Source organism: Haemaphysalis longicornis, unplaced genomic scaffold, assembly GCF_048455015.1.
Source record: "Haemaphysalis longicornis isolate Haplotype H1 unplaced genomic scaffold, Haemaphysalis longicornis Haplotype H1 scaffold_4, whole genome shotgun sequence".
NCBI lineage: Eukaryota > Metazoa > Arthropoda > Arachnida > Ixodida > Ixodidae > Haemaphysalis > Haemaphysalis longicornis.
In genome coordinates, this window is record NW_027526361.1 from 93,488,310 (window position 1) to 93,560,398 (window position 72,089).

The 72,089-nt window shown below is 47.5% G+C and overlaps 1 protein-coding gene across 1 annotated transcript; it reads left to right on the forward strand.

Annotated features, from left to right (window-relative positions):
* Window positions 1-14,094: 14,094 nt before the first annotated feature.
* LOC144179842 (uncharacterized) lies at window positions 14,095-51,332 on the forward strand. Its single transcript, XM_077708272.1, has 6 exons — window positions 14,095-14,277; window positions 14,919-15,128; window positions 18,291-18,400; window positions 21,696-21,810; window positions 35,813-36,112; window positions 51,183-51,332. Exons 1-6 carry the CDS (start codon window positions 14,236-14,238, stop codon window positions 51,330-51,332), a joined length of 927 nt encoding a protein of 308 aa, XP_077564398.1. The 5' UTR covers window positions 14,095-14,235.
* Window positions 51,333-72,089: the final 20,757 nt, after the last annotated feature.

Here is a 72,089-nt window from a genome sequence, read left to right on the forward strand (position 1 = left end):
TCAGTATTTGCACGGATGTATGCAAAGAATTTTGAATTGTTTGGATACTGCCATTGAACAATTTTAGACGAATTCGAATTTGAGCTAAATTTATGACATGGTTCTCAGATGTGCACTTCCCAGTACAGCGTTATTGTCATGGTTCCGCACAGAAAAAACGCAGAATGTGGGAAAGTAGAAAGAACGTTTATTGCAAAATCAGTCTTTCATACAAAGCAGTGTTTATGGCTATATTCGCTACACTCTCCGTTTCACCCCGAGTCTGTAATATTACACTTGGAATACATTCGTCTTTACGAATTCATCTTTACACTTCCCCCTTAGGTTCCTCTTTGCAATTCCACCTGAGTTGTGATTCCCACGCCTATCTTATTTTATGCATCCCTAACAAACTTTTAGGCCGATTGCAAGCTGTCTTTTGGACGAACTTTCAATGGGATCTAAAATTTCCTGCATGAAGAAAGGTACTTTGAAAAGTTCAAAGAGATAAGCTTCGCAATTTACGTAGTACACAAGCATGCACAAAATCAGGGCACGCTGAAGATTTCCCTAGGTCATCTGAATAACTTGTTCCCTGTTGCCGTAGATAGAGGTGTATATGTGAGGGGCCATCACTTGGATTTCCCCACCTTGAAGAGCCACCTACAGAAAATTTCAGGAAAAGAACAAAATTCAGTGCAACCATAAGCCGATCACACCAAACCACACGCATGTGAAGTACAAAAATATATTGCACGGAAATGTAGACGCAGACCAAAGAATGAAATGAAAGGCCACACCAGACATAGATTGATTTATGGCCTTTTAAATAATTTCACATCACTTCAGTAATCGTTACACTGAGTATATTTTCCGCATTCTTCATAACAAGCCACTGTAGTCATACCGCCCAACCCTCCAGTTTTAATCGTGCCGTGTTACAGTTTATCTCGCGCAATGTTTCTGCATGCTCACCCAGAAAAGGCAGAAACTTTGGGCTACGAGATAAACTGGGGTGCTGCACATACATTTGCAAAAAAGAAAACGAAAACATTTCCGCGCCTTCACGTGGAATCACTAGTACACGCAACATAACGAACGTCGCACCAGAGTCCTTCTTCAATGCTTTTCTGGTCACGAAACTTCTCCGTAACGCTATGGGAGAGCTTCATATGGGGACCAACGCTCCCGCGCGGTGGCGCTACGAGTCTGGTGAAGGCGGCTTGGACGGCGGCGGCCGTATTTGCAGTGCGTTGGAGCGCGAGCTTGCTGGTGTTTGTTGTGTGATATAGCTTTCTAAACTTATTACGAAGGGCAAGTTATGTGAACTACCATGCCTCTGACGTGCTGTGTACCTGGTTGCCGCTCTGGCTATCGGAATACAACGGAAAAGGCTTAATTGTTCTGCCTCCCCAGCGACCGCGAACAACGTGACAGGTGGAAGCGAGCCATTCCACGACAGGAGACGGACGCTTTCAGCTTCGAGTCGAAGGCCGTTCGTGTGTTCGGGAAATATTTCGACCCCACGGACATTATTCGAGCGGATGAGTTCAAAATAAGTGGACAAGCTGTGCTTCTGCAGCGCGAGAAGTTCAGCTCCGCGTCGCCCCGGATATTTGAAAACCTGCCGGCTATCTTACGAAGCCCAAGCCACGATTGCGCTCACAACGAGAAAATCCGTCTGCTAAACGTCGTCGCGTTTCGTCGCCGCACAAAGATCGGACTGCAGCTACTGTGATTTTGGTTATCCAACCAGATATTTTGAATTTGGAAAGCGGAGCATGGCTATCTTTGCCTGCATATAATTTTCTTTTACTTACCCGCCGCGCTTTCTTAGGGGCTAAGGCATTGCGCTTATTGATAAGCCCAAGGACGCGGGTTCCCCGCCGCTTTTCTGATGGAGGGGAAACGAGAAAACACTTGTGTGTTCGAGATTTCGGCGCAAGTTAAAGATACGTATCTGTAACTTATCTGTAACCACTCAGGTACCTGAGTGGTTAAAATTAGTCCGGAGCGCTACACTACGGCGCGCGCCCTATTGCCTGTGTAGCGTCGGCACGTTAAACATCATAATCAATCAATCACTGCTTTTTAACTTGCCGTTTGGGTGGGAGGGGTGTGACAGGCACTGAGCGGGCGAGTTTTTATCTGTTGACACCTTATGCCTATGAGAACAGCCGAGAAAGTAGCTCAAAACTGTAGCATTTACTCCTACCTTGGCCCCTCCGCGCGCCCATTATTCTGCTTCCATTTCGTGAGCGTTTTTTTCCCTGCTGTCCACGCTAACTTTCCGAATCTCGATTATTGTTTTACATTATTAGCGCGCTATAAAATCGCGCAAACACAGCGCTAACCCAACGTGCTGTACGTTTGCACACCCATTTGCTCAGCGCAGCATGTCGCGCCCAGGGCTGAATACAGATTTAATTCTGGCGCTAGTTCACTCAAATCATGCAGGCGGGTGCAAAGGCTAGTAAAAAATCGAAAACGCCAGATGTCCGCCTTTTCGAAGCGAGAACGTAGCGCTGCTTGCCGGAACGAACGAACACTGCAACATATGCACCTCAGTAACACCCGTGGTCTTGCCTCAGTTTCACAGCTGAGCTACGGGACAACTGACTCAAAAACAACTGACTGACTGAAAAACTGACTGAAAAAAATGAAGAGCAGATGAAAGTAGGCGCGTGCCGACGGAGAAACAGCCGGCCAGCAAGCGTCGTCGACCGCCGGCGAAGCCTTCACGTTAACAGGGGCGATCCTAGCGGCAGCTTTTGTCCCTGAATGAAACTTCGGCCGGAGTTTCGTGACCAGAAAAGCATTGAAGGACTCTGGTCGCACTAAAGCCAGGAAACGTGCTTTCACGACGCCGACGCCGTCTGCGTCACATTTTGGACTGTACTTAAACATCTCCCTCCCCCTCTTCGTACTGGCAGTTTCAATTTGAACAAGGATCCCATGTGGAAGCCGAAAAGATTCTCATTTCAGTAAAGTGTTCTTATCGGTGGTTTCTTCCTCGGCTATTAGTAAAAGGGAATCGCCAACTTACATTTTTTCTTCGTACAGATGTTTTGTGGGAGTGGATCCATCTAGAACTTGCCCCGATCTTCAAGTGGAATTTCCAGGAGGTCTGTACCTGTAATGACCCGAAGGGGTTTTTGGGTTAAAATGCAATAGGCTTGACAGCCTTGCAGTTTGTATACATTCATAATGAAGCAATACCGCAAGCTTGAAAAGATGAACAAAAACACAAGACAAGCACTCACTAACAACTGGAGCGTTATTAAAGAACCCTTTTTCATTATAAGAGCTCTTCTCGAAAAAGAGCTCTTTTTCTTGTTGGCTCTGCAAAACTACCCATATCATAGAATAGCTAGCGTTACTCAAAAACTACAAAGCTCCATGCTGAGGGCATCGTTATGTAAATTCATAACCTACATGCAGTAATGAACTGATAGAAAGAGTCACTAAACATGAGGCAGAATATGATACGAAATTTAACACCATAACACTTGCAGAAAGGTCTCGAATTTTTACAAGTGAATCATACTTTCGTCGTGCAGGTCTGGTTGCCATCTTTGCAAAGAATATGTGAATGAATGTGTTTTAGTTATTGCATTTTCATACCGTTGTTTCCACTGAAATCAGACTTCATTTCAACCGGTGTCATACGCATGGGAGTCCTGGTTGTCAGCTCAAGGAACACTGCTTGCACGAAAAACAGTAGTGCTGATAAGTCATAGCATAGGTAGCCAGATGCAGCCGCACTTTTCGAACAGCCAGGAACCGATGAGGGTGCAGAACCCATGTTTACACCTGCACCTGTCTCTGTGTAACTTGGCCTGTCCATCCTGTAACCACATTCGTCACAATTTCCGTATCATCAAAACAATAACAATAAAACAGCCTGCATGCTGGCTCATACATACCACCATTCTGTAAAGTCGCTTTACTGCATTACACTAGGATCCTGCGAAACAACAATACGCCCTGCCAATGCCACGCGAATAAATAAACGACTGATTTGTGCAAATGAGAATAATGAACCCACTTAACATGGTGAAAAGGGCCCGCTGTCTCAAAATGACCAACACCAAGTTTACCCACTCAAGGAAAAAAATCACAAAACTGAAGAGTGTTGTACATATGAAAACATTTTATTATGCCGTAGGGCAACATTTCGCAAAAAAGATGCTTGTACTGGACGAAAGTGAGTTTAGAAATCTCGTTACTAAGGTTACTTCCGTTTAGAAGTTACATTATGGGTTACCAGGATTAGAGTGTAGCACCAATACAGCGATGCAATGCCATTGGAATTATTTATCTACATGCAGTATTAGCTGCGCCAGAAGCAATGAAGTGCACCTCCCCCCCTTGCCGATCGATTCCTCCTCCCTCTCTGCTTCTTTCAAAGCAGCTAGAAACACTGGGAATAGCCATGTGACATCGCGGCGCTGGACTTCCGTTCTGCGCTAGCTACATTCCTGCGCCTAGGCACGCGTCAATCGCTGCAGACCCGCCTTGCCTTTACCTCGGGATCGCGCAGGAAGGAGGAAGAGCAGCCGGAAGCCAATGGCAGTGACGTTGCCGGCGGCCAACCTCACCGGCGATTGGGCGAATCAGTGGGGCACGCCGTTGCTTCAGCAGAGATCGGCTCTCCGCGGCGTCGCCCTCATCGTCTGAGAAAAGCTATCTTCAAAAATTCTTTACAAATTATCCGTACTACGTATAGGGCTCACACTTGGCTAAAAAATCCCCCGTTATGTGTTCTACCACCTTTATGCATTTGATTTCCACCTTCACAAAGCTTTTCTGGGTCCCTTTAAAGCCAAGATGTATGTTCGGCACGTAAAACTCCCTTAATGTTGTTCGGGACTACAGCTCTAGAACCGGCCTAATCCGTGCGACCACTACAGAGAGAGGCCTTGATGACTGCGCGCGGTGAAATAACCTCCAAGTATTGTCAGTGTAGTGGCGAGATTGACCAAACTGTATTCATGTGGCTACGTTACTCTGCTTCCCCACCACCTCATTTAACTAACATCGAGAAAATTTAGTCGTGTAGGGACTGGGCCCGCTCGTCGCAGCCACCGGTGTCGCGTCGCTGCCTTGCTCCGTCCGCTACCGCCGCGGCGCAGAGCAGAGCGAAGAAGCTGGAAGAAGTTCTCGAGGCGACGGGAAGTTGAAGCAGTACTACAAGGGTAACAACAGCGTTACATGGCTCGCACAAAGGCGTCAGCACCTCTCCACTCGGTGCCGCCGAAGAGTGCCGCCGATGAGTGCCTCCGGGCTTGTTTTATACCCCGGGAAGTCCGTTATGGCCCCGAGAAGTTCGAATCGCTCCAATTGGGACCCTCGCTGGCCGAAGTTTGAAATCCGACGAATGGAGGTGAAGTGGCTGCGTCAGCCGATGGGGAAAGGGAGGGCGACGCCCACGCCGTCTCCGCGACACCGCCTCCAGGCCGGTGTGGCCTGTCGGTGGCCGGTTGTTCACCCGGGGCAGGATTCGGCCGCGCCGCCGCGACGCAAAAGGAGAGGCGAACTTCTAGTACACTCTACTGCGGCACTCCAAGTCTGGCCCGTCGTCCGCAGGCGGTTCGGTCCGGTTTGGACTAGGCGGGAATCGGCCCCGCTTTGGCGCATTGGCCCGTGCAACGAATTTGGGGCCGGGCGCTCTGTCACAAAAGTCGACGCGAATGGGTGAAATCGTGAATTGTTTTTGGTGCATTCCAATCAGTTTTTGGGTTCCTGGAAATTTATCGTAGCCCAGACAATAAATAGCGAATTAAGATAGATGCTTTGGCTCATTGATAAGACGTAACATGTATGCTACAAAAATAATTCCCAACGCTGTTCTTTGTCTCTTTATGTTTGCAAAAAACCTATATGAACAGCTTCTAGCGGTAATAGTAGTTGTTTTTTTCGTATGGCACCCTCTATAGACCGAATGCAGCTTTGGTGCGTAAGCGTGCAGTTGGAACGTTTTTCAATGCGGAAGAGGTCAGCGCAGTTCGTGACTGAAAACTGAGGACTTCATTAATCATGTGATCGCGCTGCTACATGACAGACGTAAAGTGGTCCAGGCGGCAGAAATAGTGCCATTGTAAACGTCGGCAACAACAACAAATAAAAGTAAGAATGGAAAAGAGCCGTCAGGCGTGATGCTCCTTGTCAGTCCGAAAGGGAGAAAGTGAGAAAACACGTTGAGAGCATTACAGACACGTTCTCGTAAGGATCTTTCTCTTCCCAAAAATCCGTGAGCCGACTTAGCATCGACCGCGGTGAGCAGCAGCTGATCATATAAGTGGCAGGAGCTGGGTACCACTCCCCTCCACTGCTTTTGGCAGTAGGGGGTGGGGGGGGGGGGGAGAAGTAGGGGATGCGTGTTTTTTTCTACGCTCTATAATGATGTGTCAAACTATGCCTGGCTGTTCACAGAATTTATATGCTTGGGTGAATTCGCTAGGGCTAGGGGATATCCGGTGTAGCCAAATCGGGCGAGGGAAGATGTTGGTTGGTATGATCATGAGTGTTGTTCCACAGGACTTTGAGGTGGTGGGCTAGCGCCATCGATGGAAATGGCCAAGAGGTCTGTAGCGAGCGATTCAATGTTAATTAAGCAGTGCTGGTAAAAGGGCGTCAATGTCCGCAGGTTCATAATCGCGAACGACACTTAAACATGGCGCCGTTATTTTCTGAAGCGCGTTCCACCTAAACCTGAATCTCTCAAGCCACTCACATACTGCCGCTATCACAGCACCACAGCCAGAGAAAAGAGAATTCTGTGATGTTCGGCGTTGCTGTTCTACAGGTAGGAAATGGTAGTCGCGCTCCTTGGGTGCGCTACGGACATGACGCTGACAAAACGAGCGACTCCCTCTTCGCAGCAAATTTTGTTTACCGTGGCCCGTATACGGCTCTTATCGCTTCCTGTGTGATCCTTTCCAAGCCACAGCGTAACATGCGGGGCCCCACCACTCTTACCACATTTTACCACATACTGACAATGTGGTCAGTGGTCATGTGATCTGTGACGTCAAGGAGTTTTCGAGCACGTACTTTCCGAATACGCCCAACTTGCAGCGAAAAAGCGATACACGAGGGCGGAAAAGGATGCGCCTGCATGTATGCGCGTGTATCCCGCTCGAGAACCGGTTTGACTGGCGGAAGACCACGGATCGGTTGCTCCCGCGTGCGTCCAACCTGCTAGATATTTTGCCGCGGCACATTACAAACATGATTTCTAGGACACGCATGTGTCTGCCGCTTAACCCTGCTGCGAAGAGCGCATATTTTTACTACTTTTGGTTCGTGCTACGGTCGGCCCGAGTCTCCTTCGGCTCCGGCAGGCCCATCAAATCGCCTCACCACATGACGGTGAAAAGTAAGGACTGATTTCTATACCATTTTTAAATTTGTTAGATGAGAACGAGCCGGGCAGGAGAGGCAACCGCGGCATCCCAACAGTTCTTCCAGACGGCGGCGGCATTACCGAAGTCGAGAAGCAGCCAGGTAAGCCAGCCATTCTTCCTCAGCGTAAGAGGGGGGTGGGTGTTGCTCGGATCTCTTATATTCGCACGGGTTTCTCCCAAAGTAGCAGCAGCAGAAATGTTCCCGCCCGAACATTGGCATGTGAGTGATTTTCTGCAATGTGGGGAGTAGTACTGTTTTTCCAGTACTCGCGTCTCGAAACAAATTATTCCGGGTGTTACCGGAAGGCATACCTCGGAAAAGTTGGCGTGCTCACTCAAACTCACTCACGAATTTTTTTTCGAATGACCACTCACTCAAACTCAGACTCAGTGCTGAGCAGCACATCTGCGCTCACTGAAACTCAAACTCACAGTGAGCGCAAAACTCAAAACTCACTCGGGCTCAGAACTCAAAATGTACTCAGAACTCAAAATGTACTGAGTACTCTAAATGTACTCAAACTCAAAATCTACTGAAAACTTAGAATGTACTCACACTCAAAATGTACTCAGAATTCAGAATGCACTCAAACCCAAAATGTACTCAGTGCTCAAAAGGTACTCAAACTCAAAAAGTACTCAGTACTCAAAGCGTACTTGTACTCACACTCAAAATGTACTCAGAGCTAAGAATGCACTCAAACTCAAAATGTACTCAGTACTCAAAACGTACTCAAACTCAAAATGTACTCAAACTCAAAATGTACTAAGTACTCAAAGCGAGTACAAACTCAAAATGTACTCAAAACTCAAAATGTACTCAACTCAAAATCTACTGAAACTCAAAATGTACTCAGTACTGAAAATGTACTCAAACTCAAAATGTACTAAATCTCAAAATGTACTCAAAACTCAAAATGGACTCGGAACTCACTCGGTCGTAGGCGTACTCAAACTCAGGCAGGCTCAAACTCACTCAAGCTCAAACTCCCCATGCTACACTAGCCTCGCGCTCATTCAAACTCAAACTCACGTGTGAGTTTGAGTCCAAATTAGTCTGAGTGAGTGGACTCATGAGTCCGCCTACCTCTGCCGGTAGGGCCACTTTGTAACCACATATGCGTGATAAGAAGCTGGAAGACACTATCGTTTCAACCTAAAGACAAGGCATTTAGTTCGCTTTTTTCGTGACCAGAAGATCTTCGTATAAAGCCAGATGAAGCTGAAGTTCTAATATCCCGTTTCCACTCCAATATCTTACGGAGTTACAGAGCGCATAGTGAGGAATATACCGAACGCATATCTGGCTTACCCGTGGTGCTGTTGCCGAAGATAAACTGTCGAAAATACCGCGCAATCGGTCAGCGCCCACCTCACGATCGAGTGTTGAAATCAACGCATGACTTTTAGGGTTGCATAAACACTAATATAAATGCCCCTGTATCTTCTTTTTCATAGTGAACCTTAATGACCGATAGCAACGTCCGAGGGGAAAAAGTCAGCAAATGAAGAGGCCCGAGATAAGATTTTACCCCCCGAAAGGATTTGACCCCAAAAATCCAGCCCCCGTCCGCTGTCTGAAGGTGGATGACCAGCAAGGTGTTTTTGGGTTACCATGGTAAAAAATGAGGTCCGCGGGAAACCATACACGATCACATAGTTCTCATCCACGCCGAATTGTTGGCCGCAACCTTCCGCTCAAAGGGCACCCTTAATCGTGATTGGTAGCCACGCCGACGTGTTGCGGTTTTTGCCTCGCGGTATTCGGGGCCTCGAAAGGCATCATGCTTACGCTTGGCGTCGTGGCCCGATCTTCCTAGGTGGTCTTCATCCGCCGCTGATGATGATGATTGATGATTGCTAGTGGTATTTCTTTTGTAGTGGCGTAAATGACGTGTCATTTTACCAAAAAACTAATATATCTGCGTTTTATGCTCTTAGTTTAATACTAGCGCCGCTCCAAGGGCAAGCACAAAATAGTTTTTTTGTTACAGGAGGCAGCTGCTTTTCGTCCACCAGCATTCTATTCTTTTTGTGGCCTTGACAGCCTTGAAGTTAACTCCCTCTGTGCTATTTTAAAGGTAGCACAGAGGCTTCCTTTACTTCTGGAAGCCAAATATTTCCCTCATCTAGATTTGGATGGATACACTTCGATTCCTGCACTATGTGCAGAATATGTTTTTTTTCCCCGCAGACCACGCATGTCTCATCATTTTGTGCATACTTCCCTGCAAAGCTCTTCGCAAGCAGCCGGCTATAGCCTCAAAAAGCAAAGCACTGCCTTTGGAATTATCGTTGAAATGTTCCTTTCTGATGTAGAGTTTCTCTGCTCTGCACATCTCTAACGACTTTTCAGCTTCCATTTTTTTTTCTCCATTGATTTGCTTCTATATGCCTTGCTTCTTTATTGGCTACCTTGGCTGTCTTTAATTCTCCACTCTTATATCCGTATTTAATCATTAGCCTCCTAGTCTTCCTTAGCCACTGCGTATCCACGCGTTTTATGTAACCTTCACCTGTCCACCTACGTTAATTCATTTCTCTCAACTTCCCCACAAACAATATTTTACTCCGAGCTTCTCGAACTTCAAACGACAACCAGCCCATATCTCCCTGCGCTGCTTAGTTCTTTAACCATGCGCTCATAAGCCCAAAGGGCCTACCGTTCTCTGGTTCAATTCAAGGATGCTAGCGTATCTGAGTTGAAGCAGAGTACTGCATTCACCAATGTAAGGCCCGTATACGCCCCCAGAGCTCCAGGCTTCAGTATAGATGCGTTTCGCTTTCCTTTATTCTTAAGTTGCTCCGCGTCAGTTCTTAAGTAGCTGCTCCCTTTGTTTATCGACCCTTCCAAATACCGTATTTACTCGATTCTAAGCACGCCCTTTTTTTCTAAGCTGGCTATGCCCAAAGTGAAGGTTGTGCTTAGATTCGAAAAGCATAAATTGCCGCCCTCACCCCAATTTTTTTCGCGGCCGTACGTCGACGAGACGGGCGCAAGGAATAAGGTTTTTTTTGGGAAACCTTCAAAAGAAAAATAGGCGCAGAAAGTGAAGCCGCTGCTTACGTATGACACTCAGTCAACCTCACTGCCATTTGAGTCCGTTGTGTCGCTTGGGGACGCCGCTCTCAGTATCCCCAGGAGGGCCTCTTCTGTTTTGTTGAAGTGGTTTGTAATTGAAAACTTCAGAAATGACTTGGCCACAACGTCAACTCGAGCCCGCTTCAACGCGTCTAAAATCCACATGCGATAGTTGCTTAGCGAAGGGGGTGCTTAGATTCGCATGAAACTCTTTTCAAAATTTCTTTTCGAAAGCAGGGGAGGAACGTGCTTGGATAGCAAAATTATGGTATTTATATTCCTTGAACCTGGGTAATTCGCCATGCCTGATTGACACTGCATCAGTGCAAGTGTCATTTATAACTATTCCCGATTTTCAGAGCTAAAATTTAACCTGAGGTCTGTGGCTTCCTGACCACTAATATTTATGAGCCGTTGCATATCTACAATAACAATATCCTCTGCATATAACATTACCGAAATACACTGTTCTACCACTTCGCCCTGCAACATTTGCGTTAGGTTGAACCCTAATTCACTCTCTACTAGTTTTGTTTCCAACCTTGCGATATAAAACAAACAGTAGGGCTCAAAGGGCATCCCGGTTTGAGTTCTCGATTAGTGCTGACCTGCTAAGCGCATTTATACCTTTCCCTTGTCATAGACACTCCATAATCTTCATATACTGCTATAAGGAAGTGTAGCTCTTCATCTAAGCCCTGGAGTTCTCCACAGCTGTGCTCTGCTTACTGTCATATGCCCCTTTAGTTCATAAGAACGTAATCTACAATGGTCCATTCTGAGCTTTTGCAATTTCAATGCACTCTATTATCACAAACAAATTATCATCTAAGCGCCTGTTTTGTCAAAATACATTCTGCAGTTCCACAAGGATTTCATTTTCTTCCATTCATGTTGGAATTTTTAATTTTATCGCCTGCAATACCAATCTATCCACCACTGACGTTACTGTGAGTGGTCCGTATGAATCAATACTAGGTTTGTTGCCTCTGTCTTTATATATCAAATTCATCCTACTGTCTAGCTGATTCTCCTTAAATTGCTTGGTTTTTATCACCTGATATATTGCCCTCATAAACGATGCCTTACTTTTTTGGTCCAAACAGGTTTATCAGTTGCATTGGTATTTCGCCCGGGCCCAGTGCTGTTCGGAGGGAGCCTTTTGCTCTGCTTTTTTTAAATCAATGTTGCTCAAACTTTTTTCATCTTTTGCAGTCTTCCGTGGCGCTGCTGTTATCGGTGCATGCTTCCCTACCTCTATTTCTTTAACCTTCTCACTAACCACTCGATGAATATGCGCCAACGCCTGCTCTCCTAAGAGATGTTCACCCTCCTCATTAATGAATTTTTGATGGATATCGTTTTTTAAGCCATTGATTTTACATGGTTCCAAAATTTCTTGGATGCACTTTTGCCCTTCCTTCGTAATTCTGCCATCCGTGGTTTGCTTTCTTGCTTAATCTTTGCTTGCACAATTTTCTGCACTTTTAGTTTTTTCCCCGGCAGCTATTCCTTTTTTCCGCACTACCTCCGGTTCCATACCAGTTCTTTTTGCCTCTCTATATTCTCTAGACGCGGCGTCGGCACCCACTGCGGACCTTTTTTAGTGGGCTTAACTGTGCAACTCTCGATGTGGAAAAGCCAGCTTCCCAGATTGTCTACAAAGATAGTCTACACCCACGTCTTTGTAGACTTCACTTGTAAAGATAATCTGAAATACATTGCCTTTCAGGGGGAATGTACACTATCTAATGTCAACATATGAAGCTCCGAAGGTAGCAGGTGGCCGGAGGGAGAGGGTGTGCATACAGGGCGAGACGAAGAACGCGTGCTGTCAGCCACGGCACGTGCAGAGAACACCGACCCGGGAGATGAGAGAGAGAGAGAGAAAGAATTCTTCCGGGCTTTGTGTGGTTAGAAGGCTGTTGGGGCTGCCGGTTTACGCCGGGCAACGACAGCGGCGGCTCTGATGACTACGGATGTTTGGGTCTCCTGCTGGTCTGAGCTCGCCAGTGCCTCCTCCCACTGCGAATTGGAGGAAATTAAGGGAAACAGTCTTTGATGCACCCACATATAATGCGGGATAGGGTCGCCAGGGATCCGCATACCTTGCAGTTTGGTGAGATGTAAAGTGAAGGGTGAGTGAGGTTGAGTTTGATCGATTGATTGATTTATTAATTGTGAGGTTTGTGCCAACGCTGTATGCAGGAGATGGGGGCGCCGTAGTGAAGGGCTCCGGGTGAATTCTGACCACCCTCGGATCTTTAACGAGCGCTGAAATCTCGAATGCGTGGGCATTCGAGATTCCGGAGCTTGTTAAGGATCCACGGGTGGTCAGAATTAATCTGGAGCGCTGAGTATAAAAAGGTACTACTTTGGAGGAGCCGCCACACGTGCTGTTTTGTGGTCGCTAGCAACACATTGGCTGAGGGGAGCTTTGTACAGGAGGAGCGGCAATTCATGTTCTTATAAATTCATGTCCAATAGCCTTGTATCCTTCAAACAAGCAAAAGAACTCGGGAAACGCGTGCGTCGTGAGGCAAGACGAGATAGTTGGCGCTCATTCATGACATCCATAAACTCATACGCCGACACTCACAAAGTCTGGACACGTATACGCAAACTCAAAGGGCAACAAGCACACAGCCTGCCCCTGGTTATACAACAAGGGACACACTGGAAGACCAGGCTAACACAAAATAATCCTGTGCTGGGTTCCAGGCCCTGCTGAAATCGCGGGGAATGAGACCGCGGATCAAATGGAAGTCACTGCTACACTTACAAGCGCAGTGAATGTTACAACAATACCCTACACCAACCTCAAGCCACACATAAGGCAACACCTTCGCAAAACAAGGCAAACCAACTGAAGTACACTGGCAGACAACAAGTTACACATAATAAAACCACACATAGGACGATACGCTACTGAGTCACACAACAGATTCATCGAAGTTGCCCTAGCTAAATTACGGATGGGCCACACACATGCGACAAACTCCCACTGGATCTCCAAGACACTTGTGTAGCAGGTGTGAGGAGGGCCTATCCGTAATTCACATTCTTATTACATACAAAGCACTCCACACAACAAGGCGCAAACATTTCCCTCAACTATACAGAGAACACATCCCACTACACCCAGCACTGTTTTTAGCGGATGATCCCATGATTCCTCTACAGCGCACTTTTAAGTTTCCTAGCGAAATAAAATTTTTACGCCTCATTTTCTATTCCACGTAGTTTTTGCACCTAATTTCACGCCATGCACTATCACACCCTGTCCTTTTACACCACACCAACCATCTTCATTGCCTTTTGCTGATTTTAATTTTGTTTTTGTTGCGAGATTTTAGAGTTTTCATATTCATCTGTCATACATAACCTTGTATTGGCGCTCTTTGCCCCAGTTGGTCTTGCGTCATAAACAACCAACCCTCATCTCCATTGTAACGTGTTTTTCCGAGACCATATTCCGTGATCGCTGCTGTGTAACCATTTGACGCCACCAAATGCGATGCCGTCCGTGTTCATCCAAATTTAAGCCGCCAAGATAAGCTAAGTTAGGCTGAGGTAACTTCACCGCATTTCACTGCGGCCGCTCGCTTTCCTGTAGCTGCTTCTGCAGAGCCGCCGGAAGGAAGAGTAGTACGGCCGAGCAAGCTGGTCTGCGTCCTTGGCTCAAACTTCACTCACGCGGGCGCCATCACTCAACTTTGCGACTACCTTATCTACCCGGACCTCGTGGCGTCGCAAAAAAAGTTCATGCCGCTGTACGGAAACACGTCGTGGGAAGCCTTCAAGCAGGTCAGTCGCACTGCATGCGCCTTGAGCCGCGGAGCGTCTCGTGGGCCAAGCCTAATCTCATCATCAGTTTCCATTGGGCTTCAGCGCTGCGAACGGAAGCTATTGCGTGGCGCAGAGCGGCATTTTATGCGCGAAAAACTGAAGGCACAATACACTTGTTGTACCGAGAGTACGCTTCGTGCGTAAGGGGTGCAGGCTTTTCGAACTCATGGATAAAGTACAAAACTGGGCACGGTGCAACAACAAAAGAAATGGCGGAGGGCTAACACTTGTAAACTTATTTATCCCGAACAAAAGCTCATGCGCACGCTACAGACAGCCCATCCATGGCGAGACTAAGCGTCCAAGCACTGGCGGAGCAGCCATTAAACCTTGCATAGTCACGTGGTACCGCAGCGGCAAGGCTCCGAAGGAGCGGAACACGCGGCGTGTCGTCACACCTGCCACACGTGCGCCCCGGCTGCTCAAGGTCATGGCGACGCGATGAATGACCTTTCACTCTAAAAAAACATCGGGGCACAAGGCAGAAAAGTCTTTCAGTAGCGCTAATTACGCCTACAGTGCAATGTAGTGTTAGAACACGCCGGAACAGTTCTCGTCGTTTGCGGGCCATGCGTGCGGCGGCATTGACGCTGGTGCAGGCAACCCTAGTGAGCCAGGCCACCTGCGTGGCGGGTGTCAGCTTTTCCCTCAACCAGCTTGGCCAGGCTGGCAGCACTGTGGACCGGATACCGCGCATGGCACCCGAGCTTGCCAACCTGGTCCGGATGCGCATCCAGGCCATGGGCGTACTCAACTTCATGCGCCACAAGCAAGATAACACCGCCTCTTTGCTCAACGGCGCGCTCCAGGTTTGTTTGCTACCACTTTGGATCAGCGAAAATATGCTGCGGCAGAGGTGTTACCAATTAGTCAGAAATAGTACGGGAGCGGTGGATGTGATTTAGTTGAATCGGCTATCACGCGGTGATTTAACAGTTTCGGCTTTCGTATTCAGTCGAGAAAGTTCGTCGCCAGTATTTTGAACGGTTTGAAGAACCGACTGATTTTAAAGCTAAGTTTTACATGTCAACCTTCCACGCGCTTGGTACACAGCCTACGTCAAATAATTGTTGGAAAATAACAGCCATGATCGGAGTTATAACAAGTGGTAATTGATTTCGCTTAGCCCTGGAAGCATTATGAAAGCAACAGCTATTGCCAGCACAGAATATTAGTTCGTCACTAGCACGCTACATCGGTACGATCTTTGTCTGTTTTTATTGCGATTTGTTCTCCAATGCCGATACAAAGCTTCAATTGCCGCAACTGAATAAAAGCCTGACAGTAGTGGCGTTGCTTCTGGGAAGTCATATAACTTCACAAAAACTGCTCCGACCCGTGCTCTGGAGTTTGAAGAAGAGGAGAAAGCAAGAGCAGTACCTTTAACGAGTTTATGTCCTGTGGTTATACGAAATATCAAAGCTACGTAAGATTACTCTATACTATTGAGCAGTAATATTTAACTCGTGTCATGAAGTACTCTACGAACCACACGTACTTATTGATATCGTAAGAGCACTTCGGCTATTAAAAAAGTTTTTTTAGGCCCTCCTTCAGGGTGCATAAGCAATGTATGCGACTTCATAACCGCGCATGTTCTCTGATCCCTCTTAATTCTGTGGGTAGAAGTTAACAGCCGCACAAGCTTACGCCCGCAGTCGATTACTACCTTACGATAACGCAATCGATTACGCCCTGCTTGCGATTGCCTTCGTTGACCTTAGTTCCGCCTAGTCGTGGCGTGCTATGACTTTCTTGGTTCAACAAACATAATGTCTACACCAGAGTGACCTCACAAAGGTCGACAAAGGATCACATTGCATCGACCTCAGCTCAAACACAAATCATTGCTCCCTATTTCAACCTCAACATTGGCATGTAGGCTTCGATTCGAACGGCGGCGGCCTCTTTCCAGATGAAGGCAAAAATCACTAACCCCTGTCTGTCGTAATTTGGACGCACGTTATAGATTGTCAGTTAGTCTGGATTAATTCGTAGCCCTCGAACTTTCTCGCCTCATGTCCGAGGTGTAGTTTCGGCGCACTAAACCCCAGAATTACAACATCATCGGGCTCGGGGTGCCGTTAGCCTGAGTCGGCTCAACATGCGTTAATTAAGCACAACTAGTTTCACTGCAACAATCCCTCACCCCTAGCTTTACCACCAACTCGACCAAATTATTAATTGTTCTGTTTACCTCGATTTCATTCGGGACTTACCCCGAAGACACAAAGGACAGACACGTGGAATCCCACCCACTTGGAGTTAAGTAAATGGGGGAAGTCTTCTTTCATATCATAGTTGAAAATTTCTTTCATTCAGTTGATGCAGCAATCATTCAGCCGATAACAGTAGCGCCTCTATACGCCGTACAAAACGGTCTGGGTACGCTTCGTCACCGCTGTGATTGGTTTTCACGCTTTTCACTCCACTGTTGTCTGTGTACTAGGACACAAAAGTAATAATCACCTAGAAAAAATGGCCGCGTATTTGCTCCTTTCGTTGCAAATGTCGACGAAAGACGATAGTCGACTGGCGCCCCTGCCACGTTAAATGCCTCCCACCTCTTTCCCGCTCCCCTGTCATGCTGTTCCTCTCGATTTCGTTCCTTCCACAATAACACGCTAAACGTTTGCTCAAGTCAATTCAAAGTTACTGCGTCCTACTGCTCCAGGCCGGGTGCCTCGATTGCAGCACTGCCGTAAGGCGGAGACGCGCGTGATTCGAGGCACCATACAACAATGTTTACAAAACCACGTTGCCCTGCTCCACGTACATTCCAAGTGGAACGTAGAACATGTCTTGTGGAAACTTTTGTTACTCTTGCTGTTTGATTTCTCAAAATTCCGCCAGAAGCTATAGGGGCGCAAGTAACAGGACGCGACGATTCTCTGCAGTTTAAGAACTATTTCATTTCATATCGCAAAAACCAAGCATCCACGAAGGAACACTGCAAATATCACTCATGCATTGATTTTCTGCCCCCCAGTTGCATAATGTTTTGTTGTTGTTCAACAATGTTGACAAGTACGAAGATTGCCACAGTACGTAAGCGTTTACATGTGGCTGTGAGTATATAAGACTATTGCGCAGATTCTGCTTCACTTTGGCCGGGTGGCTGAATCGAGTCACAGACAGACAGACAGACAGACAGACAGACAGACAGACAGACAGACAGACAGACAGACAGACAGACAGACAGACAGACAGACAGACAGACAGACAGACAGACAGACAGACAGACAGACAGACAGACAGACAGACAGACAGACAGACAGACAGACAGACAGACAGACCAAAATTTCTGCGTTTAAGTAGCTCAAGAAAGGCTATCGTCTTTAAGGCCTTCTAGCATCTCATGCCATTTAAAACTTGTCTGGGTGGGCTTCGGCACCACTGTAATTCGTTACTACGATGTTAACTCCATTGTTGTCAGCGTACTGGGGTACAGAACTAATATATTTAGGGAGTGCTATAAACTGAGCAGCCTAAATATCGATTTCACTACTGTACATGAATGCATTAGCAGGAAGACATCAATTCAGGGGCATTATATACACACAGCATATCGTATAAAAATACCAAGGCCCTAGCGCCTTCTATTAATAGCATCTTTTTATGCGGGGATAGTGGCACACTGAAAGCGCTACAGCCTGACAGGGGGGATTCCTCGTGCACATGTAGTCGACGTAGAAATTGTGCGCTCTTATAAAGTAACGCCTTCGCTAATAGCACATTCAGCGCCTAGTCACACGCGGGATCACACTACGCTGCCCTCGTCAACACACTTTCGGGGAACTTCGATGAGCCCTCAATTCGACTGTGTTTTGCTACCTTGAGCTGGGAGCGTTTGTAGCTGTCGGTGCCGTGTCGTTCGTATTGGTGCGCGCTGTGTTGCCTTCGGCCGCCTTGTCGGAGCACCCATTGCCCGACCGGTGGCCGCAGCCGTATACTGAAACCTCCCGTTACAGGCCTTGGCTAATGCCGTTAAAGGACAGAAGCACGCAATGACCTTCATCGGCGTGTGGCTGTACAACGAAAAGGCGGTGAGCGACTTCGTCGCGGAAGTGACGGGAATGCGGTGAGTATGCCCGGTTCCTGACGTAACGTTGCCCTTTGTCGTGACCTAGTCGGGTCATGGTCGAGAAACGTACCTCATGTGGCACCGATTGTTAACGCTTACCCTACAGTAGAAAAGAGACCGCTTTCTAGGGGCGTACTTTTTTTCAGCTTAAATTTCTATTCAGCATACAATGTCGGATAACAAAATAAAGATGATTGAATGGTTTTGGACTATAAAATGTCTATGTCTCGAAAGGTCCGAAAGAGAGTCTGCAGTATTGTAAAGCAAAATAAAAATTTAAATAGGGGTAAACAGTGCCAGACTTACCTTTTGCAGACATATTATGGCAATGCTTTTTCAAAAAAATAATTTTTCGGGGATCAGTTTTGAGAATGTGCAAATAAAATGGCAGCCATACGTTATCCTCGCTTCTATGGTGGTAAGAAAACTTACATTTCCGGCCACACAATTCTTAAGCTGTTTTTGCTGTTGGTGCAACGAATGTTTCCAGAGTCGTGTAAACCCGGTTTCATAGATAAGCGCCGCATTTAGCACCAGGACGAGATTCCTGCCGGAGCGCGTTAGTGAAAGAAAACAGCTCGTGATTAAACACAACGCTTAGAGTTCTAGCAGCTGTACGAGTGCGAAACAGCGCGAGAAACATGAGACGACAGGTGAGGCCACATGCACAGAGCGCTGACTAACAACTGAAATTTGTTATCGCTCGAGTAGCAATAAATAGGAAAATACTGTTAGCACGTAAGTTAAGACTATACAAAAATGATAAAAAACGGAATAGGCATAGAACGCAACAATAAAATACGTAATTTAAACACAAAAAGCTGTAATCGGCATCACAGATAGCCTGTCTCAAAGTGCATTTCCGGAACAATACACGGGCACCACCACACGCACCTTTATCTAGTCTTCAAGAATCAAAACTTCGTTCCTCGTGAGGGCAATGGAGTGTGCGCTTCTGCAACCATGTTGCCTCCTCTGAATTTTTCGTTTGCGTAGTCTCGACTGGGCATGCATATCTCCCCATTCAGGGCTAGTATCATCGGACTTGCAACTAAATCCTTGATGCACGAAATCGGGTGCGGGCACGTTTCAATAAAGACTGGCAGGTATTCTCTGTGGAATGGCCTCTCGACCGAAATTGTTTGATAGGAGGGCAGTATCGGCACAAGATTTCGCCGCGGATATAAAACAACCCCTGCACACATCGTGAAACTTTCTTTGCTTAAGTGCTGTCACTACATCTTAGAGATGCCACAATGGTTGAAGGCGTTTGTTCATTCATTCACGTTTGTTCATTCCTTCTCATTTTTATTTACTTAAAAACATTGGTTGGTACAATAGTGAAAATTGCGTCTGGGCCATTAGCAACAACGGTAGTACCGGACCCATGCAGCTGGTACACTAAGCATTGCAAGAACATAAAATTGCAAGAACATAGAATATGCAAATTATACACTGTTTGCAACAGGCGACGAGGCAAGAAACATCTTGTGAATAAACTAAACACATTACGGGTGTACAAACTTCATTGTTATAACTACAGAATTTATAGAAAAGACAACAGACAACCACGTCATGAGGGAACAAAAGGTATGTTGTTGTGCACAACTGATTGCAAAAGCAAAATTTCAAGAATTAAATTAGCGATGCGAGATTGTTGCATGTACTTCTTGAATGCGCTTGAAAATTTTTGACTTTGTTTAATGTGAAGCAGAATCGATATTGTGAACAATCTATTTTAGCTCCAATATATTGCAGAGTCCGGTTACCGTAGCAGTTATGTACCGTAGGAAGGTTGACGTTATTGCCTGAGCGAGTTCTTGTATTTCTGAGTGGCGTTATAAATACTGATGAGGTTAAGGGGTACCGTTTGATAATGTGTTCGGGGTAACACAAGCTATTTTGTAACCTCCTGCAGGGGAAAAGGGCATCCAGTCTACATGCTTGAAGTGCGGGGCTGAACGAGCCGTGCATGCGTTGAAAGTCATAATTCATCATAGTAGAACAATTCGAATGATAAGTATTTATTAATGCTTTGCTTTGACTTAGCATGTTAGGTTTCAGTGGAAGGTGCCGAAAGAAATTATTTTTAGCGTTGATAAAGGAAAATGGTAGCGTGCCTAGGCATCTAGCGTTGATTTTGTCACGAGGGATATTGTCCTTTCTGCTATAGCAGCGGATCTTTCTGGACCGATCTCCTTGTCCTCCTTATCAACAAGCTTTACGCAGACGGTCGAACCAATTTTTCTGCGACAGGGGCTCAAAAACGCCGTACCTTTTGACGCCTTAGAATGACATCCTTAACTGCAGAAGCGACCCCTAGTTGATCTACGGAGTTATTTTCTGTGCTTAACTAAAACGTGCAATGCATCTGCTTCGTATTGCTTTGCTGCTGTCGTAGCTAAGCGGGGTGGTGGGTATGACGTTGTAGGAGTGCATGGTTTGGCTAGACAGCTGCCGTTTTTGGGAGCTGCCACTGTTGGATAGGCTGTGAATTGCTTCTTAGCGTTTCTCGGTGAGAAGAGAAGTCGCTCAGAAACAAATTTTGAATGTAGTGCGTCGCTTGCCTTTCTTTTATCCATACGAGATGAGCGCTACGCTCACATCTGCAAACCTATCCTTAAGCATTGCTTAGTCTCAATGTTTGTAACGCAGCTGTGTTCTGTCATCTGCGGTGCACGAAAGATTCAGACCAAAGTGTTTCACTGTACTTGAATTCCCTTGTGTAACTTAAAATTCATACTGCCTCATAGAACGCATACCTTGTGCTACAACACGTAATAACGCCATGATTAGTTTCTCTGAGATAGTCGGATTTAATTTTTATTCACAAGGAATTTTTAATGCAGAACATGATTACTCTGGTACCCCTACTCATAAGTGTATCAAAGTGGCATTTGCGTCTTTACTAGTGGTATAAGCCGGATACGTCAGATACATGTTCCGCAGTATAAGACATCAGTCTTTTATCACTCTTGACCATGGCCAGTACACCATGGAGGACGATATATCAAAAGTAAGCTCTATCGATAAGGCTATATCGTTACATAGGAGTTGTATCTCGACGGGGTATATCAGCAGACTTCCCTAGGTGAGTATACGTATGAATGGCCCACACAGCAACCGTTAACAAACAGCTGAAGTCGTGCATTTCGAACGTTTTCTCAAGCACACTGCGTTTTTCACAGTGTCGGATAGTAACTTTGGAGCCCCTCATAACTTCGTACCGTGTCTATGGGCGCCAATTGCACTCTGAAGATGTCCGTAAGCATGTTTTTCGTTCTTTTCCCAGGTCGGTGGACACGATCATTCTGCAGACCCATATGTCCGAGCCCATCTTCTCGGGCGGTCCCTGCTTGGCTCGACCAGTGTCTCTGTTGACATCACTCGAGGAACTGCCCACCTTCGTAAGTGAATGCCCCTGTCGCGACAGTGAATGCGACGTTCCTTTCGCGTGGGCCGCGCTTAGAATTGTTAGAGGCGAGGGAAAAAAATGGGTGGTACAGGGTCAACAACATTAATTGCGGAAAGATGCGAAATGTTTTTTTGTCTTTTTGTTTTTTTGTATATTTCTGACGGCGGTACGAGGTTGGTTCGGAAGGTGTACAACTTTGTGTTCGTTGATCAAGGACCAGCAACTGAGGGTGGTGATGTTCGACTCCTTAACTAGAAGCACTGAACCCATCCGGGTCTGAAAGCATGGTGCAAGACTTCTTTCTCCCAAAGTGTTCATTGTTTAGAAGGGGCCTTTCGAGCTTTCGGGGTTGCGCTGTAATGAGAGATGTTAACTGGTAGCAATGGGGAGCGAGATGATCAGCAGATGAACTGCAACAGCAACGCAACAACAGCAACACTGAAGACGAACACCAAGCAACTGAAATTTTGGCCAGCTCTTAGCCTAAGAGCCTGGCGCGAGGTTGCACGACATACTGCCCGCCGGAGTGTCTCGTGCGGCCTGGATCACTGCTTGCGGGTCTGAAAAGCTTATACTCGTTATTGCGTTTTAGCAAAATGGCTTTTAAGGCGAGAGACTGATATGTCTATTTGGAAGATGGCCTTGCGTGAGCTCGGTGTCGGCACGAAGGGTACAAAAACCCAGCGAAGGCCAGAAGCGAACCAACTGCGCATGCCATCTGTGTATATGAGATGAATAATCATTACCAATGTTAAGGATTAATTGGTGAGCGAGGTAACGATGGTTAAGGGGATTTGATTGATTGATAAATTGATTGATTGTAGGGTTTTAATGCGCCGACGCAACGCAGGCGATAAGGCGCGCCGTAGTGGAGGGCTCCGGATTAATTTTGGCCACCTGGGTTTTTTTAACGTGCGCCGAAGTCTCGTACACACGGGCGTTTTTGTTTTTGGCCTCCATCAGAAAAGCAGCCGCCGCGGCCGGGAATTGAACCCGTGACCTCGTGCTCAGCAGCGAAACGCCTTAGCCACTGAGCCACCGCGGTGGGTGGTTAAGGGGATTCGGATGAATTGATTAGACGAATTAAGATGAATTAATCAGTGAGTCGTGATTGATAGCGATGACTCTTGAGGTTTATAAAGGTGCGTTACGAATTATTCGATAGATTGAATGAAGATGAAGATAAAATTAGGTGTATTAGATTGAATTAAGGTTACTTACGATGTATTAAGATGGATTAAGACGGATTCAGGCCGCCAAAATAGCGTGGGTGTTGTAAGGATGGGTGGACGTGCATATGAAAGGTAACCGTCAAAACAGCAAGCCACACTTTCGCCTTCAAAACACGTAAGCAGACTAATGGGGAGGCGAAGCTAAATTTAGCCGCGAGAGGGCAGCACTGATTTTGTTGTGAAGCGGCGTGTTTTTCGTTTCGAGGGAGTCAGGGGAGTTCCCCCAATGCTTTCCGCGTGCTTGGTTAAGGGGCTCGTGCGGCCGCTTTGTTCGCATTCGCAACCCTACAATCAATCATTTTTTTGTGTGCGAGTCGGCGATGGCGTGTGGCTGAAGCAGGGAGGCGGTACTGTATTCCACAAGTTTGCATGGTCACTGACAGTGATAGCGATTGTGCGTGTGCCTTGTTCAAAAAAGTTTCTACCAGTGTGCCTGGCTGTTATTAACTGCGTTCTTGTTATTGCAAGATGGGTTCTGGAGGGGATTAAAACGAGTTGATTGCTGTTTGTCCTTTTTTTGTTTTTTCTCACATGCACAAATACTAGTAATTATAAGACGTACGCACCATATTCGGTGTATCAACAGTAATTAGAAGTTATACACTACAAGCTGTGCTGTTGTACTCCAAGCGGGTCACTCTCTCACAAACGTCGCAAAACAAAAATTTCTTCTAGGACATGCAAAATGGAAATGCGGCATTGTCCGCGCACCTGTTCAATAGCGTGTTCATTTTAATGCGTTTTTATAAGGGCCACCTGATTGTTTCAAGAGTCAGAAATAACATATTAATTATAATAAATCACGTTTATCTCAGCAGAGCTTGGGTTTGGGATAGTTGGTAGCGGTAATCCATGTGTTTAAATTTACGAATTTTTAGATGCGACGCATCTCTTTCACTCGCATTGTCCCTCCGGCGTCGTTCGGCGTAGTCCGCATCCCTCCCCCATTCTCCTCGCCGCGCCAGCTGCGCGCTAGCGCTGCTCTCACCGCAGCGCCATCTGCGTGTTAGCGCTCGGCGGCGCTCGCTCCGTCGCCGTGCCAGCTGTACGTGGGTGCAGGTTAGCGCGCAGCTTGCGCGCAGCTTGCGCTCGGTTAACACATGTGCACGCGCTGCTATGCGCTGCTCTCTCTCATTTCGCTGCATGTAAACGCGGTAACTGCGCCGCTCAGTCGTTCCGCCGCCGCTCCGCAGATGACATCCTCCGATGACCACCGATGATTTGAATGGAGACTAACAGGCGGGCTATCGCGATGGTCGGCGAAACCGTAACAATCACCAGCCACCCCGATAAAAATTTACACCATCTTCCCGCGAGGGGAACCATGGGGTAGATGCGACGCATCGGGGGTGAACATGCTGCGTAAAATATGGACACACAACAACAACGGATACGCTAACATAACGGAAACGCAAATGAAACCCCCGATGCGTCGCATCTACCCCATGGTTCCCCTCGCGGGAAGATAGTGTAAATTTTTTCAATAAAGCTCAGTTTGAAGCTTAGCGCCTGTTCCTGTCACTTCCCTCTGTCCTTGTCGGATTTTTTTGCGCTACAGGAAGTCACGTTTATCTCACACTTCTTGCGAGCCACAGCGTTTCTGCAGTCCATAAAATCTGGATGTCCGAAGCGCGAACACGCGAAGGAAGTAACAAAAAGAAACACAGAGAAAAATATGCTGTGACAAGCTGAAAAGCTGTCACCTTGGTGAGGAAACGACGGCAGCCGAAGACCGCGGAACAACGGGTTTCCTCCCTTGAAGTCGCCGGGACCGTCTGCCGGCCGCGGGTCGCGTGGCAGACGACGCCGACAAAAATGAACTCTGTAACTACTTTACATTTAAACCGAACTTGCTGGACACGTGCTGATGCGGATGCTTACATCAGTTGAAAGAAAATTTTATGAGAGCTCTTCTTATCGCGAGAAATGCAGCATGCGCGCAGCGAAAATAGCACGCGCCAATGCGGGGGCACCCCCCGCGTATTCTCGAAAAGGGGAAACTGCAGCGCACTCCGGCGATCGTTCGGTAGCCTATGTGCCCCTAGAAATGCTCGCAAGGGAGAATAAATATGGCCGCGGATGCCCAAGGTGAGCTGCTTGGTGCAGTTACATTGGCGAAGGAGTCCCATACCGAGCTCTGTCTCCTCCTTCACGTAGTGGGAGCGGCGAGCAGGCGAGCTGCTTTTGCGTTGATGACAAAGAGGCATGGAGGGAGACGAGCAGCAGCGATACAGAAACAGCATCCTTGCGGGCGAGCTTAACAGCATGTCTGGGGCAGAGCGATTTGCCCTTACTGAGGCCCGTGTTACGGAAGAACAATGCAAGGCAGACCTGGGCCATGGCTGCCCGTAGCGGGGACGATAACTTTAATGACACGGGAAATCTGCCTGATGATGATGGCTGGCGCATAGCCAGCGGGAGATTTAACATCCTTCCGCGCGCGCAACGTTCGTGTCCAGCGCTGTACAAACGCTGTACCGCACATGGAACTTGCTGGCCAGTCGCTGGCTTCTCCAGGTGGCATTGTTACTGCGTCTCAACCAAATTCCGTCGTTGTTCTCACTGATGTTTCTTTTCGAACAATGCGCGAACTGAGTCCCGCCGTCCATTTCAAAACTTGAGTGGATCCTTTGGCTCCTTGCAGAGACACGAGCTGTTGCTCCCCTCCTGACAAGTTTCTGACTTCTCCACGCTGAGTAACCTATCTAGACTTTCCAGTGTTCGTTGAGTCTCCTTTCATATGTGTCTTTTCGCTTCTCAATTTCCAACAGACTCCATAGAAAGTCACGATGGTCGGAGTGCGCCGGAAAGGGAACTGTTGCATTCCCGGTGTCTTGAACCTGCAGGGAACGCATGCTTGTTTTGGGTGGGCAGGCCGATAGGATCATGACGGTGCCCAGAGGTCGCCGAATTCTTCATCTGCTCAAAACGCCTAATCATATCTCTCCCTCCGCCAGCGAGACAATTGCTACGAGGATGTGAAAGAAGTCCACAATCCCTCATGGTTGGGTTTCGTTTCGCGACTTCAATCCGTGTAAAGCTGTCATGAAGTGCTGTCCCCTCTTGCGCTTCCAACGGTGCATCCGCGTCGTACAACTTTCAGCAGAGCCTGGCGTCGCCAAGCCGAAGCGGACGGCGCCAAAACTATGCGTCCAGCTCGCTGAAACGTTTCGAATCCAGTAGGTCGTCTTTAGAAATTGTAGTGGGAGGGGTGTCGGGAAATTATCAAATTTTCGCTGTTGCGGTAGCCTCTGAGCGGCGAGTCTAGCAGTGTTCCCAAATAGCTCTTGCGCATCCATCGGGGTCGCTTTCGATATTTTGTGATTCCGCCGAATTTAGTTTGATGCTTGGTGTGAGGTTTAGTTTCATGCTTGGTGAGGCCTAGTCAAGCTGCAGCTCGCAGCTTATAGCCCAGGAGGCCGTCCAGCGGTTGATCTGGAGAATAATGAATAAATGAAATACGGCTTTTCGATTTCTTCACACGGAGCCGAAGCTATGAGCCAGGGTGATTCTGCTTCTACACCTTCAGGCGGATAGAACGGCTCAGACTCCGGGATGGGTGTGACTTTGCCCGCTGCTGCAACGTTTTTTGATAGTCGAGTTGCTAGAAGTGGTAAGGATCTGCCCTTCATGAAATCGGGAACGAAGATGTACTCAAACACAAACGGAGGAGGCTCTATCTTTTCTTTCCCGTACTTACCCTCATGTTTGTTGTATTCCATTTGCACGGAAGCAGCCGAGACGTCCTTGTCGGTGGCTGGCGTAGCCTCGCGTTCTTCACAAATGCCTCTCGTTGGGACGCTGGACGCTATCTGGGTTCTGGGCCTACCTGCATGTTCTTGGGTTTAGCCCAATCTTTAGCGTTTTGGTATGAATAATACTGCGCTGAAGGGACGTCTTGGTCCTGCACAAAGCCTTGCGGAATGTTACCAGACAAATTGTTCTTGATCGTCTTATCTTGTTCTGTCCGAGGTAGGCAGCCCTTCTCTGCGCCGCGCGTAGCGTCGGACGGAACGGTTTCTTGCACCGCCGTCATAAAGCAGTAATTCTCGAGAGGAGCTTCTGGCCTCACGCTAGCCTGAGTAGTGGCTGCGGACGTCATGGTCGCATATGCCTTTGTTTCGTTGGCTCCCCGTCAGGGACGTGAACGTCAAGACATCTGTCTGCAGCGCCGGTAAGTAAGGCTTCAAACGGTTCGCAGTACTCACGTTGACGACATCGGGATGGTTCGAGTCACTGTCGGCCGTCGTATCCACATGGACCACAATCCACGTGGACCCACGTGGCTCACTGTCAAAAGCAGAAACTTGTAGCTTCGGTAAGACAACTGCAGAGGCCGATATGCGTGAGCCGCGTTGAGGAGGGTCATATGGATGGGCGAAAATGAAGTCGGTTTTATGTCTCAGGCCGAGAGAAGGAGGAGACCCCCGGCTTGAGGTTCACACAGCCTTGCGCTTTTGACGGTTGTTTACGCTGCTCAGATCCGCCCTCAGCCGGAGGTCAGCATGGCTGGCCCTGAACAACTAGCGACGACAGATAGAATGCGTGCGATGGATAGGCTGCGCCGACAGCAACGTATCCTTCGTGGCGCAGTGTCTAGACTGCTCAAGGCAGCGACGAATCTTCTGGATGCCACCTCAGCGTCTCCGCACGACCTGCAAGAGGCCATTGACCAGCTGGAGAGCAAGTACACCGCACTTCATGAGGTAGATCAGAAAATCATCGATCTTCTTGAGAGGGATGAAGTTGAATGTGACTACTTCGACGCCTTGACGTACAAAGGAACAAAAGCTTGATGTGGGCGAGTTGGTACATACTGCTAAAAATTAATCGGCGCTAAAACAGGGACGAGAGGAACACGTAACTCACAACACGGTGCCGAACTTCCAACTAGAATTTATTGAAAAAGATGCTGCTTATATACACAAAACTAAAAAACTAAAAACGAGAAGCAATTGTCACGTCTAAATGCATCACGTGTTTAAAAAAGCCACTTCTTTATCAGTCAGCGATAAGGACTTTGTGTATCGATAAGTTTTGTGTATATAAGCAGCATCTTTTTCAATAAATTCTAGTTGGAAGTTCGGCACCGTGTTGTGAGTTACGTGTTCCTCTCGTCCCTGTTTTAGCGCCGATTAATTTTTAGCAGTACAAAGGAAAGATAAGTCATGCCATAAACCGCCTGCGCTCTCCCTTGGAAGTCTCCGAAGGCTGTCGGCCTGAGACGTCAATGATGTCGCGGAAGCTACCGCGAGGCACGGCCCAGAGTCCTAGACAGAGTGACCCGTGCTTCTTTATTCGATGTGATCGGAACCATTATCCTCATGACGATCGCGGTGCGTGCTCACGCCTGCTTCATCCTATTCTTCCTTTCCTACATTTTCCCGTGGGCCCAAGATAATTAGGTGGCAAATACAAAACAGGTGCAGTTTTTAAACTTGAAGATTGGCCATAAAACGTGTCATACAGCTCTGACACTTGGCAAAGTCCCCATTGCAATTGCGGTGCGTTGTCGGCCAGGATCACAATCGCGATGTCGTCTATCTCCATCTGCGGTGTTCGACGTTTTGCTTACGTGGCTTGGCGATGGAGTCAACAGCGCGGGAACGTTGCGGTTACACACCACCGTATGAGTTTTCTTCCAGCCACCCGACTACTGACATTTCGGCTTCGCTGACACAGGTACCTGTGCGCGTTCTTGGCTGGTCCTGCGTTGCCTTGAGAAACCGCTTATGCGCCGGATGATCTGCCTGTCGTTTCCGTCGTTGCTGTTCTCGCTGTTCTCCATGTGCGCTCTCTAGCATTTTGGTGAACGTTCTTGGGGTGTACCCTTTATCTTTGTCTTCCCCTTGGATGGGCTTTTATGACTGAAAGCTCTCGAGCACGCCTTTACCGTCCCATCCTTCAATACTGCGTTTGGGTTCGCCGTCGGATCCTTAGGTCTATATTCTTTCGGGGCCGTTTCGGCGGATCAATTGTTCTGGCGTCCACGTGTTGCGTTTTCAGTGGTGCTATCGGTGCATTCCCGTCTCCACGATGCGACCTTAGACTTGACTGTCTCCTGGGTAGCTGCACGCTCGTATGTCGGCTGGCCAGCACTACATATTACCTGCGCCTCTTCGTTGGCAATGACTTCTTCAACTTTCTGCTTGGCGCTTGCCTCCTTACGAGTGCTCGGACGGGCCCTAGGGGTTTCGGTTTCAAGTGATAAACTGGGACTGCAGTTCTGCCGCCGCCACAGAGCAGATGCGGCGAAGTCCAAATGCCTCCGTGTGCCACCCGACAGACGCATGGCACTAGCTAACCTGCACGGTGGAGATTCGAGCATCCCCTGGAGAGTCGAACCTAGAACTGTGTCCAGCGCTGTCAGCTCTTCGTTGGTCCTTCCCACCCTGCCCGTGGCCACCTTCCAGTAGGCGTATGAACCAACCAGTACGCTGATTTAATTTGCCTTCCATTTACTCGGCTGGAAGGCGTCGGCTATGCCGTACCGCTTTCGATAAGGGTTTCCAAGGTCGCGGTATCGAGTTCCGACTCGTAAGGGAGCAAATCTTAGGAACTTATAAAGCTTCCCACATGACCGACTTCCCACGAGTTTGTCCGCGCAGCGTTACCTGTACTCGCCGGCACCGTAGAACCTTGGGTGACTTCGCACTGCCGAACGATACTAAGGACAGGTCTTCCGTGCCGACAACCGTGCATTTCAGGGCCCTAGCCACATCCTGGCGAATGAGGGAGCGCTGGCTGCCGGTATCTAGAAGTACGCGCACTAAACGTCGCCGAGCACCCTCTGCCCAGGCTCGAGCCATCTGCAGTAGTACTGACGTTGCTCCGGAGTGCCCACTCGAAGCGGGGTTTCGGCACCAAAGATTTCCCGGGTTTCGGCACCAAAGATGTCGCGGAAGCTACCGCGAGTCACGGGCCATAGCCTTAGACAGAGTGACCCGTGCTTCTTTACTCGATGTGATCGAAACCCTTATCCTGATGATGGTGATGACTGGCGCATAGCCAGCGGGAAGCTGTCTCCCACCGGCGCGCTGAAAGAGCAGAATTTATACACAGCGGTTGGCGCACTTCTCCAACAAAGTAAGCACATACATACAAGAACACATTTTCCCGGTCTCGTGATAGCTGGCGCACGTTTAGGCTGAGAGAGGGCGAAAAAGAACTCGGCGAGCGGAGTCTGCTCGCATACTCAAGTCACGCCAGTTGTCGTAGATGGTTTGCGGAGGGCGGGCTTTTCTGCAGCACACGACAACTCCATCGCACTACGCCAGTCTTGTAGAACACGCGCACAGGTCAGCCCTCGAGAGGTAGGGGATATGTCACGTCATTAGAAAACGACGAAGACGACCATGGCATGTGGCGTCGTGGCACAACATCTGCGACGGCGACGAAGCGGTTTTGTCGCGGTCCGATTCGTCAACTTCTGTCTGCCAATGCCCGCTTTTTAAACCCATACACGAAAAATAGCGGTCGTTTCGCGGTCTACCAATTCTTCAATCCGAGGCAACGGGTGAAAGTCTTTTTTGGTCACTTTTTCGAGCTTGCGATAATCCACGCAAAAGGTAATGTCTTTTTTTTGTCTTTCTTTTTTACCGAAAGCACGGGAGACGCCCAGGCGCTATTCGGTGGCACGATGCCGTCGTCTTCCAGCATTTGGTGTACTTGCCGCCGTATCACGTCACGCTCCTTGGGTACCCCACAGTAATGATACTGATGCATAAGCCTCGTCGTTTCCTCGATAATTATCCAATGTTTTGTCAAATGCGTCTGACGGACACCAGACGTGGACGAAAAAGTACTCGTAGTGTTGGAGAAAGTCAAGAAGGGCTTGTGATTTTCCGACGACAGGTTGGGTTTGGCGTCGACTGAGAGTTTGGCGCTCGCCGTAGTGGTTGGGCCAGTTTGAAGCAGAAAACAGCCTTTTGTTTTGTCGACACAATCGAAAAACGCTACTGCAGTCCCTCTCGCGGTGTGCCGGCGTTCGTTGGAAAAATTGGTCAACAAGAACAACAAGAAAATGGTGCGGCCACCTGGCAGGTGCACAATGTCTCTGGCGATGGCAAAACCATGGTCCAAAAAGTGCGCAGTATGCACTTGCGCAAACCCGTCTGCTGTGCAGGGATCGTCGCACGCTATTGGAACCAATGCACAGGGTCGAGGTAGCACAGTCGCGTCGTGATCGACTATACCAAGTCCCAAACGGCGCTGGTCAGTCACTTGTTTTTGAGGCAGATTTCTCAATAGTCTCACCAGACGCTCTCCAATATCTATAACGGCGTTGCAGTCGCGCACAAAATCCGCACCCAAGATCAGGTCCTTGGAGCACCGCGGAGGAACGACGAAAGTACCAACAAAGTCAGCGCCTCCCAAACCAATTCATGCTGTACACTTCTTGACTGGCGTAATTAGGTGGCGTCCCGCAGATGGGAACTGTGGCCCGTCCCACGGTGTCTCGACCTTCCGTACACGGTCGGCTAGTTCCTGTGTGATGACTGAATATTCCGCGCCGGTGCCTAGTAACCCGGTCACCTTATGCCCGTCGATGCTAAAAGGGCGGTCGCCATTCGCGACTGAGTCAGTACTTAGTGGCGTCGTCATGTGCTTGCATTCGGCCGGTAATACGTCGTTACTCCATTGAGTCTTCGTATTTTGTACTCACACCCCATCGCCATTACCATCTGTAAATAATAATCATCATCATCGTTGAACTCGCGCTTTGCGGAACGTTCGGTCCGAGCAGGACAGTAAACGTCATGAGGGGGACGCTATTTATTCATTTCTAGGCGGTAGTGCGTAACTATCTGGTAGTACGATTTCATGCGTTCCCTGCCCGGTATGACGGAGAAGTCACCCACATCCCGGTCGACAAAAAAGCCTACGCAATAAAAAACATGTGGAGGGGCAAGCAGGCTATCAGACTGCTGGACCGCGAAACTGCGACCCCACACCTTATAAATGCCTACTTGTCGCATTTTAAAATACCTGCGGATAGAGTCTGGTACATGGTGCTTTCATACTGTGATATAGAACCGCTTACAAAACCTTTGATACAAAACCTCTTGGCAAAGTGCTTCTGTCTAAAGGTGAAGCCGACTCTATAGAGGCTCTTTGCGTAAAATAGCGTCTGGTAATGACGTTTACACATTATTGGACAACTTTTGGCTTACTCACTCTACATGGGAGTTCAAAGCAACCATCAACGCAAAATAAACCGTAACCTTGTTTTATTTGAAAGTAATAGCCTCTGGTAACGTGCCCTTCGCTATATACTAGCGCCGCAACACGTTGCATTCGCCAAAACGATAATATTCATTGAAAAACCTTTAAGTTTGACTCTAACCAACGTCAGCGGTGATGTAATGGGGTAAAACAGATTTATCAGGCATTTAATTTCACGTCGAAATCGATCGGTACGACAAAACGAGATTGGAGGCACCAATAAATCTCCCAAAACTGATCTTTAGCCGTGGCTTTAGTCGGCAGCTGTAACCGCCTAAATAAGTCCCTGTGCGTCAAAAGGGCTGTGCAAGAAAGTGCCTCTTGAACGCCAACAACTTCATTTATTTTCCCGATTATCTAGCCAAATCGTGTAAAGTGGCCATTATCATCGACATCGGTGATATTGAGACAAAGCCATCTTTTGCCAAATCGTGTAAAGTTGCCATTGTCATCGACATCGGTGCTATTGAGAGAAAGCCATCTTTTGTATGAACCAAAATTGTATTTTTTTTAGTCACGGTCTCTGAATAACAAACATTTTTTTTTCACACTTAGCTAAAGCTAATCGCTCCGATCCGGTTCGCGAACCGGTTCAGGCTTGCGAGACGGTTCGCGTCCGGTCGGTGTGTAACTTAGTCGAACGAGAACAGAACCGAACGAAATTATTTCACCCGAGCCCGAACATATATATATATATATATATATATATATATATATATATATATATATATATATATATATATATATATATATATATATATATATAGCGGCACATAATGATACGGGACGAGGGACTCGGTAAGGACACATATCACGGTTGCAGTCGTCATTGTCAGTGCTATTCGGCTGTTTCCGGAATATTTAATAGCGCCTAATGACGTATGTTTGTCATGTTTCTTTGATACAGTGATAAATACGGAAAAATATAAGTCGAGAAAAAATCCGCCGTTTTTTCCTGGAGCGGGAGTCGAACACACATCTCCGCATAACGCGTGCGGTGCACTGACCATTATGCTATCCCGCAGCGGCTCCTGTCTCGACTTTAACGCGGGGGTTTATATTTACAAGTGCTCTGAGGACGGCCAACTAGCGCCGCCCCTCAACCACCGCGGGAGACGTAGAATGTCTTTTTTTCCCAGCGGCCGCCGCGTAAGACGTGGTCGGAGGTCGGGGTTAGCAATTGGCATATCCGAACTGCTGGAGCCAGGGCGCTCGTAATGCATGTAGCAGAAGAGAAAGATACAGGACTCGGGACTCGGTAAGGACACATATCAACGTTGCAGGCGTCATTGCCAGTGCTATTCGGCTGTTTCTGGAATATTTAATAGTGCCGAATGACGTGTGTTTGTCATGTTTCTTTGATACAGTGATAAATAAGCGAAAATATAGGTCGAGAAAAAATCCGCCGTATTTTCCGGAAGCATCGGTCGTGCCCACATCTACGCATAACGCGTGCGGTGCACTGACTATTATGCTATCCCGCAGCGGCTCCTCTCTCGACTTAAACGCGGGGGTTTATATTTACAAGTGCTCTGAGGACGGTCAACTAGCGCCGCCCCTCTACCACCGCGGGAGACGTAGAACGTCTTTTTTCCCAGCGGCCACCACGTAAGACGTGGTCGGAGGTCGGGGTTAGCAATTGGCATATCCGAACTGCTGGAGCCACGGCCCTCGTAGTGCATGTAGCAGAACAGAAAGATACGGGACGAGGGACTCGGTAAGGACACATATCAAGGTTGCAGTCGTCATTGCCAGTGCTATTCGGCTGTTTCCGGAATATTTAATAGCGCCGAATGACGTGTGTTTGTCATGTTTCTTTGATACAGTTATGCGGAGATGTGGGTTCGACTCCCGCTCCCGGAAAAAACGGCGGATTTCTTCTCGACTTATATTTTCGCTTATTTATCACTGTATCAAAGAAACATGACAAACACACGTCATTCGGCACTATTAAATATTCCGGAAACAGCCGAATAGCCGGACAGCCGAACGGGATCCGGCGGGCATTTTCTCACCACTTTCTTTCTGACTCAAACAATTCTTCATCTGTTTCTATGACCTACCGCATTCCCCCCTTTGCTTTCCGAGGTTTTCTTGACTGCCAACCCTTATAATATATATATATATATATATATATATATATATATATATATATATATATATATATATATATATATATATATATATATATATATATATATATATATATATATATATATATACATATATGCAGAGAGAGAGAGAGGGAGAAAGTGAATCAGCCTTATTTTCCCCATCCGTTGTGATTGTGGTCACTCCGGACCCGTGAGCGGAAAGTGTGTGGTGGGGGAGGGGGCAGTATGGTTTGCCTGCAGAAGCGCTCGACGGCGCGACGCTTGGCAAAAACCTGAGGGGGTGGCGCGTGACTATAATGTGCTTTCGCTTCCTAAGACGCACTTCGAGGTCCCTTCTTGAGACGTACTTCGCGCCGCCCCCGCAGAGGCTCACCATAGCTGCCGTCGAGAGAACCCACGAGGGAGTGCTGCCTCAGTGCGCTGCTGCTGCGCCCAAATATCGTATAGGGAGTATCGTAATTTTCCAGCCAATTTTTGGGTGCTTGTTTGCACATGTGATTGACTTTCAGGCTGTTACTTCAGTATGAAACCTGAAAAACAATGTGCTCTCCTTTTTTTCTCACTTAAGTTATTGTACATGCCAAACATGTAACGCTACCATAGACTGTTCATGTATCTTGGAAACTATAGGTTAGCAAACTCATTTTTTTTTTCTTGCTTGCTACTAGACGTTATCCTTCTGGGTGTTACGTACCAGGAGGTGTGTGCGTGTGTATATTTCGTTTTAAGAATTTTTTAGTCGTGTGCTATTTTGGTTCATTGTAACCTAAGTTATCCCATTAATTTATTTTATTCATTTGAAAGGGACGTACATCGTCCCTTTATTTTTGTTTTGTTCGTCTTCGATCCTTCGGCTGTTCCTGGGTGCGCTAAGAAACGATTGATTGATTGATTGGCGAATATTTTTATTTATTTATTGTGTGCCCGAGGGATTCACTGGTTTGTATCGTACTATTCCACGTATTAAATATCATGACACAACATGCACTGTTGTTATTGTCATCCTCAGCGTATTAGTTCGTTTAGCAACTCGTGTGGTGCATCATTCATACAATTATAGCGCCCTTTTTTAGTGTTTTACCACTGATACCTCACCATTGCTCCTGGGCACTGACAATTGATGTGTTGTTGTGGCTGTCGTTATTATTATTATTATTATTATTATTATTATTATTATTATTATTATTATTATTATTATTATTATTATTATTATTATTCCGTAATTATTATTATATGCACATCAAGTCTCGGGTGTTCTTGTTTTTATTTCCGTGTGGCAGCACAAAGGCCCTGGAGCTATTCCTGGGCACGCTAACACATGATTGATTGATTGATTGATATTGTTGGTGGTAGTGGTGTTGTTTTTGTTGACGTTGTTGTGTTTGTAAGAGGCGATGAGGGTTATCGTTGCAAACTGCCGCAGATGCTTGCAGAGGGGGCCTCCCGAACACTGAGGGAGGTTACCGAACGATTCCGGATCATGTTTTCCTCGGTTCTGGGCGTGAATCTGTACGTGTTTGAGGAGACTACGTCAGTGAACAACGAGTGCAAGGAGGCCAGGGTCGTCGACCTGGACGTGGTGTGCAGCGCCAAGTTAGCCGGGGCCGCCACTCGTATTGACCCGGCCAACCTGTACCAGTCCCTGAACAACACACCTCCTCAGGGTTCCAGTGGTCCCAGCTACGTGGCCTTTCGCGAGACGGTGTCGTCTCTCAATGACAAGGTGCGCTTCCTTGTTTCCTTGTTGTTGACGCAACGGTGAGGCTATCAGGCTGGCAATTAGAGGCTTGCCATAACTACGTTACTCCCAAAAGGGTCTGGATTAGCAAGGGTGTCCTTTTTTCGACCTGGAGACGCACGGTGTGCGACACCTCTCCCAGGTGTGTGCGCACCTACCGGGTGTGTTCGGCGCCCCGTTCGCGTGCCGCAATTTTCGTTTTCGCGCGCCACCCTTGTGGGTGGTGCGGCTTGCTCCCTCGCAAGAGTATCGTCACTCGTCAGCGGCTGTGGATGTATGTTCGAACTTGCAATTGGCTGCGTGGCCGAAAGACACCCTTACGCATGCGCGCACCATACGACGTGGCTGTCCGCGGTGTCTTTCACATCTAAGATTGGTGGGAGTTGCTTTTGCCTGTCTGTACAAGACTCTGTTTGAAGACTCGGCACAGGGACGTGTCACAAACTGACGGTTACGGAGTGAATGGTATGTCTGCTCCCTCTTGTGCGACCAGTGGCAGTGCTTGTTGGGTTTTGCTTGAGAACGTCAGTGCCCGCTCCAGGCCGTGTTTTTGCACCCCATTATGAGGTATGGTAGCTTTTCTCTTCTCGCCACGAATTAAACAGTTTAAGGTTGCCCTCAAGCTCTTCGGCCTCCCAACGGAGGCAACTCTCTTCTGCAAGGCGCTCGTCAGGCGTGTTAAGCCCGTTTGGCATGATGCGATTTTCCTTGCGAATTCGCAGGTGCGGCGCCATTCGTGCGACAAAACTACTTTTTTTCGTTGCTGCGGCAAAGTTCCAAATGTTTGGAAAAGTCGAGCATCCCCCGAGACCGCCGCTCGCGCGGCGTAGAAAAGCCGGACCTGCGGCCAGTAGGAACACAGCTATGTGAACGTCACGGCATTACCATTTGCACGCTTCGCAACCAGATGGAGTTGCTTGTATAAGCGCGGCATAAGCGCGGGCGCACCAAAATAATCGCACGTGCGTTAACAACACGATGTCGCGCGCCGTTGCACAAGTGGCGTAAAACACAGCTGGGAGGTGCAGAAGATCTCAAGAACAACCGTCCGAGCTACACCAAAACGCGCTAGGCACGAGTAAGCGAACCCAGGGTTGCTTGCTGTGTTTGTCTTCTCTGCTATGTGAGCGTATATTGATAAATAATTGGAGATTGTTATATGAAACCGCAAATACTCATATACTCTTTGCTTGTGGCAGGCTTAATTCGGTCTGCAAACAATGTTCCTCCTAAATGCGAAAATCGCGACTTTCGCTGGCCATGTAGACGACATTTCCAGGCATTGCGAACCTCGCAAGTGCGAATTTTCGTTTCACCGAATTCGCAGACCAAAAACGCACAATGAAAAACGGACTTTACCTCGACGACACGGGCCCTCGTTCTTTTCTTAACACTGGGCTCTCACCTCAAATCCTGCAGTGCTGGGCGGAAATGAATAGGTGGCGGGTGGACCAGGGGCGGACGTTTCGAGCCAAGTTTTCAGATGCGGACAGCGGCGCAGGGCACACAACACAATTCGATCCAGCAACTGGCATCGAAGGCTGATGCGGTGCCACCAGAGCATGTCAAGGGAGTGAAACTCGTATGTGCTCGCTTTATAGCTATCCAGCGTTTGTTAGCGTTGTTTACATTAGGCAGCCACGTGCGAATCTAACTGCTAGTGCGCTTCGGAAGTTACCTTACCACCGGGTACCGCAACCGCTGTCATCGAGTGGCCGTGCCACAACGTTACTTAATTAATAAATAATAATGTATTAAATAATAATTTATTGATTGATTGATCATGGGGTTTAACTCGCCGACGCAACGTAGGTGATGAGGCACGCCGTAGTGGAGGGCCCCGGGTTGATTTCGACCACCTGGGGATCTTTAACGTGCGCCGAAATCTCGCACACACGCGTGTTTTTGCTTTTCGCCTCCATCGGAAAAGCGGCCGCTGCGGCCGGGAATCGAACCCGCGTACTCGTGCTCAGCAGCGCAACGCCAGAGCCAGTGATCCACCGGGGTGGGTAAATAATAATTTATTTATTTATTTACAGTGATGTGAGTAGTCAGCATAACGCAACGCATTGACATCGTCCTTAAATTCTCCCCATAGCCTGGAGTTTTGTCAGCTATTCTCCACACCCACTGCGGTTTATTTATTTATTTAGTATTTAATTTATTTTTATTTATTTACTTATCTATTTATTTATTTATTTATTTATTTAGTTATTTATGTACAGATACTGCTGTCTCGATACACGAGACATAGCAGGAGTGGGTACATTAGAAAAAGAAAAGAACATACATTAAGCAACACCAAAGAAACATACAAAGAATTTAAAACATTACAAAATATGGTGAGGCAGTTCTTTCAAAAACAGTTCAATTGGTTTTTCGTGCATGGAAGCATCTAGGTTGTTCCAAATCTCAATAACAACTGGAAAAAAAGGAATCTTAAAGCAATTTACAAATGGCTGGAAGGGAACAATGTTGAGTGGGTGAGATGGGCGCGTGGCTCGCCGTGCTGAATGATAAAAAATAATCGGTAATGCAACTGCGGCCGTGTACAATCTTATGTAGCAGAGTGATACCATCAAGTGTGCGTCGGAAAGCAAGGGGTTCTAACGACAATGAGTATGCGTGGGATGAGGGAGAAAAATTGCGGTCATACCGGCCGAAAATAAACCGCATTGCTTTTTTCTGTATGCCCTCGATCATATTTATGTCAAATTCTGTATAGGCTGACCATACCGCTTCTATCCTTTTTTTCGTTTTGTAAGCATCTGAAGCTGCGAAACAGCAGGAATTCATTGGCACTGTATGAGTCTTTTTTTTTGTGTCTACCATTTGTGTTTTTCTTTCCTGTTGAAGTTTTTAGTGAAAAACATTATTTTCTATTCTTGCAATTGTTAGCCATGTGTCTTGAGGTAAATAAATGGGTGACGTGCATAACAAAACAGTCAGCAAAGACAGCTGGCGTGTTCTGGTGCTTCTTTTAACGTCATCTAATTTCTTCCATGAGAATTCGTTTATTGTGCCCAGTGGTGTTATTTATTTATTTATTTATTTATTTATTTATTTATTTATTTATTTATTTATTTATTTATTTATTTATTCAGTTATTATTTTAACATACTGCCAATCCCATTTGGGATTTTGGCAGGTAGGGCGATACAGTCGTTTGAAGTTCATTCAGATAGAAAAACAAAGGTATAAACATATGAGTCAGATTATCGATGTGTAAAGTGAAGGTTAGAACATCAAATTTCAAATCTGATGAAATCGCAGGCATCGAGCGTCACCAAGATCACAAAAACAAAGCAACAAAACATAGGCAATTTAAATGTGTCATGAAAGCACAGACAGAAATTGGAGATTGTATTTTAAGCAGAGCTTGAAGATCAAACCGAACGAAACACTTTTAGCGGAACGTTTTTGTCACAAGACTACTCAGTAATAGTGAACATCAGATGTCAGCTAGAGAGAGAGAAGGAAAACCACGTAGAGGCCCTTAAACACCTTGGTTCACTCTGTTCAGTCTGCTCGGAGTCGTTTTGATTAACTTGCTTCACGTAAGTAGTTTTTAACTATCGTTAGGAACTGTTCCATAGATGCGCTACTAGTAATCGACGAGTGCATGGCGTTCCACTCTTTTACAGCAATTCAGAAAAGGCGTATTTAAGGCAATCAGTGCGATAATTGTATTCTTTGAAAATTAGTCTGATTATGCCGCGTGGGCCTGGTTTCTATGGTCGTGAGATACCTTAAAGTATCAAGGTTTAGATTTTTAAGAAAGAGTTAATATAGGAATTTTAAACGCGCTAGTTTCCAACGATTCTGTAGGGTGAGGATAATGACGTTCCTCAGTAGTTCCGTTGGTGAATTAGTTCTGTAGTACCGATTATAAACGTACCTCATTGCTTTTCGTTGTATTTTCTCTAGTTTATTTATGTGTACTTTAGCATACGGGAACGAGATAACGTTATAGTATTCGAGTTTCTGGTGGTCCTGATCGAAGGCGTCTTCTGAGGGAAAGCAGCCTTCCTAGTGCTGCCGATGCGATATGATTTATGTGGACATCCCATCTGAAGTCTTGCGTAAAGATCAGTCCCAAGTATTCCCCGCACGGGGCACCTTGAGTAATCTTGGTGACGGTGAGCGGCGACACCGCGTACCCCGAGCCCCCCATACTTAAGCTGTCACCTACCGTGGCTAGAAGTTGAAAGGTGAAGGGTTAGAAGCCGTGAACGGTGGCCGTCGGAGCCTTGGTCAAGCTCCGGCCGATGGGCTCCCTGCCTGTCTACCAGGCAGGGAGCTCCGGGACCTCTTTGACTACAAGGGTAAGGTCAAAGGAGAAAGTACCCCCGTCTCCCTGCTTTCCAATGTATCATATCGCATTTTCCAAACCCCCCCCCCCCCCCCCCCCCAGACGTGATCGGCCCCCGAAAAGGGGCCGCACCGAAGTTTCCTTTCCACCACTTCCAGACTTGAGTCCTCCGAAACCGAACAACTGTCCTCGCTTCATCGTGATGCAATCTGTAGACCAATCAAAACCTCTTGCTTCACAGTCGGTATTTCTCATTTCAAAGTTTCTTGACGGTATTGTTGGAGGGTCGTATAAGGCCAAAAAACATCGAACCGGTGAAATCCTTGTCGAAGTCAGTAGCCAGGATCGGGCAAAAAAACTTCTTGCTCAAACCAGCATCGCCGATCTGCCAATCCGAGTCACGCCCCACCGCAGCCTAAACAGCTCCGAGGGCGTGATTTCCGACTATGACCTACTGAATGAAACTGAAGCCGACTTGCTGGAGGGCCTTCGTGGCCAGGGCGTAACAGCGGTCAGGCGAATAACTATACGAAGAGATGATAAACACATACCAACAAAGCACCTCATCCTAACCTTTGACAGGTCGAGCCTTCCGGAATATATCAATGCAGGTTTCGTGCGATGTCCAGTCCGGCCTTACATCCCGAACCCGCGGCGCTGTTTCAAGTGCCAACGGTTCGGGCACGGCACGAACTCCTGTCGCGGCCGACTTACCTGCGCGAAATGCGCCCAGCACGACCACGCGTCCGAAAATTGTAACGCGCAACAGAATCTTTGCATAAACTGCCAGGGTCCACACGCGGCCTACTCCAGGACATGTGAAAAATTTCAACTTGAAAAGAAAATCATAAACATCAAGGTAACCGAAAACATCACCTTCTCAGAGGCGCGGAAGAGGTTCGCCTCCTTCCCTCTGGGCAGGTACGCCGACGCAGCTCGCCGGGGGGCGGAGCGGCGTCTTGTTTCGGCGGGGACCCAGTACCGAGAGTCAGACTTGGTCCCGCCCCCCCCCTGGGTTGCCTCTTGCAGCCCAACCCACCTCCGCACCGCTCGCTGGGCCAGCAGCGGCTGTGGTTGCATCCACGTCCGGTGGGAGTGATGCTGCATCCTCCACTTCCGCTCCGCCGTCCCAAACCACACGCGAGGGCACGGAGATGGAAACGGAGGCAGTCGCAGCGACCCCCTCCTCTGCCTCACTGCCTGTGGCATCTGTGGTGCTCCCCACGCCTTCGGCACTGGCAGTGCAGGCAAAGAACACCCGAAAGGGTACCACGTCAAGGGGGCCCAGTCCGCTGGGCACCCCCTTGCCATCAGATGACGACATGGACGTCGAGCCCTTCCGGCTTTCATCGCAGCGGAAGGAACGGGCTGCGACGTCCAGGTCAGTAGAGAAGGCCAGAAAGCCCCTCCCAAGAGTCCAAGCCCCGAAAGACCCTACATAAATAATCACACTCCAGTAGCTCTAACACATCGTAATGGGAAGAGAAAACATAGTTCAATGGAACTGCAGAGGCCTTCTGAATAATCTTGACGACGTGCATGAGATTTTGCATGCCAATCATCCAAGTTTAATGTGTGTCCAGAAACACATCTGAATTCCAAACACACAAATTTCTTGAAGAGTTACCTGGTATACAGGAAAGACAGGGATGGCTGCACATACTCTTCTGGTGGTGTGGCCATAATCGCCCGCAAATCCTTAGCATGCCACCCTGTCACCTTGAACACCGTCCTTGAGGCTGTAGCCGTCCGCAGGATAATTTTTAATAGGTTGATAACGGTATGCTCCATCTACATCTCTCCTGATCTTGCACTTCTCAGCTCTGACTTTGAGGCACTGGTCGACCAGCTTCCTGAACCGTAGATCTTAACAGGCGACTTCAATGCACACAATTCTCTTTGGGGCTCTTCTCGTACGGATGCCCGGGGTCGCCTGATAGAGAGGTTTCTCACATCCTCTGGAGCATGCCTTTTCAACAAGAAACAGCCTACATACCATAACATAGGACACAATACATACTCAAATCTTGACTTGGCTATTGGTTCGGCAATTCTCTTTCCATGTCTTGAGTGGGGTGTGGGCACTGACCCATATGGCAGTGACCACTTCCCCACCTCACTAACATATATAGGTAAAGGCCCATGCAGTCCATCTTCCCACAACAGGTTCAACGAAGCAAGAGCTAACTGGAATACATTTACAGAGACATCGAAACTACACCACACATCCATTGGACACCTGCATGTTGAAGAAGCTACCCACCTCCTCACGGCGCACATCCTCGACGCCGCCGAAAAGTCCATTCCCCACGCCTCTGGTGCCCCGCGCAACCAGAGGAGGCCGTGGTGGAGTGAGGACTGTAGGCGGGCGCGAGAGGCCCTGAACAAGGCGTGGGGTATCCTTCGTCGGTACCCCACGTCGGGTAACCTTATTTTGTTCAAACGGGCCAAGGCGTTTGGAAAACGTGTGCGCCGTGAGGCAAAACGAGAGAGTTGGCACACCTTCTTGACATCCATTAATTCATACACGGACACACACAAAGTCTGGACACGTATACGCAAGCTCAAAGGACAACAGACACACAGCCTGCCCCTGGTTAGCACAACAGGGGACACACTCGAAGACCAGGCTAGCACACTTGCACAACACTTCGAACACGTGTCCAGTTCAGCACACTGCACAAGCACTTTCATGAAACACAAAACATCTGCAGAAAAAAAGCCCTTACAAGACAAAGACAAATAAAATACTTCTTACAACTCTGAATTCACCCTCTATGAGTTGAGGGTTGCCCTGAGCACGTGCAAACCTTCAGCCCCAGGTGCAGATAAGATTACATACACTATGATACAACACCTACACCGAGACACTCTTGAAACACTCTTACACCTATACAATAAAATATGGCTTTCGGGGCACGTTCCACGCTCTTGGAGGGAGGCCATAGTAGGTGCGTTTCTAAAGGAAGGGAAGAACCCTTCTTCTCCCGCCAGTTATCGTCCCATTGCCCTGACAAGCTGCCTGTGTAAGCTCCTCGAGAAGATGATAAACAGGCGACTCGTGTACTTATTAGAGTACAACGGTCTTCTCGAGAGCTGCCAGGCAGGCTTTAGGGCGGGGCGATCTACGAACGATCAACTCGTTGCGTTAGAGTCATATATTAAAGATGCTTTCCTTCATAAGCAGTACTGTATGACAGTATTCTTTGATCTTGAAAAGGCATACGACACTGCTTGGCGCTACGGCATCCTCAGCGATTTGAAGTCCTTTGGCATGTCGGGTAACATGATGACTACGCTTGTTAGTTACCTGTCTAAAAGAACGTTTCGCGTGCGAGTTGGAGCTGCACTCTCTAGGGTGCATGTGCAGGAAAACGGCGTGCCGCAAGGTGGTGTTTTGAGTTGCACTTTGTTTATTGTAAAAATGAATTCTCTTCGGAAGGCACTGCCACCATCGATCTCCTGTCCAATCTATGTAGACGATGTTCAACTCTCCTTCAAATCGTGTTACTTGTCTATCTGCGAGCTCCAAGTGCAGCTTGGTGTGAACAAGCTTGCCGGCTGGGCAGATAGCAACGGTTTTAAATTTAATCCAGGGAAGTGCACTTGTGTTCTGTTTTCCAAGAGGCGTGGCATTCGCCCGGATCCAGACATTCGACTCCACGCTGTCTCTATTCCTGTAAAAAAGGAACACAAGTTCTTAGGTATTATCTTTGACGAAAAGCTGACATTCATCCCACACATAAAACAACTAAAACATCAATGCTTAAAAACAATAAATATCCTGAAGATTCTGTCGCACATCTCTTTTGGTGCTGACAAACAACTTCTCTTACGTGTTTTTGCCAGCTTGATAGGTTCACGATTGGACTATGGTAGCGTTGTCTATGGATCAGCCACTAAAACATCTCTCAAAATGCTGGACCCAGTGCTCCATCTCGGGCTCCGCCTGGCGTGTGGCGCCTTCCGCACTAGCCCGGTCGAAAGCCTATATGTGGAGTGCAACAAATGGAACCTAAAACGTCAGCGAGCATACACAGATCTCCTTTATGCTTTTAAAATTTCATCCATGCCTCACCATCCTTTTAAATCAGTTTTTAATGATACGTCCATGACTGAACTCCTTTTAAATCGACCATCGTTCTCTGCGCCCTTCTCTTACAGAGTTAGAGAGGAAGCGTCAGAGTTTTCTGTCTCCTTTTTAGATACAATCCAAAGTTCTCTAACTGATCTTATAGCACCATGGCATCTCCGCTCTGTATCATGCGACACATCTTTCACACATGTAGATAAAAACCGAGCTCCCACATGTGCAATTCTGCAGTATTTCTTGTATTTGCAGCAGAAGTATGAGTGCTCTGAATTTTATACGGACGCTTCTAGAACTGCCACCTCTGTGTCCTGCGCGGCGCATGGGCCCGGCCTTAGTGTCACTAGAACTCTGAATAGTCATACTAGTATCTTTACGGCAGAGGCTTACGGTGTACTTCTTGTTGTCAATCACATACTTCAAAGCCACATCCCACAATCCATTATCTATACAGATTGCCTCAGTGTTGTGCGGGCACTGTCGTCAACAATGCCTTCGAAAAACCACGTTGTCAATCTGATCGTCAAGGGTATTATGTCTGTGTATGTACGCAAATTTGAACTGGTTCTTTGCTGGGTCCCTGGCCACTGTGGTATAGCCGGGAACGAAGCAGCGGACCGAATGGCTGCTGCTGCTACACTCTCGAATACAGTAGACATAACCACATTACCCTACACCGACGTGAAACCACACATCAGACAACAACTTCGCAAAACATGGCAAACACACTGGAGTGAACAAACAGACAACAAGTTACACGTAATAAAACCACACTTGGGACCATACACCACAGACACACGTAATAGATACACTGAAGTCGCCTTCGCTAGATTACGGATAGGGCACACTCATGCAACGCACTCGCACCTTCTCACGGGGTCTCCAAGACCTCTGTGCAGCAGGTGCGGATAGGCCCTATCCGTGATCCACATCCTTATACAATGTAAGGCACTTGACACAACACGACACAAATACTTTCCACAACTACACACGCGACATATTCGACCACATCCATCATACTTCTTAGGAGATGAAGCCATGTTTTCAATCAAACGCGTTTTCGAGTTTCTTACCGACGTAAAATTTTTACATCTCATTTCTTATCATGCATGTTGACAACCTGGCCCTTTACACCAGTCATCTTCATTACGTTGTGTTTTACTTTGTTTATTTTTACTGAAATGTTCTACTTTTACTTCCATGCCACTTTCATGTAATCACTATTGTTTGGCGCTCTTTGCCCTTAGTCGGCCTTGCGCCATTAAACTCCAAACATCATCGGTCCCAAGTATTTGTGCTGCTGCACCCGTATTATAGGACTATTATTTATGTTGTAAATGTGTTCGTACCTGTTTTTCCTTCTGGTTATTGATAAATGGGCGCATTTTGCTATATTGACGGACATTGCCAGTCTTTACACTAGTAATAAACAGAGTTTAGTGCAGATTGTAATCAAATGGTCTTCTATGGTGTTAATTTCCCTGTGAATTACGCAATCGTCAGCCAATAATCGAATGTTGGCTGCAATATTGGAAGGGAGGTCATTTTTATAAATCAGTAATAACATTGGGGCCAGGACGGAACACTGTGGAACTCCGCATGTAACAAGTGTTAGTTTGGAAAATTTGCCATTGTATTCTACGTACTGGAAACGGTTGGCTAAGGTTGGCTAAGTAGTTTGTTATCCCTTGAATAATGTCGTCGTCGTTGATAAATGACTAGTTTTTTTATTAGCTTATTGTGTAGTATCGAATGCCTTTGAAAGGTCCAAGAAGGTTACGTCAACCTGATTTTGGTTGTCTATACTTAGATATATCATGTTTTAGTTCTACAGAATGAGTTATTCTCGATAGTACCCGACGAAAGCTGTGTTGGCAAGGTGATAATATATGTTCACGTTCTAGGTGTGTAGTTATGTGCTTTAGTATAATGTGCTCACGCGGCTTGCTAACTGTGCAAGCTAGAGAAATTTGTCTGAAATTGGACTCGGTGTCATGGCGGCCTTCTTTGGGTACGGGAACAATTTTGGCCCAGTCTTTTGGTAACGTAACTGTTAACACGGATTTGTTGAAAATCAAGACCAGATAATTTGCTATCAGTGCGGCATATCTTTCTAAAGCGTTTGGAATATTGTCGGGACCGTTACTCCTTTCTGTGTCAATGTTCAGCAAAAAGATTTAACACACCAGCTTCCGTTATACATAGCGGATTTATATGGTGTATATTTTGGGTATCTATGTGTGGCATATTATTGTCGCTGACAGTGAAGACGGATTTAAAGTAATCATTCAGCGAGTCAGCAGTGACAGAATCTTTGCCTTGGGTTTTTACCTTTTTTCGGACTTTTGGGGCTTAAGTAGTTCGAAAACTTTCTAGGAGAGATTTTAGAAAGCCCAGGGGTACTTGGTTAAAGTAATAGTTTTTTCCTACCTTTATTTTCGATTTCACGTCGTTACCTGCATCAGAAAGCCCCGCACGGGGCACATTGAGCAATCTTGGTGACAGTATTGGCGACACCGCGACCCCGAGCCCCCAAACATAAGCCGGATCCAACCGTGGCGATGTGTTTATAGGTGGAGGGTTACAAACCACGAACGGTGGCCGTCAGAGCCCAGGTCAAGCTCCGGCGGATGGGCTCCCTGTCTGCTTAGCAGGCAGGCAGCTCCGGGACCTCTCTCGGCATCAGGGTAATCTGAGCGAAGAAAGTACCCCCGTCCCCTGCTTTTTCCTATGCTATATGGATAGTTCAAACCCCCCCCCCCCCCAAAAGGTGATAGGCCCCGAAAAGGGGTCGCACCGAAGTCTCCTTTCCTCCCTTGCCGGGGTTGACATTCCAAAACCTGACAATTTTTCCCGCTTTCTAATAATCGAATCTCTTGACAAGTCAAAGCCCGTCACTGCACACTCGGTTTTTCTCATCTCCAAGTTCCTTGAGGACATTGTAGGGAAATCCTACAAAGCCAAGAAACTCAGAACAGGGGAAATCCTGATCGAAATTAACAACAGGCAGCAATCTATCAACCTCCTCAAACAAACCCGCATGGTAGATACAGACATAAAGATCACACCCCACCGCACGCTGAACAGTTCCCAGGGCGTCATCTCCGATCCTGACCTGATGAACGAAACAGAGACAGATCTGCTCGATGGCCTTCGAGATCAGGGTGTGACGGCAGTGCGAAGGATAATCATGGTGCAACTCCTCACGGTGCACATCCTCGACGCTGCCGAAAAGTCCATTCCCCACGCCTCTGGTGCCCCGCGCAACCAGCGGAGGCCGTGGTGGAATGAGGACTGCAGGCGGGCGCGAGAGGCCAAGAACAAGGCGTGGGGTATCCTCCGTCGGTACCCCACGTCGGGAAACCTCCTCTTGTTCAAACCGGCCAAGGCATTCGGAAAACGTGTGCGCCTTGAGGCAAAAAGAGATAGTTGGCGCTCATTCATAACATCTATAAACTCATACACAGACACACGCAAGGTATGGACACGTATACGCAAACTCAAAGGACAACAGACACACAGCCTGCCCCTGGTCAGTACAACAGGGGACACACTGGAAGACCAGGCTGACACACTCGCACAACACTTCCAACACGTGTCCAGTTCAGCACACTACACGAATACTTTCCTGAAACATAAAGCCTCTTGTGAAAAGAAGTCCCTACATGACAACAACAAATCACAGACTTCTTACAACTCCCTGTTTTCACTACATCAGCTGAGGGCTGCTCTGAGCACGTGTAAACCCTCAGCTCCAGGCCCAGACAACATTACATATACAATGATACAACACCTACACGCAGACACACTTGAAGCACTTCTACATCTATATAATAAAATATGGCCTTCGGGGCACATTCCACACTCTTGGAGGGAGGCCATTGTTGTGGCTTTCTTGAAGGAGGGAAAGGACCCGTCGTCCCCCTCAAGTTACCGTCCAATAGCCCTGACGAGCTGCCTGTGCAATCTCTTCGTGAAGATGATCAATCGCAGGCTCGTGTACTTCCTCGAGTACAATTGTCTTCTCGAGAGCTGCCAGGCAGGCTTTAGGGTGGGGCAATCGACAAACGATCAACTGGTTGCACTTGACTCATACATCAAGGATGCGTTCGTGTATAAGCAGTACTGTTTAACTGTCTTTTTAGACCTCGAGAAGGCCTACGACACCGCTTGGCGTTATGGGATCCTTAGTGACCTCAGGTCATTCGGTGTTTCGGGTAATATGTTGAACACCCTTGTTAGTTATTTGTCAGAGAGAACGTTCAGAGGAAGAGTTGGTTGTGCACTATCAAAAGTTCACGTCCAAGAAAATGGCGTGCCGCAAGGTGGCGTGTTGAGTTGCACTCTCTTCATAGTAAAGAGGAACTCTCTTGGAAAGGCACTGCCACCAACAATCTCTTATTCTATGTATGTAGACGACGTGCAAATATCTTTTAAATCGTGTAATATGTCAACATGCGAATGTCAAGTCCAGCTTGGTGTCAAGAAGCTTGCCGGCTGGGCAGACAAGAATGGGTTTAAATTCAATCCTGCGAAAAGCTCCTGCGTTGTGTTCTCCAGGAAGCGCGGGGTCCATCCGGACCCAGACATTACTCTTAATGGCGTGTCGCTTCCTGTGAACAAAGAGCACAAGTTCTTAGGTGTTGTGTTTGACCAGAAACTCACATTCATTCCACACATCAAGGAACTTAAACATAAATGTCTGAAAACAATAAATATACTTAAGGTTCTGTGCCACCAATCGTATGGTTCCGACAAAGAACTCCTACTACGGCTCTATACTGCTTTGGTTGGGTCTCGTTTAGACTATGGCAGTGTGGTATATGGGTCGGCGACTAAAACAGCGTTGCGAATGCTTGACCCAGTGCTACACTTGGGGCTACGGCTTGAGTCGGGTGCTTTTCGCACTAGCCCTGTCGAGAGTCTGTATGCCAAGTGTAATAAGTGGAGCCTTGAGAACCAACGGACGTACATGGACTTACTTTATGCCTTTAAAATTTCATCGCTGAATAACCATCCTTTTTATCCTGTCTTTAACGACACATCCACATCTGTGCTTTTTGTAAATCGCCCATCCGTGCCTCTGCCATTTTCACTTATAGTGAGAGAGCGAGCCTCGGATCTGAGCGCTTCGTTTTTAGATGTGTACAGATCATACTTTTCAGACATTTTACCTCCTTGGAAAGTTCGTCCTGTGTCCTCCGACCTTTCTTTTATGAAACTTGACAAAAATCGGGTACCGCGAGCTGCAATACTGCAGCACTTTCTGTTTCTGCAGTTCAAATACCCACTTGCAGAATTTTACAGTGACGCGTCTAAAACCTCCACTATGGTCTCCTGCGCTGCTCATGGTCCGAATTTCAGTGCAGCCAGAACCATGAGCGTCCACACAACAATTTTTTCAGCAGAAGCATATGGAATTTTACTGATTGTACGATACATACTGGAAAATCTAATTCCGAAGTCTATCATCTACACAGATTCCTTGAGTGTTGTTCGCGCACTGTCATCGCATACACCCCCCAAAAACCACATAGTTAATCTTGTATTTAACACTATCATGTCTGTGTATGCGCAGAAGCATCAGCTGCTCCTCTGCTGGGTCCCAGGACACGCTAGGATCGCTAAGAACGAGTTGGCAGACGAGAGGGCCGCTGCTGCTGCACTCAGGAACACTGTAGACATAACAACCGTACCATATACAGACCTAAAGCCACACATAAGATAACAGTTGCGTAGAACATCGCAAATACACTGAAGTGAACAGACAGATAACAAGTTACACGTTATAAAACCACGCTTGGGACCATACACCACTGACACACGCAACAGATACACAGAAGTCGCCTTGGGTAGCCTGCGGATAGGGCACACCCATGCAACGCACTCGTATCTGCTGACGGGATCTTCTAGACCCCAGTGCAGCAGGTGCGGAGAGGCCCTATCCGTAGTGCACATACTAATCACATGCAAGGCACTTCACACAACACGACACGAACACTTCAGAGAACTCGACAGACAACATATTCCCCTACATCCATCGCTGTTTCTGGGTGACAATGCCATGTTTTCCGTGAAACGTGTCTTTGAGTACTTGTCAGACGTTAAGTTTTTAAACCTTTTAAACTAAATGCGCTCTGCAGCGTAAGAAAAGGTGACACCCATTAGAAGAACAACTCGTACATTATTGGGATTTTACCATTGAAGGACGAAAAGATCCCTTTAAAGACTCACGTGGCAACTTTGGTTATTTGAACGGCACCTAACCACCAAATGTGAGCAGCCCACATGTTTGCCGATCACTAATTTCAAAGGCGTAAGCATTCTTCGGCGATACAACGCAAAAAGCTTCCAGTCAAGTAAAACTCAGTGTAAAATTTAAAGGTTCAAAAGCAGCGCTAGAACAGAAGAACCAAGAAAGCGAACAGCGCAGCTGCGGTCAAATCAAGGTCAAATTTACCGCGACGGCGAAATCGCTGAGAGATTAGTAAAGCTTTGCTTTAAATGATGGTGTTCCCTGTGTTTTCACTTAGCTCTTATTAAAGTCATGACGTCCCCCTACGCGAAATATTGCATCGATAAGATAGTCCTTCCAGCCTATTACGAAGTGCACCGTGTGTTTAAGATTGGTCACTACGCCGCCATGGTTGCAGGTGGACACCTTCGTGAGCGCCGAACTATCGGATGGCTGGGCGGTCTTCGAGGTGCACCGTGACCGGGCTGGGCTGTGCACAGGTGCGAAAGACTTCGAACACCTCAAGGCCGTCGCTCGGAACGCCCACGGCGCACAAACGGATCCCTAAAGGGTGGCTACGTGGTTAGCGAGACTTGGACGCAGCGTTCTGCGGTTGCGTTATCACCGTTGTCGCCTCTTAGTGCAGCTGATATTGGCCCCGCCATTAAAATTAAGGAATGATGCGAAAACGTTGTGACGTGATTATTTTTTGCCCACTTCGCTTGCTTGACTTGAGCTCGTCAATGAAAGGGGCACAGCACCCCGCCATTCCACAGAGTCACTGTGTAGGGTAGCAGTGGTTTCCATTCCCTGACACATCGAATTGTTTCTTCTCCACCGTGTTTCTTAGTGCACAGCAAAACCAAAGAGCGAGCCCGCCAACCTGGAAACATTAAGGCCTATCACTCGAGGCGGTGACAGTGCCGACCTTCTCTGACGGCGTCAGGTGGCACTTTTTTCAGCGAGGCTGGATGTCGCTCACCCTTCGATATTTCTCCGGGTCATGGCAGTCTAGAAAAATAGGCTTTGCGGCAAAAGCATTTATTCCCGTGAATTTTCTGGTTACGAATGTACAAAGTAAATAGGTTTGATATCAGAACAAAAAATATCCATGTCGACTCCCGGGCGAATGTTTGGTTTTTATGGTTAGAGCCGATTACCCGAGTACATATGTATCCTGTTTTATGGAATCAATAAACACCACCACCACCACCACCATCATCATCATCATCATTATTATTATTATATTATGCTCGAGTAGCATATACTCGAAGTGCGCGATTGGCCAGCCAATAATCATCACAGAAAGCTTCGCGTTCCACCGTCGTCGTCGTTAGACGGAGGGGCGCATAATTGTTAGGGCTGCACGGAAAAGCCTTCTGATGATTGGGATTCTGGTTATAAATTTCGCCGTTTCGACTACCCAGGTCGTTTCAAGCTCTCGTAAGGAGCGTTGCTATGCTCGACCCTTCCTGTAAGCTGGCGTGCGGGCTATTGTTGCTGTACCATCGCTACTATCGTATCGCCATGTATTACACAATAAACCTTTGTCGCCTCTTCGCCGTTCGTAGCAGAGACAGCTCTCTTGCTTGTCCCGTCATTAAACCCGCACCAATGCGTGACGGAGACGACGCAGCTCGGTTTGAGGACGCCTTCGCCAACATGACACCCTCCCATAGAAGCCCTTGTATTGGCGGCAGACAGGAACTCTGAATTGTTTGCAGCTGTACGGGGCCTCATTGTGAGAAGCTAACGAAACCAGGCGTAATGACTGTTCTCCTAGCGGCTAACTGCACTGTTATCAAGCTATGTATCTACATTCAATTGATAACTGCATTGCGTCAGAGATTACGTAGGTTTCGTCGCAAAGCGTATTCTGCTGATGAACCGCGCAAGTAGAATGAGCTTCGTTGCAATGCGCGTGTATCCTCCTGGAGTGCGCCGCTCGCTTGGCTTTTGTCCGCGCACCGCACACCAACCAGGATTCCGAGCACTGCACCAGCTCAGCCCACTCATTCGAGCCCACACGCTGAGGTCGGCAGGGAGAGCGGGGAACAGTGTTTCTTCCCAGGTTTAAGATGGGTTGTCAAGCAAAAAGAACTGTCGTGCTTACATCATTTTTCATTCGGATACAATTTCAGGGTCACAAACGATAAAGGCAAGTTTCGGGTAACCTGGTTCCGTGGTGCAATGTATAGGCCGCAGAGCGGCTGGCACACGGCTGCTGCAGACGTCGCAAACATACCAGGTTTTTCTTCAACACGTGCCAAGAGCATACATGTGAGGCTGAAGAATTCGCTTATTCTTCGGTGAAAGAGAGTTCTAGAAATACAAATTAATTCTTGTTTAAATCAAGCGAAGACACAGTGATACCCCGCTCGCCACTTCGTATATTGTCAGTCCGGATAATTTCTCTAATTTAGCCTTCTTTTGTGCTCTGTGTCGTGAAACGCAGACAGTGAGTCCCCGCACTTCCAAGAATACGGAGCCAGATGTTAACAAGTGTTGCCTAGTAAGGAACGTTTGTGCTCTGATAGCCGAACTTTGACGCACCGACTAGTCAGTGCTATGTGCACATGACAAAATTAAATTCCTGCAACTTTTTCTCGGGACCCATAACAAGCTTTCTTTGAAATTTTCGTCTATGACTCCATAACTGTCAATCTGTTAATTGCCAAAAAACACCTTCACAACAAACAGACCTTCACTGTGGTATGCCTTCTCCCTCCTATCCGTGTCGAGTTTGTGCTACTTCAAGATATTTAAGAAGCACTGCCAACTGGCCAGACGGCCTTTACATGGCTCATCAAACGCGAAAAGCGACAGTCATCGTCATCTTCAAAGGCTACTCTTACAGCTATAACTCGTCGCCGAAAGGATTGCTGTAGCCCTGCCACTACGACAGACATTATTCGATGCCGAAGGTAAGGCTATAACCTTTGCCACTTCCACAGTTATAACGCGCCACCAAAGGAAAGGCTACCGACTTGCTATTTGCACAGCGATAACTCGACGGCCAAGCTGCCGCTATCACAGCTAGAAAGCATTACGGAAGGTAACGCCATACCTTTGACATTTTCATCGCCATAGTTTTACCTTGGAGATAAAGATGGCAAGGCTATAACCTTACTTTCGGTGGCGAGTTATGAAGATGAAAATGGCGAGGTTATAGCCTTGCCTTCATCCGGGGGTTTATGGTGATGGCAATGGCAAGTCTATAACCTTACCATCGGCGGTGAGTTATGGCAACGAAATTGGGAAGGGTATTGCCTTGCCTTTAACAAGGAGTTTTGTTAATGAAAATGGCAAGGCTATAATCTCACCTTCGGCAGCGAGTTTGGGCGACGGAAATGGGAAGGCCATTGCTTTACCTTCAACGAGGAGTTTTGGTGATGAAGATGGCAAGGCTATAATCTCACCTTCGGCAGCGAGTTACGGCGAGGAAAATGGAAACGGTATTGCCTTACCTTTAACGAGGAGTTTTGGTGATGAAAATGCCAAGGCTATAATCTCACCTTCGGCAGCGAGTTTGGGCGATGGAAATGGGAAGGGAATTGCTTTAATTGGTATTGGTCTGCAGAAAAGCCTAGAAAAAGATATCCTTCCTGCAAATGCTGTAAGGTGGGTATGTGAATGTATTGCAATAAGGTATTTGTGTTGTAGATGTTCACGACAAGAAATATGAACCAAGCCTGGTGGGTAACAAAAACCTTGAATAAGGTTAGAATGAAATGTTTTATGTAAAATGATAGAATACTGTTTGGTTTAAATAGCAATAAACGTTTAAAATGGTTTTGACGCTATTAATTGGCCTGTTGGAAATCATTGGCAAAAGCCAAACAAAACGAACATTTTCGTCAGCTGGAATCATGTGAGATAGGAAAGAATATTCCGAGTGATAAATTTAGCAAACAATGTTTGCAGAGCGCAACAAGGATAAAAGTATGCGATAAAAATCCTAAGACGCGCTTAGTTGAGTTACCACTAACGTATTGGTAGACAGTTAGAATGTGACAAATAATAAAGGGACACTGAAGTGAATTTGTCAAGCTCCCGTTTTTGCTTGCACTGCGTAGACTGGCTCAAATTAACACACTTTTAATCGTGTATCCGGTTGATAAGTCGGTAATTATTTTATAAAGCCTGAAAGAAGAAAAACAACCATGCGCTGTCTGCGGTGGCCGCGCCAACTAAAGGCTGTGATGTCGGGAGGAGGTGCTCCGTGATTGGACGATGTCCAAGATTAGCATTCAAACAAGTTTCGGTTTCGGTTCTGCAAAACAACATACTTTACATCCGATGCTACTGTTGGATGGGCACTTTCCATACCTCCCTAATCGCCATACCGCGCTTCTGCCATGTTCTCGGCTGTAAAATGCCTAAGATAAGCCTCCCAGGAGGGCTTGGAATCGTAGCAATCACTAACCCAGGACTACGCAGTGGATGAACGCCCTCCGCCTCTTCGCAGACGGTCAAATCCCATGAGCTTTTCCCCCATATTTGGAGCTTGCCTCACTCATGCCTGTATCGTAAAACGCGTGTTCGCACCAGGCCAAGGGTCTGCTGATTCTGGCCTGTGTCCACTGCCCGCAAGCAGTAGGTGCTTATGGCAACAGGACCTACTGGTGTTACGCAGTGAATGTTACGGCCCAAAAATGGTGAACTCAGTATAGAAAACATCGGCCGGAAACAAAAAAGTCAACTTACAAAACTTGCGACTCGCAAAATAATATACCTAGCGCTCCAGACCACTCGGCTACGGTTTTTTTTTCTTTCATTACCGTTCGTGTCAAACTAAAAACCAGGTTACAGTGATTTCATAACATTCACCACCTTTGCGATAACACAAGTTTAAAATCTCTTCAGCTGAACAAGGTCATCTAGCATTGGTAACCATTCAGGTGGTTCGCTTAGCGCTCTGTAAACCTCACGTATGTTGACCATACTCTCAATAAAATACTCTCTGGCGAGCCGCGCATTGTGATCGGAATGCCTGTCAGCCATCCTTGTGCGCCAAAAGCTATGCTGATAAACCTAAACATGTCGAATGGCCCGCCTCCTGTATCAGCTACAGACAGGAAACGGATCCCGAAAGGGTTTATGGGCACGTCATTTTAACTACGCTGCAGGATGTCCCAGTGAAATCTCGCGTCTGAGCAGTCCAGAAAAATGTGGTCAATAGTTTCCGGCTTTAAGCATATGCAACAGTTAATGTTTCAAGGTATGCCCAATCCTTTCTCCTGGAGCCATGGCTTTACAGGAAGCGTGCCACTGTGGAGCTGAAAAAAAACTTTTAAATGCAGAGCATTTCAGTAACTCACGATGTCACCCGCGTTGACGTCCGTAGTCATAGTCCGCATCGCTCCCCCTACACTTTATAAAAAAATAATACTTACCGGCGCCAGGTTTCGATCCCACGCCTGTGCGGGCGCAACGCAAGGTGCATGGTGCTCTACCCACTGCGCCACAAAGCCGACACAGAATGGAAGGTTACGAACACGCCTTATATCCTTGACTCATTCAACCGTCGGCCACAGGTGCGCCCTCTCCCCCGCGTCCTCCTCGCCTTCTCTGCGCTCGCAACGCCCTCTCTCGCCACGTTCGGTACGGGCGCACAACAGGTGGGGACGTGCGCAACACCCTCCCTCGCCGCGTTGGGTTCGCGCTGAGCAACAGTCGGTTCGCGCGCAAGAACAGGTGGGGGCGCTCGCATCGCGCTCTCTCGCCGCGGTCGGTTCGCGCTTAAACCACATATGTCGTTCGCGCGCGCTCCGGTCGCTAACATCTGTGGCATGATCGTGACGTCAACATCACGCGTTCGTGTGGTGGTGCGATTTCGGCTCTATAACACTCTCTCGCGAGGGGCATTGGATTGGATTCGATTGGATTGGCTTGGCTTGGCTTGTATTGGATTGGTTTGGATTTGGATTGGATTGGATTAAAGTGGATTATGTTGGATTGTGTTGCGTCATAGCCTCGCCACGTTGCGTCATAGCCGCTCCACGTTGCGTCATAGCCGCGGCAGGGGGTTCACGGCACGTTTCCCGTTTCACCATCGACTTCATCGACAATGTCTACGCTGGAAGACAACAATTACAACAACAACCAATACGTAATCCATACGACTTGCAGGCGCGCCCCCCGCGGAAATGCTCTGCATTTGATCGTGCCCCTCTCGAGGGGTATGTTTTTTAACGGAGACGCGCACGGGCTTTCTCTTTACCCTCTTAAAGGGGCACTGACACAAAATTTTGAAGGCGAGATAACGTCGGAGATAGATTGTTGAGAACGCACATACATCATCTGCAAAATGTCAGCGGAAAATACAGCCTAGAACATATTTAGAATCAATTTTAAAGTGAGCGAAACGCAACCGAGCAGCCGGCGGAGGACCTCGCGCCATCGACATTACGTGGATTTTTTAAAAATAAGCCAAATCCAAAGACGTCACGGGTTTCTCCCGCTCCCGCACTGCGCAGTTTGCCCAGTTTGCCTTCCGCGGCGGCGTCGCGCGTGTTTACGTGCGCTGGTGTAGTTAACGCACTGCCCGTGTTTACTTTGTGGCACGGTGCTCCGTGGACTTCTGTCCATCGCATACAGGTTCGGGTGCAAGCATGCACAGATTTCCGCTGGGCGATGGTCCTCGCCGCCAAAAGTGGATAGAGTTTGTGCGCGGTGCTGCGGGACGCACAGAGTGGACCCCACGGAAATTTGTACAGAAAAAAAGCACAACATGCAAAGCGGACAAGCCAACTGCATGTTTTGCAATGCATCGTTACAGGGCCATGCCTTTCTTTTCTTTTTTTTTCGCTGTCTCGCAAGAAATGGCGTACAAATGTATCAATTAGACATCGCTGTTGAGCGCCCTGGATGTTACGACGCCCGACACGGAGTTAAGTGATACTTACCATTCAACATTTCCAACGCGCGGGTCTTGGTGTGGCTGCTCCTCGCTGTCACTGTGGGCCTCATGCTCCGATTCGCTGCTGGCAAGTGGGTCAAACTGGAAGTGGTTTGCCACATCCAACAGAGCGTCGTCTATCGCCTGCAACAAATCCTCGTCTATGGATGACGAGGACGACACGGACGAAGACGACGGTGTTGACATGGCGAATTCGTGCGAACGAACCAGACCGTTCAAGCAGCGCGCTCACGTGCGCGGGTTGGAGGGCGCTGCGCACGTCACAGTTTTGTGTGGTCACGTGGACAGCTTTGGTTATAAAAAATCCGGAAGTTCGTGGCAGCCGCTGAAACCGAAACTGAGAGTGGCCGCATTAAAAACGTCTCTAATTAAACAACCGTCGTGCGCTGAAGCAAATGAGGTTTGTACGCGTGATAAATAGGTCATTAGCTAGTTATTGCAACAAAAAAAACAAGATGCAAGATTTTGTGTCAGTGCCCCTTTAAGCACATCACTTTCCCTTTCCACTGCATACATAGACCTGTATAGGGGAATGGGTAACATTACATCAATGAGGTTCTTATGAAACTTTTTGCGTGTTACATTGCTGAAGTACTCTATCGAAAAGCGCACTCTCAATAATTTGAATGGCCATACAACTTCGCGCCTGAAACCACACAGACTCGCTCGTCTACCCCCAAAAGAGGACACAACAAACTCAGGTATGTGATCACAAAGGCGCACTTGAACGACAGCTGCGCCTTCGTGATCACATACTAGTACGCAGAAAAGGAGAATTCTGATCACTTAAGAAACAAAACCTGGACACAATCTGCGTCAGAAACAGGTGGCAGAGCCCCAGGCCTCCTTTTCGAACCGCGCGGAACAGGTTCAATCGGCTGGTCCGCTGCCAAGTCGATCGCCAAATAAAAACAGCAAACACTCCGTGCAGCTTCTGAACAGATACTCTCGTCATCAACAACACCTGAAGGACATAGAACACTTTGGCTACAAGAAATAAATTGCACACAGTAGCTCGTGCAAACATCGACAAATCCTTCCCACCCCACCTAGTTGTCTGCACTCTTGCGCGCTCTGTTTCCAGCGTCCAAAATTCAGTAGGCGGCCTGTAGTTATTGAGTGGTACACCCAAGTACTTGGCCGGAGTTACCATCCACTGCATATTTTCAAAAAAACTGAGGCGTGTCTTCCCACTCCTCGTGCCAGTAACCTAGTGACTTTTTCCAGCTTATAGCACTACCCGTATGTTTCCAACACTACACTTTCCGGCTACTCTTACTGCCTGTCAAACACTTTCTTTGTCGCTGCAGACTATGGCTATATCATCCGCGTATGCCAATACTTTTACTTCGCTCTTAAAGAACTTATAACCACTTATTTTTTCCCTGTTCTTAATCTTTAAACAAAACGGTTTCAAGTGGATGACAAACAACAGTTCACTCAAAGGGCAGCCTTGCTTAATTAACCGACGATAGAAGCTGAATACCTGGCGCAATTTGCTTATTGGCAATAAGACTAGCGAAGCAATCCCGATAACACATTTTCACCCCATCCAGAGTCACAGCACCCACATTCACGTACTTGAAAATACAAAACAAAATTTTATGTGAAACACGGTCAAACGCTTTTTCAAGATCGAGTTGAAGTATTGCCGCATGTCCGTTCCCAGCATCGCAACACTCCAGGATGCTTCTCATTGTAAGTATATGAGTGAAAATTGTTCTTCCTTTAATTCCGCAGGTTTGGTGCGGGCCAACAATGGTATTCATTACTGTTTGCAATCGTTTAGACAACATCTGTATATTTTGTAATCAACATTTGTGAGACTAATCGGGCGGTAAGAAGTTACAGAGAATAATTGAACAGAGTCCTCGGTTTTTGCCGCCAAAACAATGCGTCTCCTGCAAAACGAGGGGGGCATCCGGTTTTCTTTGTATGCATCGACCAACAATCCATGTAAAGCCGTGGCGATTTCGCTTTTGAACCTTTTGTAGAAGGCAGCCTCCAAGCCATCAGGCCCGGATGATTTTCCTGCACTTAGCTCATCTGTTGCCTGTTCAATTCTGCTCATACTGATCGGAGCCTCGAGCTACGCCGTGACGTCGTCATCTAGTTTGGTCATAAGAGGCAATAATTAATTTTTGAACCCTTCTTCAACGTGCAGTTTTTTACCAAACAAATTATTATAGTAGTCTACAAACGCACCCGCTATTTGCGCCGGGTCTCTAGTGACTTTATTTTGATGACAAATCTGCTTGATTTCTTTCTTGACAGCATAGCTCTTTTCGCCACTAAGGGGGCGCTTAGTAGGGGCTTCGCCCATCCACAAACATTCCGATCAAGCTCGAACAACTGCAGCTGCGTATCTATTTTGATCTATAATCTCGAGCTTCTCCTTTACTTCCCTTATTTGTTTGTAGAAAATCCCTGGGTTGGAGCAATCACTACATATTAAAATCTCTAATTCACGTTTAAGCTCGCTTTCTTTTTTCTTTCTTGCGGCCGCAAGATACACCTTCTTTCAAGAGCAAGCATTTTAACCTCGCTTTTATAAACTCCCCCCATGGCTCTATGAAGGTATTCGACTTTGTCTTGAAGAGTTTTTCTAAAAGGCCATTGACACCGATTAGAAAACAATCATCCTCAAGTAGCTTATCATTAAACTTACACAACTCCCAATTAAAGCGAGAGTGTTTCGTTTTACTTCCATGGGTAAAATATACCAGTGATCACTGAATGAGACAGGCGTGACTTCATATTCGCCACACATTGGCCCCAATTCTGCTGATACGTACGCCCTATCTAGCCTAGCGTGACTAGCCTGCTGTAGGTGCGTGTACCACGGCGATTTACCGCAGGACATAATGGCACCAACACTTTCTAAGCCATGCTCCTGAATCAGCTCATTCAGATAACGCACGCTAGTATCACGAATTGGTTTCTTTTTAAATCTGTCTTCAGCATAGCCAACACAGTGGAAGTCACCCAGCGACACGATAAATCTTTCACACTTGAGGTATGGGCCAATGCGTTCGAAAAAAACACCCGCACTCATTTTTGTCGTTCAGTGCATACACTGCTTATGTTACACTGCTTATGTTACACTGCTTATGTTACACTGCTTATATACACTGCTTCGGTGCGCCACTGCTTATGTTAGATAGGAAAAATCCCAAACGACAAAGCGGCCCGTTTCGCCGCAAACAACTGTCTCCTCTACAATTCCCACCGTTCTGCAAAGGTAAACTGCACATCTCCCCCGAATGTCCATTGGCATGACACACACATACATTGTGGCATACTGCAAAGGGCTGTACCATCCGGTCGGTTTATTCTTGACTCTCAGTCTTAGTCTCTTGTTCAGCTATAACATCAAGTTCGTGTTCCATGAACAGGCGACTAAGTTCATACTGTCTCCGTTTTGCAGACAGCCCTCGAACATTAAGGGTACCAATGCGAATACTGTTTCCATCGTAGTTGTCATTTACAAGCAAGAACAAATGAACTTCGCAGTACATACAAAATTTCCGGCCACTGGTTGTGTACAAGGGAGTGCCAATGCAATGCTGGAAAAAAAGGGGGGGCTGGGGTGGAGGAAGGGGCATGATTCACACACACAGAACATTCTCATTCTCAACGTGGGTCAAACCGTCTTTCGGGTCGCCGCAATCGCACCCGTCCCTGAGGCAACGTTCACGTGAGTTCTGTTGCCGCGGGGTTCTTGCTCGTCGCGGTAATGGGCTTTTTGCGTTACGACGAGCGACGCATGGGAACCGCTTTAGGAGGCGGCTCATCCGGGTTGGCAAAAAGACCGGTACTGGTCTGGTCGCCGCTGTCCTCACGCTGCCGCTTCGGTAGCGTGCTGGTGCTGTCCATGTCTCCCGCTTTCTCTTTTTCAGGAAAGAAGAACCGGGGCCACAGGTTGCACTTTTATACCTGCACAAGCACCTCTGGGCGTTGCCTGCTCATCGGATTGGACGGCAGGTTTTCCATGCATAACACTGTTGGGCTCAGACTCCTCCGCTGTTGGCACAGTCTGCTGCCCGTGCACCGCAGCAGACGCTTTTTTATCGGGATCGCCATCCGCAGTATTGCCCGTCACATCAGCCGCCACGGTTACCGCCGCCTCGTCTCTACCGTTAGGGGCTTCTTCGGCATCCACTTCGTCCATGAGATGTTCCGAAACATCGTTGCCGCCGACGGGACCGGCGACACTCGCGTATGTTTTCACACACGCACTCTTGTCGTGTCCAAAGTGATGGCAGCGGGAACAGCGCGGCACTCAGCACTCTCGACGAATACGGCCGGCGTTGTGGCACCTCAGACAGACAGGCAGCCTACCTGGGACTACGACGTGCGCAAGGCCACTGGCGAAGCGCAGTTGGTGGGGAAGATATTCGATGGAGACGCGAGCTTTCAGCTTCAATGACACGGTGCGTGTCGTCGAGCTTTTTTCGGTGCAGCCCTGTGCTTGCCACTTTTCCTTCGCCTCCTCGGTCACTCTCCAGTAAGGAGCAAACGCTGCCCGCACTTCGTCGTCTGGAACGTTGTACAACAACCAGTGCAACTGCAAACGAACGTCTTGCTTACCTGGGTCTATCACGAGACACCGTCGCTCCTTCACAGTGATGCTTGCGGCGGCGCCCAGCTTCTTCACACCGTATCCGTTATTGGAGGTCATCGCCCAGCAGTGATTCATTTGGTATGCTCTCAGAGTGATTACATCCGGAAGCAGGTCCAAATGAAAGAGCGCGTCTCGGAAGTGATCGACGTGGTATGGCCTTGCGCTCGGGTCAGCGCGCAGAAAGACCGTATTTAAGACTAGAACCTGTTAGCAATTGGGGCAGAATGACTTGGTATTCCTGGGATGCAAAAGCCCGATTCCTGTTACCGCGGCCCACCTGGGCTGCTAAAACCGCCTCTTGAACGGAGCACGACATTCTGCGTCTGCACGCTAGCGCAGCCGAAAGCAGAATCGACTGCTCTGTGAGCAGCGACTTCGGCTACGGTAGGGTGCCTGGATGTTCCTCCTCGCCGCCCCTCCGTGACGGGTGGAGACAACTGCGTCGTCTGCTACGGAAGCCGCCATGTTGAGTCCCGCCGCTGGGGCAGCGCGCTGCAAGCACGGGGATGTCCTATCGGATTCTTATATGCACACGCATTCCGTGGCCACAAACCGCTTCCAGAGGGAAGGAGAACTTATTTGTGGGCTTGTTTGTACGTCTTAACAGTGAAAACACTGCGCTAGCTAAGTCGACAAGATGAAATAGCGGGAGAAACACGGCACACAGAGGCGCATCCGCGCCTACCGCCTATACGTGCGTCTCCTACTTTTTTGTTTTGTAAACTTAAGTCAGCGCAATGTCTCTACACTTTTAAATGTAACACGCATAATAATGCATCACTGAGGCTCGCTTCTTGATCGTTAGTTTTGGTGTTAAATCTCATCTGCGAAAAAGTTGCGTCTTATATAAGTGCGTTCGACCGGCAATGTATTGTGAAAAGACTTCGCGGGAGAGGTATATGTTACATGAATTGCCCTGTTCTTCCACTAAGTCTGTCTGATTTCGCAGTTAACTGATATTAATCATGAGCCTTCTTTGCCGAAAATCATAGCCGCAAAAAGCATACCTTGTATATGCAAGATAATGCGCAAATGGCGAAGCGAGGGCACTCAGTTGTTGTAGTAGTGTATGTAGTTGTTTCTCCAAGGGGAAAACAAAAGCTAAAAGTGAATGAACGAAATAGCAGAGGCTTATCTAAAGCACCGCAGTTAACACATAAAGAAAAAATCTGCCAAGAAGCCCCAAATGTATAGCGCTTTGTAACTGAAGAAAAATGCCTAATCGGCGAAGCCATGTAATAGGTACAGGAAATAGTGGCGCAGCATGCAGATGTTAATTTTGGGTGAGGCGGTGAACCTTAGAGCTGTGAACAGGCCGAAATTTCTAGGCCCGGCCCGACGCGCCCCGATAGAGACACGGCCCGGGCCCGGCCCGGGCCCGAGAAATTCATAAAAATTGAGCCCGGCCTGAGCCCGACGAATATTTAAAATCTGAGCGCGAGCCCGGCCCGAGCCCGCCAGAGTGTTGTTAAATATCATCCCTAGTCCGACAGGATATTTACATGAACTTGAAGATGTTTGTTGTTAACCTAAAAAGCGTAAGCACAAAGCGAATACGACTGTCTAAGATTTAAATTTCCTTTAAACTTGGACCGAACTTTGTACAACTTATCCTCACTTAGAAGCTTTTTTTTTTCGGTAGCCGTGTAACTTCATTTGCCAGCCTTCGAAATCAAGGCACACCCGAGGATACCTTAAATGGTTCCGAGTAAGGTGATTTTTTTTATTATTGTAATTCTTCAACAGATATTGCACCTTGCGTTCTTCCATTCCTTGCTGAAATTTTTGTCTTTCCCTCTAGTTACGTTGGCAGCATGATTTTATCTGCGCTTCAGTTCTTTCTTGCCTTTAGTCATGGCTCTAAAGAAATTCTTGCGCGAAATAATTATGGGCTCTGCTTAGAAAATTGGTTCTTCAAACTCTGCACACACTGCAAAATCCAGGCCACGTTTGTTCTGTTTGTTTTAGTTTGAAAAGGGTTTGTTTTAGTTTGAAAAGGAGAGCAAATACAATCATGTTGTAGTCGGTGGCTGGAGTGTCCTCGTTTCCTGGCCCGCTCTCTCCCACTAATCTGATGGTTTGATTGATTGTAGGGTTTAACGCGCCGACTCAACGCAGGCGATGAGGTGCGCCGTAGTGGAGGGCTCCGGATTAATTTTGACCACCTGGGGATCTAACGCGCGCCGAAATCTCGTACACACGGGCGTTTCTGCTTTTCGCTTCCATCAGAAAAGCGGCCGCCGCGGCCGGGAATGGAACCCGCGACCTCGTGCTCAGCAGCAGGAACTAAGCTGGTGGGACCCAGACGTTTCTTTTATTGATGTGAAGGCTTTCTAAGTGCAATCGTTTTTTTATCATATCTTTTAACGGCGCGGTAGTGAATCAGCACTTCCTTTTTTTTGTTTTTACTTTACCGGAAATATCAAAAAACTTTCTCTTGCCAACAATTTAGAATTTGCTGCACAGGATAGCCGTGCCTCAGGAACTGCCCGGGCCGGATCGGACCGGCCCGGCGCGACAAAATTTTTGGTTCAAGCCCGAGTCCGGCCCGGGCCCGAAATATTGCATGCTACCCGGCCCGAGCCCGGCCCGCGGGTCGGGCCGAGCTCGGGCTTTCGCCGGCCCGGGCCCGTGCACAGCTCTAGTGGACCTGGGAACTTGCAAGAAAACTATCAGAAAAAAGAAAAATCGATTCACAATTAAAAGTAAAAGGATTGGGGATCATTTGGTAAAAAGTTAAAACAAACAAACACAACCAAACAAAGCGAGAAGTCATGAAATATAATTCAAGGGGAACTGATTACAACAGAAAGTCTCCCAGTTTGCTACACACAGCCACATCTCGTTATAATACTCAAAATGATGCAATGAAATCCCAAAAGTACGTGTCTGGTTCAGCACCTTCACTTGATCAATTAAAAATATTGCACAAGATACCACCACAGAAACATTCGCCAACCATTCCTGCAGTGGTTTGTGCACAGAGGCACGCAGCAACCAGGCATTTTGAGCCGCTAATCGCGGCCAGACAGTTACAGCACGTCGGCCGCTGCACAATTCGGCGGTTCCGCCGCAGTAGCGGGGCTCGTCATGGCGGTCGGCGGCTCCGAAAACCGGTCGAGGCGGCGAGGGACCCTGCAAAGAATGTCTCCACCCTTCACGGAGGGGCGGGCGAGGAGGAACATCCAGGCACCCTAGGCTACGGGGAAGCGCTACCGGCAAGAGAAATATAAGGTACATAATGTATAGCCAGTTTACACTTTTATTTAGTCTTAGCATTTTAAGCAGCTTAGGTGACTATTTATTGTATAGCGCTCGTGCAGTAAGCGTCCCCCAAATTTCAACAATATCTCAGGTCTAGCAATTGTATTTCTTAGACTCGAAAGTGTTCGCAGATGTGTGGTCATGCTGCTGACAGCTGTGCTTGTTCACCCAGCACAAAAAAGTGCTTCCTGCTTCCTAGTTTTATGCTATACCGGAAAGGTTTCAGTTGATTTTATTTCCTTAGTACGTTATATTGACTTCGCTGACTCTTCTCCCGCCTTCTAGTGGCCTTAGAGTTTCCTACTAGCGTACCAGTCAACAAAGCGTCGCATGTGCGCTTGTGCAGCGCTTGTGTGGAGTGAACTGGACTTGGACCTTGATACAGTGTACAAACTAACAAAGTTAAGAAAGGCACATTGTTCTATTCACAAACGTGTCGTGGCTTAGTTTCAACTGAGCGAACGAATTGCGACGGCCCGTCGGCGGCCGGAGGACTAAACGCTGGGCCGACTGACACTGTCGGAAGGTCGGTGAGCCGTGCAGTAGCGCAGTCAAGCCAAGTTATTTCCTCCTGACATCACACGAAAACGCCACAGGAAATGGGCGTGGATGCAGAGAGGAGTACAGCATTTTACAATTAATTTGGTACTAAATAAATTCGCGTAAACGCACTCAGAATAGTTGAAACATGGCCTGTGGATTCCGGACTACACTTTGCCCTAGTAATCTCGCAATGTTTACAAATCACTTCAGTGTCCCTTTAATAAGAAATAGTTTGCATACCCTGGAACAATATGGGAAACTTCACTTTACCTGGTTTGCATTTATGAGTACTGAGCTTCATGTTCCGCACATAACACCATTTAAAAATGTTACGCTTGCATGGACTCGGCACAGCTGCTTTTACGGTGCAACACAGTTTTTTTTTTTCGAAGAGGGAAATAAGAGATTGTTTCACAGGCAGTTCATTCATGCACACATTAGAAACATTAGAGTTTTTAGAATTAGAAAATATCAGAATCACAAATAAATTAGAAACAGCAGCTTGGAAGGGTGCTGAATGAAAAGGACTAGTTGATGTTGTTACTTCTCTTATTTCCCTCTTCGAAAAAAAAAACTGTGTTGCACCGTAAAAGCAGCTGTGCCGAGTCCATGCAAGCGTAACATTTTTAAATGGTGTTATGTGCGGAACATGAAAGTCGGTGAGCCGTGCAGTAGCGCAGTCAAGCCAAGTTATTTCCTCCTGACATCACACGAAAACGCCACAGGAAATGGGCGTGGATGCAGAGAGGAGGACAGCATTTTACAATTAATTTGGTACTAAATAAATTCGCGTAAACGCACTCAGAGTAGTTGAAACATGGCCTGTGGAAGGCGTTTTGACACCCCAGACGTGGACTGGCAATTGGCACTGCTCCTTTGATGATAGAGGGCTGTTTGTTCAGGGTTCACCTTCTCTTCTCGCTTTGGTCACCATCTACCTTAGTGCCTGCATGTATGTGCTTGCTGAGGGAGCTAGCAAACACGACGAAAGTTGGTACAAACTATCGGACGAATTACCTCAGGCTTGCACAATTGCTCGAGAGGCTAAAAAATGTTTTTGAGATCCCGAACTGCGAGCTTTTATTATTTTTTTGCAAGAAAAAAAAACATCTAGATAGGACTTTGAGAAGCGTTGCACGTCACAAAAATGAGCACTTTCTGCCCTTAATGGCAAATTAGGCCTAATTGGTTGATCCATGAGCACGAAATGCTTGCATAAAAATAGATCAATAAAAACCTACCCTTTGAACCTCCCTAATCCTCAGTAGAATCACTGCATTATCTATTGCATTGCACTGTGTGGTTCGGATACTGGTTTACACCTATGGAGCCTGTGGGTGCATCCTGGGTTTAAAACAAATATCTAGCTACAATTTAGCCCACACGATAATATATAGAAAGGGCGCGAAAAAGTGCCCGATTTTCGATAGTCTTCCTAGCTGATTTTTCTGAATGGTCGACCTAGTGTAGTGGCTCGTACACGATACATGTGGGGCGATCGACACCAAAGATTACCTTTCCTAGTTCTTTGTGCAAATGCTTGTAATTGTAATGCGCAGGGTGATTACTAAAAATTCAGTTGCTGCGTCTAGCCTTCGTCTAGCCTTTAGTCGTTCTTTCGGTGCTGCTAAGATGTATCAATTCCGAGAACACACACCGCGATTTCAGGACACCATCTGAGCATTCTGAACTTGCCATGGTACGAACTGTTGATAGCTCATGCCGCCGTGCCATCATGGCTCGGAAGGTTCAGAGAATGACGTTCTGGCGGTGTTTTATGCAGAAATGCATTGTAGTCGGGGGTTGTCGTGCGTCCCTTGGCCGGCGTCCGCAGCGCGTCTGATGATGATTGTGGCATGATGCCCCTAGGGATTGGCCAACCAAACAATCCATCACGAGATAGCTTCGCGTTCAACCACCAAGAAGAAGAAGGAGAAGAAGACAAAGCTGCGAAGAGGAGGGCTGCGTGAGTTTTGGCTACCTCTATCATCCTCGGCCGGCGCATCTTCCAGATCTGAACCCGGTCGAAGAGCGGCTCATCGCGCCTCGACTCCCCTTCATGAGCATCAGGCGGCTGACTCGAGGCAACGGGAAGTTTGGAATCAAGGAACAGGCGGTGAACGTGCCCATCGACGTATCGAGGTTGTGCGGTGCCTTCCTCGCATGGTACCCGAGGACGTTGCGTTCGACGTTCACATCAAGCGGAGGCTGATGAGTCCGGCAACGTACAAGAGCGGGTTGGTGAAGCGCGGCAACATCCTGGCTTGGCTCAAGCACCTGGAACACACCCCGCTGTATCGCGCCATCAACGTTCGGGTCGATTGGAGTCGGCTCGATCACTTCGATGACGGCGGCGAACGACAGGAACCGCAGGAAGACGACGTCGATGATGCTGACGGTGAGTTCGAAACGATTCCCGACGACTTTGACGTGAACGATCCTCTGCAGTTGGCGGTTGCGCTCAACGCGGTCTCGAGGACGCTTCTCTATAACGAAGCGGAAATGACGGGTGCGGGAAAAGAAAAAAATAAATGATTACGCTCACACTCTCGCCTCTCTCTTCGCCATTAATCGCATCACACTCATCGGTGCACCCAATGCATTTCTGCATCCTCACAATCCCCCTCGGGGACGTGGGGGGGAATTTTTTTTCTTGAGTGGGAAGTGGGTTCTACGAACGGGGCTAGTTGGCTGCGCAATGTCGTATGATAATCATACTCATCATCATCATCATCATCATCATTATATACATCATCACCACCATAATCGTCATCATCATTATATACATCATCACCATCATAATTATCAGCCTGTCTACGTTCTCAGCAGGGTCAAGGCCTCTTCTCTAGATCTCTAATTATCCCGATCCTGTGCTCTAACATCGTCTCACGTATGCTTGAATAGTGCGCAGGTGGCATCGGCGTACATCGATCGGTCACTGGTCAACATTACTCGAGAGCGGTGATTTTGCTACGTCCTCAACGGCTGGCTTGGTCACCGCACGATCCTTAAACAGGAGCAACGTTATTACATTTTAGGTAGGTTTCTAACATAATGAATTCGATCCGAAATATCGGTGCTTTGCCCCAGTCTCTTGCTTTTGGATTCTCGAGACGGCTGCGGCAGCAGCAGCGCCAGGAACTTCCGCAACAAGAAAAATGGTTGTTTCAAAAACTTATAGCGTTTAAATAGCTTTTTAGCTTTTAATAAAACCAAAAATAGTATTTCGTAATATACTGCACAAAACAACTACCACTATTATTAAGACGTATTATGACGTAACTATGACGTCACTTCTGCGGAGCAGGAGCCACTGCGTGGGGAACCTGTCTCGCATCCCGTGAGGGGCGCAAGACGCTGGGCGAAAAGTATTACATCTATTGACATGACGGCCGAGAATAGGTGATTAAACGGGACAGACGACGCACGCCGGTGATTTTTTTTGCGGGATAGGGTGCAGCCAAAGCATAACCAGACATGGTGATTTCCAGTGCTGCCAAGCGAAGATATCGCCCGCTAAGTGTTTCAGTGAATATCACTTATAGTTCACCTAATGGCGGGAAAGTTGGGACTGTGAAAGTGACAAGGCTATAGCACCGCCAACGGCGGGAAAAACTTCCTTCCGAAGTTTTTCCTGCCGTAAACTTCCTTACGAAGTGGCTACACCACCGCTACTTTCATCGCCATAGCTCGCAGCCGATCGTAAAGCTACACCCTTGCCATTTTTACCATCACAACTTTCTGCCTATGGTAAGGCTTTGTCATTTTCATAGTCTTGTTATTGCTATCGCCGTGACTCGCCGTCGAAGTTTAGGCTATATCCTTGCCATGTTCCCCGCCATAACTCCACGCCGAAGGGAAGGCTACACCCGTGCCATTTTCATCGTCATAACTCGCTGCAGATGGTAAGGTTAGACTGGCCATTGTTATCACCATAACTCCCCCCCAAAGGTAAGGCTAGACCCTCTCCATTTTCATCGCCATAACTCGCCCCTGAACGTGAGCATATACCTTTGACATTGTCGTCGTGACTACTTTCCGCCGAAGGTAAGGTTATAGCAATGCCATTTTCATCGCCATAACTCCCCTCCGAAGGTAATGCAATAACCCTTTTCATTTTCCTTGCCATAAATCACCCCTGATGGTAAGGTTATAGACCTGCCATTGTAATTCCCATAACTCCCTCCGAAACTAACGCTACTACCTTGCCATTTTCACTGCCATAACTTGCCGATAAAGGTATGGTTGTACCCTTGCAAATTTCATCGCTATAACACCCCGCCGAAGGTAAGGATACACCTTGGAAATTTTCATTCTCATAATTTGCCGCCGATGGCAAGGCCCTTGCCATTTCAATCGCCATAACTCACTTCCAAAGTAAGTATCCGCCGAAGGTGAGATTGCAGCCTTGCCATTTTCATCGCCATAACTCCTAGTTAAACGGAAGGCAATACTCTTCCCATTTTCATCGCCATAACTAGCCCCTGAATGTGAGACTATACCTTTGACATTGTCGTCGTCATTACTTTCCGCCGAAGGTAAGGTTTCAGCAATGCCATTTTCATTGCCATAACTCCCCTCCGAAGGTAAGGCAATAACCCTTTCCATTTTCCTCGCCATAAATCACCGCCGATGGTAACGTTAAAGACTTGCCATAGCCATCACAAAAACACCCTGCGGAAGGCAAAGCTATAACCACCTCGCCATTTTTCTCTCCACAACTCGTTGCCCCAGCTAAGGCTCTGGCGTTGCGACTTTTTTATAACTCGCCGCCGAAGGTAAGCCTATGGCGATGAAACATTATCTTTGGCGATGCGTTCTAGCCGTGATAGTGGCAGTGCCTTACCTTGGGCGTCGAGTTACGGCTGTGCAAATGGCAACTACATACCTGCCAAACTTCGAAAATCGGGAGGTTCAGAGGGGGAAGGGGGGGGGGGGCATTTTTTTAATGCAGCACATGCGATGTCTAGTCTACATGTCTACATACATGATTCCTCTTTCGTTTTTAACTAGGTGTAAGGGCCATACTGATGCCGCGCATACCAGGCAAATCAAATTTATTCACAAAAGGGATTTATTTACAAGTGGGAGGAGGAGGGTTGCAATAGCTAATGTCCAGCAATTTCACCTACTTATTTTGTAGTGACTTGACAGTGGCAGACGTCGCTTTCTTCAATAGATTACTTTCATCCCGCCCGCATTTCTCTAAGTAGTAGGTGGCCACGACAGGGTAAAGCTGCGATGAGGTGTCGTTGCTGCCGTCAACTGCAAGCGCGAAAACACGACGCTTCAGGCTTTCCACCATTGCACCTTGCGCCTCTGTAGCCATTTCACCGACAATGGCAGTTGTCTTCGTTCTGCCGCACCCGTAGCGCTTCGCCTCTTCTAACTTGGGAAATATCTTGAGCAGAAGTGGCCTAGCGTGATCACTCACGCTGAGAGGCATATTGTGCTCGATAAGAAATTCAGTGAAAAGGCACTCTGCACGCACAACACTGTCTTCATTGCTGTTGCCACATACGTTGCCCACGGTCCTCTGCTTCTCAGCAGCACGAAGGAATCTTCGGTGCTTAGTAGTCGCCAAATGCAGTTTTAAGTCTCCTTTACCGCAGTAAGCCACGCTGACGTCGCCGGCGCAATTCGTGCAAAATCCGAACTCTTCGCCTTTCCTAGACGGCACGAAGCACGAGAATTCTGAAGTATAACACTTCAAGAAACATTGTAAATACTTCGCCTTGGGTTTCCACGACGCCATGATGTCAAGAGAGCTCTGAAAAGTAGAATGTTACTACGCTCAGTCCTCAACCCACTGTCCCGACCACATGTGAACAAAGTTAGGCCGATTAGGCTCGTGCACTCCGTGCACACAAATGGCTTGGATTCCCATCCGACTTCGGATAGCTACCCAGGTCATGATGGCAATCGCAATGCGGCTGTTCTGCATAACGCAGTTCTTTTTTTGTTTTTTTTTT

Excerpts from the sequence above, each read along its gene's own strand:
- LOC144179842 (XM_077708272.1), top strand. The coding sequence starts at position 14,236 with ATGCCGCTGTACGGAAACACGTCGTGGGAAGCCTTCAAGCAG. Across the intron at positions 15,129-18,290 it reads TGCTCAACGGCGCGCTCCAG|GCCTTGGCTAATGCCGTTAA; the intron begins GTTTGTTTGCTA and ends CTCCCGTTACAG. Across the intron at positions 36,113-51,182 it reads TGTCGTCTCTCAATGACAAG|GTGGACACCTTCGTGAGCGC; the intron begins GTGCGCTTCCTT and ends CCATGGTTGCAG.